This window comes from Dreissena polymorpha, chromosome 8 (assembly GCF_020536995.1).
Source record: "Dreissena polymorpha isolate Duluth1 chromosome 8, UMN_Dpol_1.0, whole genome shotgun sequence".
In the NCBI taxonomy this organism is placed as follows: domain Eukaryota; kingdom Metazoa; phylum Mollusca; class Bivalvia; order Myida; family Dreissenidae; genus Dreissena; species Dreissena polymorpha.
This window is the reverse complement of record NC_068362.1, coordinates 86,769,948-86,842,036: the sequence shown is the minus strand read 5'-3', so window position 1 is coordinate 86,842,036 and position 72,089 is coordinate 86,769,948. Positions and strand designations below refer to the sequence as shown.

Here is a 72,089-nt window from a genome sequence, read left to right as displayed (position 1 = left end):
TTATGGTTTTTAATTTTCGTGAAACAGTGACCGACAATTTTTGTCTAGCGAAAAAAACTTTTTTAATTGTGAACATTCACCATATGGCACTGTAACCAAATACTGAGCTTCATTCGCATAGCTTATTTATCGTTCAAGAACCAGGTTTAGTTACCATTTGTGTTTATTTTATTTTGTGCTGATAGAAAAAAGTATTTGCTTAGGTCCTCAACAAATAATTAAGTTATTCAACTGGTAAATGCAGTTTCGTAGACCCCGATAAAATATATACAATGTGCAATTTGAAACAATTATATGTGTAGCTTATGAATAACAATATCAAATAGAAAAGTTACATCAGTTTAAGGCTCCATGAGAAAGTATTAACTTCTATTTGTTAGATAGTACATTTAAAATTGTATGTATGGTTGCCTTTTGAGGTGATTTATAATACGGTAATTTTTAAAATATCCACATATGTAAGACTCGTATAGGAGAATTTTGCAAAAACATACGAAATTTAACAGGTAAGATAGCTATGTTAACAGTTTTTTTGACATACACATGAGTTTTTATCATGCATATTTTATGTCAATTATATTTAATAAATTAAATCTATTAAGTGTCTGCTTGTAGAAAAGGTAATAGCAAAAAAAGTATCCCTCTGTTATTTAAATTAGTAGTAATTCATTGTTTTAAAGTATTTTACTAAGTCTGCATTTGAATCAACTGTAATATATTGTCAATCGTTTATAGAAAGAATTATAATATATCAGCATATTATAAAAGACTAGCAAAAACAAAAGATAAATGAAACTGATGGGCCCACAAACAATCTCCCAAACAGATGAAACTGGATCAACATTTTAGTTGTCAATTATTTTAAGTTATCACATGATGCAGATCTTTCGGATGGACGGACAAAAAAAAATACATATGTCTCATGTAGCCTTCTTACCCCATACTGATATTTATCGATCAAGCTTAAGTCCTTTCCGACAAATCGTAGGATCGAGATTGTATTAGTCTCTTTTCTCCGCGACCATAGCAACCAAATAATCTTAAATAATATTAATAATTCCCCCTCAAACCGAAAACTGATTTAATCAACCCATATTTAGCCGGAGATATCGCCGGATCAAGATGTTTTGGACAACCGTATAAACCTGATATTATTAACCTATTGTCCATATGACCATGTCTTTACGTCCCTTTTGTATTTACATAGCATATGTGCTTTTTTAGTAAACGCATGGTCCAAATGATAGTCGTCAGCTTATTCTGCCATTTCCTAACAACATCTGCAATTTTGTGTCACTTAAAAAATGAATAAGTTGCATATATGCCATTATGGCATTATATCTACATACCAAGGTTCATCACCTATGCTTGACCACTTTGTGAGTTACCGCAGTATCCAGTCGGTAGATTTCAATTATCACTGTAAATATAGCACCAATAATTGATGTTTGACAAAACAACTGTATTTACGTGGTCTTCTCTTCACATACCAAGTTTCATCAACCTAACTAACGTCCTTTTCTAGTTATCTAAAGATCCAGTCTGAAGAACAACTGCATACACGGATAGACGGACGAACAGGTGATAAACCTATAGTCTTCTCCGGGATCATCGAAAGCGAAACGAAAGGACGTGGAACGCACATCGTTTAAGTAAATTAATAAAACAGGGACATGTTTTTGTATTTGTTTTCTGAAATAAACAGGTGTACTTTGCAGATTGTAGTAGCATTCGTGTAGTGCCGGATTAAGCACCGTGGAGGATTATAGGATAGGAAATTGTGAATGCCCGCGCCCCAGGCCCCTAGCCGGCGTAGTACTCACTAGAACGCCAGCGCACCGGCGATTTCACTCGTCTAAATTGGTTAATAAGGGAGGGAACTTTAAATGCGTATGGTTAGAAATCAATAAACTTGAAAATATTAACACAGATGTATCTAAATATTTGAAAAAAATGGCTTTATTTTGACATAACTATGTTTAATGCTTTTATGAGGGGCTTTTACAAGGGAAATAACTCAGAGTGAAAGAGCACTGTGTTTAATTCTACTCCAGTATGAGCCACCTAAAGAACATCATTAAAACGAAATCACCAGGAAAACAATATGGTTATGCAACTCATAAATGAATGTCATTCGGTAAGACGATTTCAAGCGTGCAATCGGAACATATCATCGATGTACAATACGTGGCTTTGTAAAGTCGTTAGATAGGGCTTTGTAAGCGTGTTCAAACAAATGTATGTTTCGTTACGGTCTCACGGGGCCCCTTAAAGTCGCGGTCCCGTGGGCAGTGGCCTACTCTGTCTAATGGGTAATCCGAGACTGCATTCTTCCAGGTTATTTTGTCGGTTATATAACATTTAAGTTTGGTACGTTATTTATACGTAATGTAAAATAGGTTAACAGGTTGGCAAGTTATAGTATGCGAAACTTCATTTCAATACGATCTTGACCAAATTTTACGTGTCATGCATTAACAAACAATTTCAATTTAATGATGATAATAATTCACCAAATACAATGTGTAATATGCCATATTGGACAGTGTGCACTAGAGTTATATCCCATTTTGACTTGAGATTAAAAGCAAAACAGTTTTCTGAAGTACTTTGTAACGGTTCTATTATTCTTGGATAGCCTCTGTATAAACGTCATATGAAATATACAAACTGTAAAAAGCAGTATGTTAGTATAAAACATAGTTTTTGGCCTTTTGGTGAAGAAAGATATGCATGTGTACCATATGGTACGGTGGCATAGAGGTGACATCATTTTTCTTTATTTTAAAAAGCTCTCCTCTTTTTTCTATCTCGTGACCATTGTTAACTAAAGTTGTAGGTCATACCCTCTTAAATGTAGGATTCGCTGTGTTTTTTTTTGATACAGTGTCTTGTGTCGTCAATATAATGCTTTTCTTACTTAATATTTTCATAAATGCACATTAAGTGATCACATATTAACTAAGTGTAGACAAGATGACTAAATCTATCGCTATTTGCACACCGTAAGGTTCATTTGTTCGTTTACGACTTATAAACAATTGATTAATTGAAGCTTTACATACTTGGTAGTCAATTTTAATTTCGATAAGTATTAGGTGATGTAAGAGGAACTGAACATATTTTAATAAAACATTATAAATGTATGTCCTTTGTCTTTAAACAAATGAATCAACATCTAACGTTTATATAAAGTATAATTGCACATTTAAATAATTTCAACATAATACGAAATAAAAGTAAGTAAGAATGGCTTGGTCGACTTATGTTTGTAGGCAAATTGTGAAAAGTAAAACAAAGCTGAGTTGACTAAGTCAGTGTTGAAAATAACCAGTTGTGTCATGTCATCATTAAATTATCTATGGACGTTTATTTGTTTTAAGACGACGTAACGATTGCATTAACAATTTTATGGCAAATGCACTGTTAACGTGTCGCCAATTCAATATATTTTACAAAGACACTCGATTTGTGTCAAAGTCATGACCCGACAGTTATATAAATTAAATGTTTTTTGAAATTTTAGGATTTGACGTCAATCCTGTGCAATTAAAAACATAATTAATGAATAAACTGTTTTATTCCACAATACAAAACCGCAACTCTGTCATTTCAAATCAGGTGGTTCAAATCAAGAATGCGTACTATAATGATCATCTAATGTATTTAGTTAACAATGAAGTACATGTAAGTAATTGTATAACTTTAAGTTTCATGTACATGCGGTACAAAGTATTGCGATTGTGACATATTATACACAACCAGGATTTTCCGTTCATGTCCAGCTTATGTCCTTAGAAACATCGCAGTGAAAATAATAAAATATAATAATACTATTTTGGTATAACTCCTAGACGGTATATTGTGATGTTTCGTGATGTTAAAAAAGCCTGTCAATCAATGATTAACAGTTGACCTCCATCTATAATATCATGTACAAAGTATCGACCGGTAAATAAAGATAAAGACACATCTCTCTGTATATATTACCAAAAAAATACAAACAGATGTTATAAATTAAAGTTAGCTGAGACTCATCATTTTAGAACGGTGTACATAAAGTACTACATTATTGATGTAAATAGCAAATAAAAATGTATTTTTGTTTCCCTCTATTTCCGCCACGATAATATGAAATACGATTCAGACTAATGCGACACATTACTCGAGAGTCAGTAAGGAACGGCAAGAAACAAAACAAAACTTCATTGTCCGCAAACAGCGCGACCAAATAGGTTGATTAATGATACACTTAATTCACTTAAACGCGTGACTACAAACTTTTTTAAATGCCAATATATATATATATATATATATATATATATATATATATATATATATATATATATATATATATATATATATATATATATATATATATATATATATATATATATATATATATATATATATATATATATATATATACAAATCAAAATGACAAATGATGACCATGTATTGCGTTATATAATTTACGTAATGGCCCATTTAACACAAGGGCTGGTAGTATATAAGTGTCAGCTCTAAGTGACCTACCACATTATTCGATGACATATTTTGCATGGTCAAAACGTATATATTTATATACTATTATTTAAATAAAAGTTGGTATATTATTTATGTATACCTTTTACGATATGTATATGACGTACACAAATGACAACGATTTAAATGTTGGATGTACATTTGTAAAATTGCAGAGTTTACAGAATCTTTCCATATCTTTAGCATTTCAAGTTATTATATTTTATAATTTTCTTCAAGTTTGTATAATAGTATATTCAATGGTTATCATTTTGCTAAAATGTTCACGTTAAGCAACAGTATCCCAATTGGATAATAAATTAATAGCTGATACTCATTCCGAATTCCGCAGGCGAATCAGCTCAATTGGCTATGGTGATTTACAAATAGATTCAATATTGTCTTATTGTATAACAAATATTTAAGAGGTAACTTAAATGTTTATTTCGAAAAAGCAGCTTAAAGGGATTGATTTATTAAATTTTACTTGCAGATTTAAGCTTGTAATGATATATGTACGGTGGCATAGAGGTGACATTCACTCCTCTTGTTTTTAAATTGCACTCTTCTTTTTTCTATCTCGTGGCCACGACCTACTAACTTGTGGCCACGTCGAGTAAGCTATGTCGTGGCCAAGAGAAAGAAAAAAGAGGAGTGCAAAACTAAATAAAAGAGGAGTGCAATTAAAAAAGAGCGGTGCAATAAATAAAAGAAGGGTGCATTAAACAAACGAGGAGATAATTTTAGCTATCTCGAGATCTCGACTTGAATAAAATCTGCATAAAATTTGCTAAATACACGGTTTTGAAGAAACTTTCCATATCAAATTAGAAGCATATGGGTACTTTCTATATTACACTAACATACTGCCACGTAATCCGTAACAAGACAAAATAAAAAGCCAAACACATACACAAATTACAAACACGGCAACACATTGCATAGAATACGAATTTTTAGGACGCAACTATATCACAGATTTTAAAAGATTGTTTTTTCGAATGTTCAGATCACCGACAAGCCCATTCAGAGGGCAGCCTTCAAACATGGCCGTATTAAACAGCCAAAACGAGCCATCGTTTTTTGCATATCCGAAAGCACGAGGCAACAGGCTGATAGGCACATGTACTAGCTTCATGAGCGACGACAAGAATCAACGTCTCCAATCTGGTTCAATTTCAAACGGAAATGCTGACCCCAATCTGATGCAGCGTGACTGCCATTGTAATATGAAAACAATAATGCGCGAATGATTAACAATCTACAACGTTTTAATTGGTTTTATCTATAATCAAGTAGCTGCCCCGTTATGAAACCGCCTTTCTATCATTGATGTGTAATTCGATCAATTACGTATCACGATAAGTCGGAAATAGAGTAATATACTGTTTCATTAAGCGACCCAACGTATGAGTGCTATTCAATATAATTCTAATTGATTACCCAAATCTTTGAAAAAGGAAATGATGAAACAGCTTTGCTCATTTTTGTCAGTATTTCTTTTCAATTACTTTGTTACGCATTAACACAAACGCAAAACGACGACTCGAAGAAAGGAACCCTACTAGCCTAGCTAACGTTCCAATTCTATAAACTTTAGATGCGTGTAAATTATGTTGTAAAAAACATTCTTGAATAAGTATGTTTTGAACCAAAACGATGACGAAATGTATCGTCGCGAGAAAAACATACGGTTTTCTACAACAACTATGATAAATGTCCATTGATATTGATCACTTTAACATCATTATCTCAAAACATGAAATGCCGATTAGAATTGTAGAATTTGGTAGACAACCTTATCTTCTTTAATCTAAATTTAAAAATATTTGTGTGTTTGGCTCAAACTTATCATTTTCGGTAACCCATAAAATGGCGCAATGCAATTAACCTTTTGTCATTGTACAACTGGTTTATAAAACAAGAGCTGTCAGAGGACAGCGTGCTCGACTATTCGAGTGCTTGACATTATAACGTAAGCCATCATGGGGAAATCGTTCATATTCAATAATTTATAATAAGACGATCTTTTAAAAATAAAAAAGGAAAAAAAATATATATATTTTTTTGGGGGGGTAGGGGGTGAGAGGGAGGTATTATGTGGGGTGTGGTAATTTATTAGATGATGTTTTAAAAAAATGGGGGGGGGGGGGGTTGGGGGTGGGGGTGAGAGGGAAGTATAATGTGGGGTGGGGTAAAAAAGAGTAGGGGCGTGGGGTATTGTTTGGGTGGTATCCATTGTGGTATTCAGGTAAGTGTTGTTTTGTCAAAGTAATAATAAAATGTGATCACAAATAAAGAAGTTATGGCAATTTAAGCAAAATGTTCAATTATCTAAGTGTAAAAGGGGTCATAATTATGTAAAAATTCTTGACACAGTGGTCTGCTCTTGTTTAAAGGTTGGGGTCATGTTGGTAAACAAGTATGCAACATATAAAAAATTATGTCAACGGATATAGGAAATATTTGGGGTAGTACGCAAACTTTAACATAGATTTATCAATAGTATGCATATTTTAAGTATAAAAGGGGCAATAATTATGACAAAATGCTTGAAAGAGTTGTCTGCTCTTGTTTAAAAGCAATATGTCAAGGGACAATGAAAATAATTGGGATAGTGCGAATACTTTAACATTTGCACGCTTACGCTAACGCTAATGCTAAACCTAACGCTAACGCCGACGCCGGGTGAGTAGGATAGCTCAACTATATATATTTAATATATAATAGTCGAGCTAAAAACTAAACAAAATAATCAACAGCGTGAAAAAGTATATAATCTTATATTTAGCAATAGGGTAAAGATTGTTATACGTGTATTGAAAAAGTCAACAGAACAAGTCGTGGTTAGTATCTTTTTAATATACAATTTATTGCATGGGTCATAGTCTAAAAACTATAAATCAACTGTCTTTGTTTATAAGTACGCATGCAACCGCGTAAGAATAATAATGTATCTTTAAGTAAAAATACATGATTCTGATACTTTCTAGCATTGTATTTGTTTTGAATATCCGTCCGTATGAAGAGTTTGAATAACAAGAGCTGTCAGAGGACAGCGCGCTCGACTATTCAAGTGCTTGACAGTATAGCGCAAGCCATCATGGAGAGGGGGGGGGGGGTATAATGTGGGTGTGTGGTCATTTAAAAGATTAACTTTCAAAAAAAATGGAAAAGAAGAAGAAAATAAAATTTAAAAAAAATGGGGGGGGGGATTCTGGGGTGGGGCGTGGGGAATAGTTTGGGTGGAGTCCATTGTGGTATGTCAAATAAGTGTTGTTTTGTCAAAGTATGAATCAAATCTGACGTTTAATAAAGAAGTTATTGCAATTTAAGCAAAATTTATTTATTTGACCTTGAGTCAAGGTCATTCAAAGGTCAAGGTCAAATTCAACTTGCAAGGTACAGTAACATCATGATAGTAAGAAAGAATTTGAAGTTTGAAAGCAAAAGCCTTGAAGTAAAGTGGATCTAAAAACAAAATTTAACAAAATATTCAAAGTTACAAAGACAAACAATGGCCATAATTCCTACAAAATGCCTGATACAGTTGTTTGCTCTTGTTAATAGGTTGGGGTCGTGTTGGTTAAGAAGTATCAAAATATAAAAGCAATTTGTCAAGGGACAGTGAAAATATTTTAGGTGGTACGCAAACTTTAACATAGAGTTATCAATAATATGCATATTCAAAGTGGAAAAAGGGCTATAATTCTTTAAAAAATGCTTGATACAGTTGTCTGCTCTTGTTTATAGGTTGGGGTCATGTTGGTAAAGAAGCATGCACAATATGAAAGAAATATGTCAAGGGATATTGAAAATAATTGAGGTGGTGCGCAAACTTTAACATTTGCACGCTCACGCTCACGCTAACGCCGACGCCGGGGAGAGTAGGATAGCTCCACTATATATATTTCATATATAATAGTCGAGCTAAAAACTTATCTGCATAAATCAAAATAACTGCACTCATATTTATACAGTAAACGTGTTTGCTGTCTCTTTACATTTTATTCAAAAGCAGTTTCATATTTGCCATCGTTCTTATATTAACTTATCTTGTTCATTTTAAACGTTTTATGAAGCAGATGAAAAAGTATTATTGCAATGTATACTTGTTCATTTCACATAAAACAATACATTTTGGACTATTAATTACATTTGGTCATTAATTTTGAAGAGCTGACGTCAATAATTTAATGCTTAAACAAGTGACAAAACAATAACAATTGTCTAAATATAAGTATATGCGTCGACCGGTTTAATGGTGCCTGAAAAATAGCGATACCGTCAGTGATGGCAGCTTAAAATCTAGATTTTGAAGAACTTAAGATCACCATATAGGAATAATTAAAGGATTTGATGTTTAATCATATTTTTCACACACATAATTTTATACATGTGATTTAAATGACGTTTAAACAATAATAGGAAACAAAACAAAACTTTTACTACGAACACTTTCGAACTACATGAAGCCTGAACTGCAAGCGTGTATTAAGATCACATAATCCTCAATTCATTCAAATTAATGTCACAAACACGACTCACAAAAAACCTACACAACTGCAATAACATGATTATTTGATGAGGTTTTAATATTCGGTTTATTAAGCACGTTCACCAGCAAATAAACACTTCCAAGACAAGATGGATGTCATTGTTATTACGATGTTTCGGTATCATCTTAGCTGGAAAACCGCGCGATCAAAGAAAAACATCCCTATCCGACACATACAACAGTGAACACAATTAAGTGACACAAATGATGACAATAATTATTTAACTGTCAAGTCGTTACTGATGTTTATTTGTTAATAAATATTGAATTAAGACAGATGTCTACGACACAGAAAACACAACTTATTTCCCCTTAATTTGTTTCGTTTTTGAAGGAACCCTTACTGTTATGTTTCCAATATTCTATACGAGTACATCTGCACTATCCTATCCTATTTTTTTCTGTATGTGCGTCATGTAATTTAATCTACATGTAATTTATTTTTATTTTTTTGTTTTTTTGTTTTGTTTTTCACTGGAATATAGAATTGTTTTAGAAAAATTGATATTGATAATATTAGATGTTCTATCAAAAACATACGACATAAGTTGCAATACCCAATACAACCTTACTCTAATGTACAATAGAAACAAACAAATGTGTACCTAAATACATAACAAGGGCTGTTTGTAAAACATGCATGCCCCCATATGGGCTGTCAGTTGTAGTGGCAGCCATTGTGTGACTACGTTTTTTGGCACTGTGACATTGACCTTTGACCTAGTGACCTTAAAATCAATAGGGGTCATCTGCGAGTCATGATCAATGTACCTATGAAGTTTCATGATCCTAGGCGTAAGCTTTCTCGTGTTATCATCCGGAAACCATTTTACTGTGTCAAGTCACGGTGACCTTGACCTTTGACCTAGTGGCCTGAAAATCAATAGGGGTCATCTGCGAGTCATGATCAATGTACCTATGCAGTTTCATGATCCTAGGCATAAGCGTTCATGAATTATCATCCGGAAACCATTTTAATATTTCGGGTTACCGTAATCTTTACCTTTGACTTAGTGACCTGAAAATCGATAGAGGTCATCTGCGAGTCATTATCAACGTACCTTTGAAGTTTCATGATCCTAGGCATAAGCATTCATGAGTTATCATCCGAAAACCATTTTACTATTTCGGGTCACCGTGGCCTTGACCTTTGACCTAGTGACCTCAAAATCAATAGGGGTCATCTGCGAGTCATGATCAATGTTCCTATGAAGTTTTATGATCCTTTGCCTAAGCGTTCTTGAGTTATCATCCGGAAACCATCTGGCGGACGGACAGACGTACGGACGTACGGACCGACATGAGCAAAACAATATACCCCCCTCTTCTTCGAATGGGGGGGGGGGCATAAAAAACGTGACACGAGTGCAATCGGCCATGTGGCGATTACCCGAGACTCGAAGGAACTAAAAGATCCAGATAATGTGGAGTTACGAAGAATTTAAGTGCTAAATGACAAAGAAATATGTAATTTCTAGAAACAGTATTATAGCGATCAATCAATGTCAGGAAACTTTATCAGGAGAAAAAGCATGACAAAACATGAATGTCAAAACGTGATGCGCACAAAACCATACCCATAGCACATTTTTAACACATAAACTCAACTTATAAGAATGATTTCAAATTCCCGCTTTTACGGGATATTTACATAAAACTGTGGTTGAAGAGCAGTTACGGTGCTAATACAACACTATGTAAAGTTCATTATTAAGAATGGCTGTTTGTAAAACATGCATGCCCCACATATGGGCTGTCAGTTGTAGTGGCAGCCATTGTGTTAATAGGTTTGTTGGCACTGCGACCTTGACCTTTGGCCTAGAGACCTGAAAATCAATAGGGGTCATCTGCGAGTCATGATCAATGTACCTATGAAGTTTCATGATCCTAGGCGTAAGCGTTCTTGAGTTATCATCCGGAAACCATTTTACTATTTCGGGTCAACGTGACCTTGACCTTTGACCTGGTAACCTGAAAATCATTAGGGATCATCTGCGAGTCATGATCAATGTATCTATGAAGATTCATGATCCTAGGCATAGCGTTCTTGAGTTATCATCCGGAAACCATTTTACTTTTCCAGTCACTTTGACCTTGACCATTAACCTATTGACCTGAAAATCAATAGGGGTCATCTGCGAGTCATGATCAATGTACCTATGAAGTTTCAAGATCCTAGGCATAAGCGTTCTTGAGTTATCATCCGAAAACCATATTATTATTTCGGGTCACCGTAATCTTGACCTTTGACTCAGTTACCTGAAAATCAATAGGGGTCTTCTGCGAGTCATGATCAATGTAGATATGAAGTTTCATGATCCTAGGCATAAGCGTTCTTGAGTTATCATCCGGAAACCATTTTACTAGTTCGGGTCACCGTGACCTTGACCTTTGACCTTGTGACCTCAAAATCAATAGGGGTCATCTGCGAGTCATGATAAATGAACCTATGAAGTTTCATGATCCTAGGCCTAAGCATTCTTGAGTAATCATCCGGAAACCATCTGGTGGACGGACATAGGGACCGACATGTGCAAAACAATATACCCCTTCTTCTTTGAAGGGGGACCTAATAAATACTAACCCGTTTCACTATGCTACACAATGAAAACTCCTTGGCCTTGAAGGCTATGTTTTTCAACGGACCGGGCCTATTTTCGATCTTGGCCGACATATCCTAAGCACAAATAGTTCTAACCAAGTATCATGCAGAATGGCCAAAAATGTGACTTCTAGAGCTTTCACGTGGATTAAATATAGCATATTTATATATAATATAAATATATCTTGAAAAAAAATGCTTTTTTGAGTGTCAAATACATATTACACTTTTGCGTCCAGAAGCATATTGGCGGGGGATATCAATTAATACGAATTTGTTTGTTTCATCACATCTTTTATTAGTCACATATGCCATAATTCATTTTTTATTTAAGAAAAAAGGCGAATGTTTATGTTTATGAAATTCTTGAGTTTACTATTAAAAATTGAATATACGGGATAATCTGGCAATGAAAAGCGACGGGAAAAGAAGTAAGTATACGGTAATTGATACGAGTTGGGCTGATACGGATGCATTGGGGAATCGATCGAGTTGGGATTATGCGTATCTGTGCGTGAGAAAACGTGTTCAGCAATGAAATAAATGTTGTTATCCTTGACTTTATAGCTTTTTTCTTAATGTGTCATAACGGTCCAAAATAACGTCATAAATAACGTACAGAAAGGGATCATCTCCCTACCCCCCCCCCCTCCTCCACTGATGACGGCCCCGGGGCTTCAAAAAAAATCCTGTGGAAAGCATTGCGAGTAAGTTGTGACAAACAATAAACGTTAACAATTTGATGTGGTGCCAATTTAATTCCAGTGCATGTATAGTTTATCGTTTATATAACTGATTTACACCCTTATTACAGCTGCGTGATAATAACCATTCACTATACATTTATGCAACGTATAAGCCGTGTTTTAAGAAACAGCGCGAAATTATTTATGTCGCCTGCAATGTCAAGTGTTACGAGTTGGGCTAAAAACCAGGGCAACTAGGTTTTTCAAAGCTTGAAACAACTCAATCCAATTAAACATAGAATACACATTGCCGACTGTGGATTAATTAGGCCTATGAAGGATTCAATTCCGGCTCACAACAAGACATGATCCATTAAAATTCCGTCATGTCGGCAAAATTGTTGCTCAATAATTTAAAGAAAAAAGAATAAAGTATTAGATACACATAACACAACATGTACATGATTCTAGGCTTGTTATTCTTTAGCGAGGCAACTAAAATTCTAAAGATGGTTGCCAGTGACGCAACCAATTACGAAAAAAAGAGACATATTGTTGTCTTTTTGTCTAAGTTATCTCTATAACAGACATAATAGAATAAACAGTGCACCCACAATTCAACCTGTGCTTTCAGACACATGTTCCTTTCAAACTTGCGATACAAAAAGCTATAAAATAATTTTGAAAACTGAGTATGCAATAGCGTACAAATTAAGTGCCTTTCGCACTTTGATTGAACTTGTATTTGGCTTTAATTATACGGTATAATTCAACAAGACTATTGCCAAGCAATATAGTCCCCTACCGGCTCCACCATTGTCAGAAATTTCACCATTGTCAGAATTTTTTAATTGTTTTTATTTGTTGCCATAGCAACCTAATTTTTTGACGCAGGAACAAAATGAAATGACGTGCATAATGTCCATATTGCCATCTATTAATGTTTCAAGTTTCATGAAAAAATATTAAGAACTTTTAAAGTTATCGCATGATCCAGAAAACCACCATTTTCAGCAGTATTTCTAGTCTATTTGTTGCCATACCAACCAGACTTTTTGACGTAGGAACAAAATGAAATGACGTGCATAATGTCCATATTGCCATCTATCCATGTTTTAAGTTTCATGAAAAAATATTAAGAACTTTTATTAATTTAAGTTATCGCAGGATCCAGAAAAGTGTGACAGACTGGCAGACAGACAATCACAGACAGACAGAGCGCAAACCATAAGTCCCCTCCGGTGAATACGGTAGGGGACAATAAACAATATAGCATTACAAATTCAATCCTACAGCAAAAACATAAACAATAAGAAATGGTAATCATTCCCAGTGTAAAGACCGAGTCTGTTATATGGTTTATGATCATTTGTTCTGAAAAATTGTTGAGTATACATTTCTGTAAATCTTACGATAATTATTTGTAAACTGACAAGACAACAACAAAAATACATACATCTCTCTTTTTTAATAACAATTCGCGCAGAGGGAAAAACATGTATTGCATTTGCGCGAAGTGTCAATACATTTATTGTGTTAACGTTTTAATTGCCTTATAATTTAGCTAAGGAAGACTGCATTGGTCACTGGTCATTAATTTGTAGAGCAAATTGGCCCAACTAAAAAAATACAATACATAAATGTTAAACTTGTATTAGTACATGCTGGTAACTTGAATGAATTAGTTGTCTTATAAGTGTTACACATATGAGCCTTGCTCTGTGAAAAGAGGATATAATCCACGTGCGTAAAGTGTCGTCCCAGAATAGCCTGTGCAGCCCGCACAGGCTAATCAGGGACGACACTTTCCGCCTAAACTGGATTTATGCAAAGAAGAGACTTTCTGTAAACGAAAAATATCATAAAAGCGGAAAGTGTCGTCCCTGATTAGCCTGTGCGGACCGCACAGGATAATCTGGGACGACACTACGCCCATTCGTTTAACCCCCTTTTCACAGAATACAGCCCATATATACATTGAAGTGTAACGCTCCATATTCGGGTCGCTGCGATACTTATGATTGCTCATCGCAGAACATTAACAAGCACATTTGATTTCATTCCAAAACGTGTATGGGTATTGCCTTAACCATTGTTAAAGGAATACACCAACAATTGATAAAGCAACAACTTAAACATCGGTCAGTTTATACCCGTTAAAGTGTCTTTGTATTAAGTTCTACCAATAATCCACAATGAGTATCTGCTGTGTTTGAGTTCTATGAAACACACACACAAACATAAACGTTAAATCAGATTAAGAGGAAACAAAACAAATTATAAATAAAAATGAAAATATAAAGCATACATGTATCATATACCGAAAACAAACGTTATTTGCTTGAATTGTAACTGCTTTTAAATAATTAACGATTGTGTAGTCAATAGCACATTGATTTCGGTCCTTGTCTGTTTTCGCGACCAAACGAAAAAAAACTATTGAACAAATACTCATCCCATTTTAAGTCATTCTTACGCAAGGTCACGTTTAAGAAACTTTTTCATCGAATGTGGAATGCGTTGAAATTTGTCATTATATGCTTTAATTTTATAAATGTAAACGAATGAATTAGGTAGCTTCATTTAAAAAAAAAAACAAGAATAAAATTAAAGAAAACAAGTAATCTTTAACTGGGATCGAACTACTTACCCTTTGAGTAATACTCTAGAGCTTGAACATTTCGGCCATTCGAGCTCATAGCTTGAGTGGTTTATTTTATAATTTAAACAAGGCTATTGTCAAGCAAAATGGTCCCCTACCGGCTCCATCATTGTCAGAAATTCCACCTTTTCAGAATTGTTATTATTATTTTTTGCTTGCCATAGCAGCCACAACTTTCGACGTAGGAACAAAATGAAATGACGTGCATAATGTCCATATTCACCCCTACCAAGTTACTCCCAGGACGGCTAGATTTTAGCCATCAGCAGAACTTATTAGTGTTAACTGTTCAGTGGTTATAAAGTACACTCCCCTGTCAGGCTGACAACAGCCTGCTTGGCGATAATAAATGAACCCTGGTGTTATATCTGGATATTCATTTTGATCTTTAAGTTGAGACATTTTGGTATTTAATATGTATCAACCACAGGAGACTACATCTCATTAATTCATTTAATTATATAATTTAAGCCCAGTTCAACACTCCACTAGCATATATCATGCTAGATACTCATGTTGATAATTCCTGTAAAGTTGATTGTTAAAAAATGTGTTTGTTTAATTCACTGATTAGTAACATAGTTACCCGGTATGTTTATTATGTGAACATTTGTTATGTGAATTACAAAGGTGAAGTATTTGGAGTAAAAATTAATGTTTTTTCCGTGAAATTTCCTTGCTAGAAAAGTTTTGGTTTCAATAATGACAGTACTAAATATACATGTATATAGCAGCTCATCATTCTATAAAAATTATAAATTTCTATTATAAATTGACAAGAATTCTATAAAGTTCATGTGGCATACTATTTATGCTATTTCAACTTGTTTATATGAACATTAATAGATGTACATTGAAAAAAAAATAAGGAATATTCCATTGTTATCTTCTGAATAATTTGATAATTATGTGTAATGGAAAATATCTGCATTATAATTTTATATAAAATAATTATAATTATGCTCTGAGATCATTACATACTGTTCGCATACAGTTAGAGACTTTTCTAACGTATCAATTAATCAGATCAATATAGATCCTTTAAATTTGAACGGCTTGTGTTGAAATTTGGACCAAGAATAATTCAACACATCTGATTATTCCTGAAAATTTAATTGACATTTAAAAACAACAAAATATCAAACTTAACAAATTAAATACGTCACTTCAAAAGTCAAATTCGCTAACTCGTACAACTTTAGATTAATAACAATGTGAAAAGTAAAACGCATAAACTTACACGTATTAATAACTGACCGGCTTGCAACATGCCGATTGAGCCGTTTCGCTCCTGGATATTCATACGAGCCATAATGTTTTTCTTAAATTAATGTTATGTTTTTCATGTGTAAAAACTTACCTGTAATTATGAAATTGAAATTAAATTGGAATAACATGTATATCGCCTTTTACTACACTTGGTGATTTTTCTAACGCAACACTTTTAAATCTTACATATCTCAGTAATGAGTAAATATTTTTATTTAAAATTGCACATGTGACTACAATATGTAAAAATTAACGATAAAATCATTCTTCCGTGACGATCGGACGCTTTAGCAAGTGGGAGAGGTAGCCTGTAAAATGCAAAGTGCGCGATTGCGATCCTAAATATTCTTACGAGCTTTAATGTTTTGTAAATTAATTTTATGTTTTCCTTGTGTAAGAACCCATTTAAATTAATTCATTTCAAATAAAACTAGAATTAAATCGCGTTTCAACATTCCACATGCAAAAATATGGAACCACACCTACCCCAAGTGCTAAAGCGTCCAACCGTCACGGATGAATGATTTTATCGTGAGCTTGCATAGAATATAGTCAAGTGATCGTATGTAAAAGTTTAAATCAATATCTTTACTCATAACTTAGAAATTCAAGTTTGAAAAGTGATGCGTTAGAAAAGACCCCAAGTGTATATATATATATCTATGGAGAAAGGAGTAACCGAGTAGGACTGTATTGCCATCTATCCATGTTGCAAGTTTCATGAACAAATATTAAAAACTTTTAAAGTTATCGCAGGATCCAGAAAAGTGTGACAGACAGACCCACAGACATTATCAAAGACAGACGCGCTGAGCGCACACCATAAGTCCCCTCCGGTGAAACCGGTAGGGGACAATAAGCAATCGTCGTACTGGCATAAAATATAACGATAACAACGGAACCCTTCAAATTATTCAATCGTTTGGCGCTTGTAACGCTTAATTATTTCCGGGTTTTTAAATAGTCAAAATATGCATATATTTGATATTCAAGAGCAAAGTCAACGTTCAGTTTTACTATTTCCTCGCAACTATCATAACTTCAACGAACATTTTCAAATCTGAAACATTTTTTTTATTTACCAAAACGTGAAATGGTCTTTTTAAGAGGCTGTTTTAGTTGTAGGTGTAGCGTGAACGGAGCGACATAGTTTACTGATTGAACTAAAGTTAAAACCTAAGCGCGTTACGTACTAAGTTTGAGCAGGGCAAGGTCATTTCTATGTATAACGCCATCAATATTTTGTACATTGATGACAAAAACATTAATGGGCGTTCGAATTGTTCATGCATAGTAATGAGGAGCGTTCAACAATAAGAATTGCGTCATTAAAAGAATTAATGTTCTCTCATCAAATTCCATTATGTATTTTTATTTGACTACTAACATTTAATCTCTAAATGAATAATATATCTTTGATATATTTTGTGGTTAGTGGATGTCATTTATTTAAGCGAAATGACAACATTAATTAATTCATCATTTACAGACGCGACAGGGGAAATGGTATATAAGGATCAGATTTTCAGATCCTCGGCAGGTGCGAACCGAAACCAAACAGGTACGTAACTGTTTTAACTTCAATTTAGATTTTCAGTAAAAGCATCTATATTATATTTTTTATTTCATCTTATCGTAAATAACCCTGAGTTCGAATTTCAGAATTGTTTTAATAATACATGATCAAAATTTTAATACCGCTATTTGAAGTCCATATTAACCTCTCAAACAGACCTTAATATTGTATACGTCTTTAAATTGTAAAGGTGGTAAACATGGCATATTCATGATGATACGCATGAGCGCTTAAGTATAACTTAAATTACTTTTGACCATTTTACAGTCTCTCCGACATGAAGTCGCTGGCGTTGATCGCTCTCCTCGTCGGGGCAGTTGTCGCTACACCCCTTGGATACGGCAACGGCTATGGCTCAGGCCTCTACGGCGGTGGGGGCGGCGGATATGGTGGATATGGTGGATATGGCGGATTAGGCGGGTATGGTGGATATGGCGGATTAGGCGGGTATGGTGGATATGGCGGATTAGGCGGGTATGGTGGATATGGCGGATTAGGCGGGTATGGTGGATATGGCGGATTAGGCGGATATGGCGGATTAGGCGGATATGGTGGATATGGCGGATTAGGCGGGTATGGCGGATTAGGCGGATATGGCGGATTAGGCGGGTATGGCGGATATGGCGGATTAGGTGGATATGGCGGATTAGGCGGATATGGTGGATATGGCGGATACGGCCACGGACACGGCCACGGACATGGGTACGGTTATGGATATCGCACGTACATACATATATTTTGGGTTACAATTATAATGGCAAAATATATAAATGCACGAATAAGGCAAACTGTTCAATAAAGTAGAAAGGCTTGCATGTATAAAGAAAACAATAACTTTGTGAATAAGGTAGATTATTATATCAAGTGGAGTTGCCTACGTTTATATAAAACATGATTTGAATTATTCTTTATACATCACAAAACTGCGATTATGTAAAAAAAACTAATACTCCTGTACAAAATTATGTATCCTTTCAGCTGGTGGCCTCATCACAAGAAATGGCGCCCAAGGAAGTGGTACTGATAGACATCAGGTATTTAAAGATTTACAGAATCTATAAGTATGAAAGTGGTACGCGTTCTAAACAAATGTAAAAAAAAATTACTCGTTATTATAGAAAATAATATTTTCACTCTCGGCTGCGCCACTCGTGAAAATATGATTTTATTATCACTAGTGAAATAACAAACGATCTAACACTGACATGAACATATATTCTCTTTATCCCTTAAAAGCAAACAATCTCTTTCAAATCTCTTTTAAAAATATCATAGCAATAATTGTGGATAAATAAAAAGTATCCGTGAATTTCAAATTTAAATAAACCATATCGTGGCAATACTTTAGTTTCCTTAATAACACATTACGTGAATATCTATAGGTACATTCGAGCTTTTCAATCAAAATAATGCAATAATAATCATTTTTCCACATATAATGCAAATACGGTACACGGTAGTTTTGTATCTCCAGAAATTATATTATGAATGTTTGTTCCCTTGTCAATATAAGGTATGTGTACAAGCTCTATATAATGTTTTCTTTTCCAGATCACAGCATTTCTTTGACCGTGCGAATTCGCAATGGACATCGACGACACCATATCAAGGACTTTGACATTGTCTTTTTTCTGTATTTTCTTGATAAACAACTAAAATAAACAGCAGCATGAACTTGTAGTTTTTGTGATGCACCCATCACTTGTTTGGATATGACACATTTGTTCAGCTGTTGATTACGTAAAACGCCGTCAATAACCAAATGCATGCTGTTGTTGTTTTTTTTCGTTTTTCCAAAGATACTAATTGGTAAATCATTGGTTCTGATAAAAAATACCGCTATTAATTTCCTTAACAATCAATTACGGAACATGCGCATGGTTTGGACAAACGTTTTGAATAAATGTCACTAAACCACGGAATGTATGGGTATCTCAAACCAAACTGACTTGACTTGAAAAAAGAAGATATTGGGATTTTGTTACGTACGATACCAACCCCGTGTACACACACACCAATGAACGTTGTAATGTTACTATAAAATGACTTCACATTACTCAGGCTATTGTGGTGTTCTTTGACAGTACCGACATAGGCTTTTGTTCTGGTCAAGTTGTTTTACTAAACCCATACAATAAATATATTACAATAAATATATATTAACACAAAAACTTCAAAGAATATGTACATATCGCATTTGCTGTTAAAGGGGCCTTTTCACAGATTTTGGCATTTTTTAACTTATTCATTAAATGCTTTATATCGATAAATGTAAACATTGGATCGTAAAAGCTCCAGTAAAAAATCAAGAATAAAATTAAAAAAAGGAAAAGAACATTGCCCGGACCAGGTTTCGAACCAGTGACCCCTGGAGTCCTGCCAGAGTCCTGAAGTAAAAACGCTTTAGCCTACTGAGCTATTCCGTCGAGTACATATACTAGAAGTATTTTATACCTTATATAAGCAATCTTCGTAGTTTCACAAAATTTAGCGACAAAAACAGAACTCTCCAAATTATTCAATCGTTTCGCGTTGCAACGCTTTATACTTTTTAGGTTTTAAAATCGTCAAAAGATGCATATAATGGCTATATTAGACCATGGTAAATGTTCAGTATTACTGTTTCCTCACAAATATCATAACTAAAACGAAAATTTGCGAATCTGAAACAACTTTTTTCGATTTTGTCAATTTACCAAAGCGTGAAAAGATCCCTTTAACTTTACGTTCACTTTTAAAGTCATAGATTGTACAGTCGGTGCTTTATCAAACAATGAGCTTCTCCATTAAGAGATAATGTATGTGTGTATCAACCTTTTATAACTTGTTTTTTATTTAAACAGACTATTCATCAGCGCCAAGCCTTAATTAATTGCATGAATACAGTACAATGCAAAAACAACTAGATGTGTTTGTGAAACACTATGCCCCCATATATTTTATCTTTGACCTTGAAGGATGATCTTGACCTTTCACCACTCTAAATGTGCAGCTCCATGAGATACGCATGCATGCCAAATATCAAGTTGCTATCTTTAATATTAAAAAAGTTATGACAAATGTTAAAGTTTGATGCAAACAAACCAACTAACTTACAAACAGACAGGGCAAAAACAATTTGTATGCTATACTGGGTGACATAAAACAATATAGAAAAACCGACTAAGGCTGTTTCCTTTTATTTACATATTTAACTGTTTTAAATCAAGGACTCGGAGCGATACCAATTTCATTAACTTTCCCAGACTATATGGTCTTCGATTTGAAGACTTTGTGTAATAAGTCCAGTGACGCAGCAGAGATATCAATCTCACTATAAATTCATTATCATATTTTGATTCAACCATATAAAAATCGAACATAATTTTGCTGTACGCCGTTGTACGGTGTATTTTAACATTTGCTCATTTCCGCTTTTTCCTAATTATGTTTATTTATTTTAATTTATTGCAACAAAGTATTTTCAATAATGATGTTTAGGAAAATTGATAATGTTTAGCTTATTCCGCTGTACTGCTGGTAAAAATATTTCGATATATATTTACGGTACCCGGTATATCATGGCACAAATAACAAAAGTCATTGACTTTATTTAAAATTAGTTTCGAATCCGTTCAATGGTCAATTGGTGCCCAAAATAGTGTAAAGTGTAGTATGCGATAATTTTACTCAATAGTGTAAAGTGTAGTATGCGATAATTTTACTCAATAGTGTAAAGTGTAATATGCGATAATTTTACTCAATAATGTCAAGTGTAGTATGCGATAATTTTTCTCAATAGTGTAAAGTGTAGTATGCGATAATTTTACTCAATAGTGTAAAGTGTAGTATGCGATAATTTTACTCAATAGTGTAAAGTGTAGTACGCGATAATTTTACTCATTAGAGAACGAATAAGTCCCTACACCGAGAGTTGTCTTCTTGGATGGCATGCAGGGCAAAGCCTTAATCTAACATTAGTTTCCACGTCGATTATCTGGTTAACCCATTTATGCCTAGTGGACTCTCCCATCCTTCTAAATTGATCAATTTATTTCCCAAATTAGGGGTGTCTAGTATATTTATTTTTATATTTAGAATAATTCTTACAGAAATTCCTTTTAGCAAAAAGCGCAGACGTCTCATCTGGAACTACGCTGTTTGCCAAGGCCTTTTTTCTAGACGCTAGGCAAAAATGGGTTAATGACTGACAAAATACCTCGTTCGTTTTGGTGTTGTTGTTGTTTTTCAGTCAAATGTATATATACAAGAGAAAACAGGATAGATCATTCATTAGCTATAACGTTTATTTATGCATTAAGGGGTCTACAATATCAAAAAATTAATGAATTGTTACGTGTTTTGTTTATTTTATTTTAATCGTAGTGAATATTTCTGCGAACCCAATATTTATATATTCTGTTTTCTGACCATGCCTGTGTGACAGTGCTTGTAAGTGAATGTGTGTTCTCTACCAACTGAGCAGTGAAGCTTCTACAGACCGGTGCTCTACCAACTGAGCTAATGAGGTTTCTGTAGAGTGTTGTTCGAAACATTTATTTATCTTTAACATTTTATCATAGGAATATACAATTAAAAATATGTTGAGAACGGTATCTGAACCCATACCTGGAATTTCCTAAGCCTCTCAAGTTTACTGCATTCATTTTAATAAGGGTGGGACCAGTGTTTGGTAGGTGGATCATTTCTTATTTGATATTCAATGCCTAATTACTCCTCCAGCCTCTGGTAGATATGTATAGTGATGTCAAAAAAGCGCTTCATACACACCTGATTGGTGTATACTGTTTGGGCTGTCCAGTTTGGATGCTGGATTTTACTTTCTACACCCATTATAAACGTGATACATTAATTACTATAGTTGAGTGTTAAATACTATGTTTTGTGTTCATGAACCTCTTTTTAAATGATGTGAAAATTGTTTGTGTTTATTTATGCCATAAAATAGTTTATGTTGCTAATATTACCGATTAAAATACCGCCTGGATTCGGGGCGGCATGTTTCTATGAAAAATCTTGTTACCAGTTGCAACTCCCAGTGACACGCAGGGTCAATAGCTGTGAGTTGGATGATTGCAACTAGTACTACCTCTAGACAATATAAACGGACTCCCAGAGCCTTTGATAATTTGTGCCATGATGGCTCTGGGAGTCCATAATTATATACCCCTTCATAAAGACAACCTCAGTTATCTGCAGCTGATCATTGCGCATTCCTAATCAGAAGTCTTTGGTGAAAAATTCAGGAAAATGATGAATAAACTTCAAAAACAAATTAAATTTACCTGAATGAGAATGACACCATCGGAGGTTATCCTTTTAAAGCAACTAAACAACATGACAAAGTTTCAACACACTACTCCTGTTGGCATTTGTATGCCCCCTTTCGAAGAAAAGGGGGCATATAGTGATCGGACTGTCCGTCTGTCTGTCCGTCTGTCTGTCTTTCCGTCACACTTTGCGTTTAGGTTTCGAAAAATGCTCATAACTTCTATGTTCCTTGAGATATAACCTTCATATTTGGTATGCATGTGTATATGGACAATGCCTTTCCATACGCACACATTTTTTTACCCTTGTTACCTTGACCTTGAACTTAGGGTCCGCTTTTAGGTTTCGAACTCTGCGTTTTGGTTTCGAAAAATACGTCGCACGATTTTTATCTGTCGTTTCCACGAGTTGATTCCTCATTTTCACGACTCATTCACTCGTTTTTGGCCTGGGGCGTAGCCCTAAGGCCAAAGCAATGATAAAAAATTCTGAGACAGTCAGAATAGGCTGGCTGCCAAAACCCACGAAGTAATGAATTCCCAAAAGTCCGATTTACCACTCAAAGAAGTTCTTCGCAGATCTCAATAACCCGCCTTGTAAATACAGAACATCACTATATAACATGACAGTGTCATAAAACGTGTAAAAACTATTATTGAAGCAAAATCGCTAAGCATTGGCTATGACATTATTTTATTATTGTTTGCATATTCATGCGAGAATAAGTTCCTCACTTGACGGTCTAGGCCGAAAAGATACGGAGATAGTAAGAAGATTTTTTTCTGGTACATTTTTTGAAGTCATTACATTTTGTATTTATAAACATATTTTAAGATATTGTTATTTTATTTTGCGGTTACGTCTCATTCAAAAAAAAAGAAAATGATAAAAACAACAACAAATATTCATGATGATTCTCGGAAATACACGTAGTTACCGGATATGATATTTCACTGCGCAGATCGAGCGCGCAAATCGAGCGCGAAATGTTCTACGTGAGACAACGTAAACAATCTGTACACCGTTCTTTATCAGGGTAAAGACCCAGTCTCACTATGATGCCGGCGGAGCCCCTTTGCGTGATCCGGGATCTACCGGGATGAACCGGGGCTCTACCGGGATGAACCGGGGCTCCATCGGGGACGACCGGGATGAACCGGGGAAAGCCGGGGCTCCACCGGGAAATTATTAAAATGTTTAATACCTCAGTGATGAACCGGGACTCACCGGGAAGGACCGGCAACGACCGGCGCGGCAACGGGAACAACCTGGACGGCACCGTAGCTCCATCGGGGCCCATACAGACCCCGGCAGAACTACGACAACGCCCCGGTGAATGCCGTAAGAGTCCCGGTATAGCTACGGTATATAAGAAACAGGCGCTCTGCCGGAACGCCACCGGCATTCACTGGGGCTCCGCCGGGGCATGACCGGCGACGACCGGGGTAAAACCGGGGCGTTGCCGTAGCTCTGCCGTGGTCTGATGCCGGTATAGACACGGTGAGTGCCGGCGGTGTTACGGTATACCGGGACTCTTTTGGCTTTTACCGGGGCACTACTGGCGACAACCGGGGCTATGCCGGGACGCTGCCGGCTTTCACCGGGGCACTACCGGCGACAATCGGGGCTTCATCGCGTTAAACCGTAGCCAGTCCGGGTTGACCGGGACTCTGCCGGGCTGTTGACCGGCTTCAACCGGGGCGGCACCGGGAAATAATGTGACTGCGTTAAAAAATTTCTACGAATCATCCCGGTCCTCGCCGGTCGACCGGCGTTAGCAAACCGGGATGGACCGGGGCTCTACCGGCAAAAGTGAAACTTTGGCTTAAGTGGATTTTCTTTTGTATACACATTACAAAAGAAGTATGAGTGTTTTCCTGATCTGTTAATTATGTTATAGAAAGCTATTTTAGGCTATTGAAAGTGATTTACTTGACGCCAACAATAATAGTTTTTTTGCGGCCATGTTGTTGTTTTTGTATATCTTCACCGCCTATGTAGACGAACCTCTACAAGATATGTAGAGCTGAACAAAATGTTATCGTTCCCACAACCAGTATCGTGTTGCCCTCCACCGTCTATGTACACTGTAGTATATACACAACTATTGTCATATCTTACAGTCTCTGAGCTTCTGCACTCAACCGCTAGGGCCAATCTGTATAAATTCGGACAAAGGGAGAAATTCGGACAAAACATCGTAAATGCATTTTACATCACACTCAACCTAGCCCCAGGCCTTCAGCGCCTACAGCGCTTTGATTAGTTATAAGTCTTATTAAAAAAGACTAACGCATAAGAAACCCGTGTGGACGACATAAATAACAACAAAGGCGTGTAACATCTGTGCAGCCGTACAACTGTGAAAAAGATCATTTGACAAGCATGCTGAAATGAACGTTGTCATGTTTGGTTCGTTCGCAAGAACCAATCTATAGTGCAAATGTACCAAACCATAGGCCGTATGTCTTAATGAAGATTGAATGCGGTTAAATTGTTATTGCTTAACTAAATATCAATTAACAAAACGTTCGCTTTATCGCTTTAATAATTTATTATGATCATATACTTTAATAATGATTTATGTGTGGTTATTTTATGTAATTCGAATCGAATGTCAGCTATGAATTTGATGATGAAATTATATTCAATTCTGTATCGTTTTCCCTTGATAAAAATGGAGACACCTTATATACTCGAGTCTCATTTTCAAAACTAAATTGATGGAGCATGTAATAAAACAGTTTTCGTGTACTCTTTTTCTTACCACACACATGGTGTTACGAAATTGATAATGCATCTTTGGTAGACTATTTCCTCGTGCGCCCGCTTTATTCGGGCGTAATTTTAATGAAAACCATTTGGTTTTGTAGATAGGTGTCTGCTTTGTGATAGTTAAAAATACTTTTTTAACAATTTCAATTCGCATCTCGACGCAAGTTTGAAGCGTATGAACTTCCAAACGTTATGTAAAACATTAATAAATCTAGATCAGTTTATTGTTAGTGCATGCTTTAATGCAAACCCCGCTGTGAAGCAAATTAATGTATATGCCTATCTTTTCAAAGCAGGAATTTTAAAAGATTAACAATTTTAAAAAGATTTAGCGGTGCTAAAAAGATATATAAAAAAGTGCATTCTTGACTTTACATAAGAAAACTCAGAAAAAAGAGAGTTTGTATCAAACAGACATGACATTTATATGATAAATGATAAACGACTCAGACAAAATGTCTAGTATACAACCACAGTGGTCCCTATGAAATAGCTGTTTTGATGACTATACGTTTTCCTCTGTGGTCTTACGAAACGGTGTTTAAAGGCACATAACATAACATTGTGTTGAACAACGTTTAAATTATGCGATCCTTTATTTTCTTGAAAATAAATACTACGCAAGAACAGAATAAAACATATGCACATTTACTTACACTGCTAAACCACTTAAGCATAGCAGTTAGAGCATGCAGAAAAGAGGCAGTTCATATCTCTACGACTTCATTAATAAAAACTACTCATGCAGAACATAATTCACGTTTGCTCGCTAATATATACCACACCATCTATATTGATAATATTTTGTATTCTAATATGTGTGGGCAACTGTCTCCGAAAATTCCGTAACGTATATATTTTTACAGTTTGATAATTTGGCATAATCAATGCATGTTCCGTCACATATGAGTAATTAATTCCATGGTATTTCGTAACGCCGTTCAAAATTTAAATTCCAAAGTAATTATTAAATAAACAAAGCTATACAATATTAAGGTCATGATGGTTGTTCTTCTGGTCCGTAATGGTGCTCTGTTATATAAATGTTTTATATATAAATAACAAACAATCACGAGATTCCAGTAACAAGTTCATGATTATTTAACAAATATATTTTCACATCATACTTATAGATTGCATGCATGCAGCAAAATGTGATTTAATTTTATTTTTTTGGTTGACTTACATGTTATACCATAAATCTAAACGGTCCTTTTTGAGGATAAACTTAAAGCCCGAGTTAACAAGAAGGTTGGCAATTTATGTCACCATTAAGTCATCTTTCAAAATTTACGTGCGTGATTTCCCATATGTCAACAAACGGACTGAAGATTGATAATTTTAATTAACAGAGTTGATTCGGTCTAATTTAGTAAATTACATCACGTTCATGATCACTATAAATACGACCCGTTTCATATGCAAGTTCAGATCTTTTCTCGACACCAATCAGTAAAGGTAAGATTGTGTGTAGCGTCAAATTGAATATATATTATTATATTCTAAACTTATTTTGCTTATCTCTATGCTTGCATTTTTTGCATTTGAATTATTGAGGTTCGTTTGGACCATAACTTTATAATTATAGTGTGGTGGGTTAAAAGATAGAAATAAAATCCATAAACATAATAAAACAAATTGTACTTTGCAAGAAAGGAGCCAACTTTTGCCTCGCTCTATGAAAAACGAAATACATGTGTGTTATGTGGTATAAAATCCCATAATGGAGGGAACTGACCTTCGGGATAAGTCAGTGTGGACTGCAGTGGCCGAACTGGGGTGGTATTCCAGAAGCATCTTAAGTTAAATTTTATTTTTATCCTTAAATTGGGAATTTTTCTTAAGTGTTTCATTTCATACTGCAATAGCTAGGCATCGAAAATTACGTCAAAATAACATCATTATGTCAATGGTACTTGAGGAATACCAAAAAAAAACATGCATGTCTTTATTTAGTAAAGAAATACAAAATATTGTTATTTTAAACTTAAGTGAAAATATTTAAGAAATGACTTAAGATGTGTGGGACGCCACTCATGCAAATGCATAAGGCCCCGCTTTTACAGAGCGGTGTTCATATGTAAGGCTATTTTAAGTTATTTTGGTAGCAATAATAATTTTTTATACTTTAGATCTATTCTATTTCCAATTTGACGCTTAATTGGATCGTTTCATAAATTGTATCTAACAACAGATCAGATATGAAAGTATCCATGCAACGTGTGTTGTTGTTGTTTTTTTATTTGATTTTCTTATGCTACTAATTACATACATTCAAAAGTCGATCAAACTTTAACTTCCTATCAATCCAAATAATAAATCAACAATAATACGTACTTAAATTCACAATCGTTGTTGTTTTTTTAACTTCATGTTTAGTATTGACACTCGTTAGTCACTCCTAGCACCTGAAGTACTGAAAATATGTTTCATATGTTATATTTTATCCTAGTCTCGCCGCCTAGCAACCATGAAGCTTCTGATAAGCTCCATCTGCGTCGCACTGGCGACTGCCACGCTTCCCCGTAAGTATAAAGATGCACTCGTTTCCATAGTTTATTTTAAATTGCATCATAAAAGTGAACAGTATTCACATAGACGTCAACTGACATTGTTTATAATATACAATGCCTTAGTTTAATAGGGTATTTATTTACAAAAATTGAATCGAAACAATATACTGCCAATCAAAATAAAAAGGCATCTTGATTAATTTCAGAACGAAATTGTGTGTGTTAATTTAGGCGATTTTTTATAAGAAATCAAAAGGAATGCATACAAAGCCGTACACAATCATTGGTTTAGTGTGGACAGGAAAGTGGATTGCGATAGATTTAGTTTTGGAAATCAATAACTTTAACATCAAAAATGCTTGAAGAGTCGTATTAGGACTATTTTTAACTCTTTCAGTGCTGGAACCGAATTTTGAAGGCCTTTGCAAACATTTTGAATCCAGATGAGACGCCACAGAACGTGGCGTCTCATAAGGATCCAAACTGTTTGCTATTCTGATAGTATTCTTTGAAAAAAAAATCGAAGAAAATGTTAATTTTAAAAATTCAGCAGACGACATTTTAGCAGACAAGAAATTAAGCAGCATGCAAAGGGTAAAAAAGAATACGCGCCATTTTGACGGTCAGGTGGAATTGCAGAACATTTATTTTCTTGCGTTATTTTGATGAAAACTTTAAAACGATTCCTGAAATTACTGTATGGCTTTCACAATATTATGTAGTAAGTTCTGTAACCATAAAATTAAATGTCAAATCATGTTCAGGCCAGCTTCAACCATACACATCAGAGGATACACACAAGAATCGGTGCTCAAGTATGCTTCATGGCTATGCATTCGTCATAAAATTATTTTACTACGAATGAAAATAACCTAAAACAATAATATATGACTTATGCGAACTGACTCCAAATAAATGTATTTTCCTATTAAAACAACTTTAAGTTATTAGTATATATGAAGAAAATACCTCACTTATGAAGTTTGTAATAAATATATTTTTTCTAAAGAAAATAATAACGAAATTATGTAATAATGATTGCAATTATTAAACTACACCTGACAGTATGTGTTCAATATGTATTAACATTCTCACGAAACACGAAAACATGTTTTTATTGTTTATTCAAATGGATCTATTTTCGTAGTGATGTATGTTTTTTGCATTTACTTCACACGCATACTGTTATTTTATATGTATGTAAGCTTGCAAGAGCTTTACATGCGTAAGTCAGAATAAACTGTTATGTTCTGGCCATATTCTTAATACGTAGTTGTGAGCCGACCCATCGGCATGCAGTGTTGAAAATCGTCTGTTCTCGCATTTTCCGTCTTTGTCATTTACTTAATAAAATAACAGCAGCACTTCTCCGGGTCAATAGTTACCCATGTTTGATTTTCAATCGATGCTGACTAAAACTGTTTTAATGGTATGACCTGTTTTGTTGTCTGTACTAACGTGAAAGCTGTGCACGGACCATGTTACATGTACATGTTCATTTAAGCGTACGGTGGAGGAGGAGGAGGATTCCCATACTACGGAGGAGGATTCCCGGGCATCGGAGGAGGAGGAGGATTCCCATACTACGGAGGAGGAGGAGGATTCCCGGGCATCGGAGGAGGAGGAGGATTCCCATACTACGGAGGAGGAGGAGGATTCCCGGGCATCGGAGGAGGAGGAGGATTCCCATACTACGGAGGAGGAGGAGGATTCCCGGGCATCGGAGGAGGATTCCCATACTACGGAGGAGGAGGAGGATTCCCATACTACGGAGGAGGAGGAGGATTCCCATACATCGGAGGAGGATTCCAGGGCGGGTATGGCTATGATGATGATGATTACGGATTCGGTAATGGCGGATTTGGTGGAGGATTTTACGGACGGAGATACAGGCCCAAATGGGGTAGGTGTACTGTTGTTCCTTTATGCTACAAAAGTAATTCATACCTTTGTTTTACTGAATTACTTAAGCTAGTTACCGCTACCATTAAACTGCTTTTACTACAAGTATTGAGATTGCTGTCGCCAAAGCTGCTACTGCTAGTTCTGCACTTTCTACTACTTCTTTCTGTCTTCTCTGTTATTTTTATAATAATTGTCAGAAATTGTCCACTTCAGGAAAGAAGGGCGGCTACTACTAACTACGGAACATCAATTGAAACGGATACTGTTTACAGAAATCACCGGTGATCAACTCTGTTATTTACCTTTGTATAAATATATACAGTTTGCATCCCAACTTGTGTTGTTTTGAATCAACTTTCATGTGTTTTTTCTTTTAATTCAAACCAAGTTTCCGTTCAAACTATGCCACTGCACCAGACAAAATTCTTCATTTCGAGTCATTTTTACGATTGTTATCTATGAACTCATAACAAAATGGAGCGTATGTTTTGGAAAAAAAAACTACAACGATTCTATGCAATATATCTTTGTTTACGTAAAAACATTCAGACACCGTCAGTCAGCAGTCGTTGTATATTTAGATTAAAAATCAGAATGTTTAATGGTTTTAATATGCGTGAAAGGAATACGAAATGTAAGCGTTTATTACATTTTTTCTCCTCAAAGAACCGGAATCGAATCACGACATAGGCATTTATGTCATGCTTTCAACATCGGTTCTTTTATGTAACGTAGATTTAAATTGCTAGTATTAGTTACATTGTAGTTTAAGCAAATAGATTTTTCAATACAAATAACATTCAAAATGTTTCGTAAAGTTGGCCATTAGACTTCTGTATTAAGCTCTCATTCAAGTATTGTATATTGTAATTCGGCTATGGATATTACATACTTTGGCAAAAGTGGACCAGTGCGGTCACAGCTGCGTAACCAGCTGTGTATAACATCGCCGTGATATATATATATATATATATATATATATATATATATATATATATATATATATATATATATATATATATATATATACATATATATATATATATATATATATATATATATATATATAAAGAAATTACACATTATACGGGTTATTTTATCGTTACATGAACCAGTTTATTTATGACGTTATGCATTATTCTCGACTGAAGACTGGGAAATATAAGCAGGAAAAAAGGCGGAAGAAAACTATTTTTTCGCGTAATATTCAGTATCATGTACCAAACAGTAATGACGTCCGTTGTATAGTTTTTCTTGAGGTTTGTATATACAAGTGATATATGTAGTATAAACATGCAGACCGCACAGGCTAGTCAGGAACGACATATCCGCCTAGACTGGATATTCGTTAAGAAGAGCCTTCGTTTATAAAAAAAATCCGCGGAAAGAGAAAGTGTGTGAATAAAAATTTAACCTGCTGAATGAAATCATAACTGATATCCCTGAGAAAATTTGAAGACAACCGTTAAATTCAAACCATTTTCTTTTCACTCTGTATTATCAGTCAAGAAAGTTAATACTTACACAACATATTCTCACAATGTTGATAATATTGAGAACAGAAATATCAGGTTCGGTCTGACGGACATGCGTAAGTGCGGATAACGCAATACCATCATTAGCCTAAAAACTGAAAAGACCGACAAGTTGTTGATGGTTCAAATATGTCATCCGAAATTCTGACATCCGGATGATATTCAGGTCATGAGTTAGGATTTTATAGAGCACAAAAGTACGTTTGTTGCAAATAATTTCACAATTTGCAGCACTTAAAGCACTTTCCAAACAATCCACCTCAATACAATTTCAGCACAATTAATGGAAAGTTGTTTAACCATCTCGGCAGACATACCAGCACATTAAATCGAAGGCCGGGAAACAAACAAATGCGCCAGGAGCCACCTATTTTGGGAAAATAGTTTTTATTGTAAAATAGTAAGAATTATTTTTAAGTTCTTGATTAATTTTTAAATACTGTAACGGGCTAATATACATTAAACATTGCGGCCAAATCATACTGTCTTTATATTTTCATTTCTTAATAAATAAATTGTTACGGCAAAATATTGATCCGCGTTTTTAGCCCAGCCGGATTTTTAAACTGTCCCTTAAACGGTTTTAAACGTATTGAAACACTAAAGGCGACCTCTATTTCTGGCATAATCAATCGATTGGAGATGAGATTATTTATACGCTTCCAAAAAGATACAGAATTTCAAAAGACAGACAAGCTCATTAAATGATAAAATGATTAAAAAACTATAAATGAACACATTATATAAATCGCACATGTCTTTCATAGATATTTCTCATTTTTACCCCTCCTATCCGGTTCAAAAAAGTTATAAAAAAAATATATCATTCTATATAGGCCGTCACTTTTCAGTGCGGCGCGAAATAAAAAAATTTGTGAAAGAATAAAATGAATGTGTTTTTTTTTCATACGTCTTATAAATACCCATAAGGAGATATTTGCCACTGAATATATGTTTATGCCTTCATAAAAATATAATAGTAGTAAGTAAGTTTATTGTCAACAAAGGCCTCCGGCCCATAATACATCATGTTTACAATATATATATATATATATATATATATATATATATATATATATATATATATATATATATATATATATATATATATATATATATATATATATATATATACAACTCTCTGTATTATCTGTATATATATATATATATATATATATATATATATATATATATATATATATATATATATATATATATATATATATATATATATATATATATATATATATACAGATAATACAGAGAGTTTGTCCCTACCTATATATATACAATATCATTGAATGGAGAAAACAAAAAAAACAAATACGTACAAACATACTTCCACTACAAGTATTACGTTCCATATGAAAAACGTTTTAAATGGTAAACATAAAAGGCTATTGTTTTAATAACAAACTCATTTTCATTTCTTAACAGATCAAAGAAATTAGAAACAGTTTGCCTGCCATGATACCAATTATACAAATAGATTTGCCTAATGTCAGCATATTTAGAGCATTCAAAAAATACATGATATTCATCCACTGTTTTTACAGATTCATTTTCTAATTGACAATGTGCACATATTCTTAGATTTCTTGGTATTCCTAATTGTCTACCTAACTCTATTTGAAACCTATGGCTTGAACAGTGAAATCTCGCTAACGCTTGTCTGCAATGAAATGGCATTGTTATGTCTTAATATCGTTCCGTATTTAATAAACTTTAAAATTGTCTGTAAGTATCGCATCTTGAAGAGCCATTTATATTTTCGTGCCAGGTTTGAGTTGCACAATCAGTCAGGCGTTTTTTTTAAAACGGAGGATGAATAAATCAATATCACCAACATCCTGTGAGAGCCAAATAAAGCCGAACCCATATTTAAAAAGAAGCTCCTTTACGTCCGTCGCCCAATTTCGCCTTCCAATATCATCTAATGACTTTAAAATTGTATAACAGTTTTTTGGATATCTTCTATCAGGCATCTGGAGAAGTTTACACCAGTATTTTATACATTTTGAGTGATAAATGACGTACATTGGTAAACGACCTCATTCTCCTAAAGCTACACAGTTATTGACCGTAGTTTTTACGCCCAGAAAGTACTTGCAAGCTTCAATTTGTGCACGCTCTATTGAATCACTTTATGTGAATCCCTAAATTTCTGATCCGAATGTGAGTATGGGTGTTACCATGGAATCAAATAATTTAAAGAACTCTGTACAGCAGAAATATCCGAACGGAATTTAGTATTCTTTAATGGCAAATAATGCTTTTCGCCCCTGAGCGGCTAATTTAGTTTTTGCAGCTGACCAGCATAACTTTGGGGTATATAGGATGCCCATATATTTATAGACGGACGTTATATTTATTGGACAATTATTGAAATACCATTTCTCATAGCGACGTAATGGACCCCCATTTCTAAATACCATAACCTCAGTTTTTTTTTAGATTTAAATTCATGCTTGTTAAGGTACATAATTCTGCAATAGCATTTATCTGCAACTGAAGATTTACAGCAGTATCTGCACAGTTTGCAATATCACCAGCAAAAAGTATACAAAATATGTCAGGGAAATCGTTTGTTACAAATATTCCAGTATCGCACTTTTGTCTAATAAATGAACAAAGATCATTTATATATAAAATAAAAATAATCGGCGAGCACAAGTCGCCCTGTCTGGTGCCGATATTACAAGTAAACGGGCTCGAAATAGCACCGGGGCTCGTGCGTACATAACTTTTAAGGTTAGAATACATTGAGGTCCAGACTTTAAGTACGTTGCCCTGGATTCCTTTACGCATAAAGCATGTGAACAATTTATGATGCACCAAGGAATCGAACGCCTTTAAAAAAAATCCACATATAATACATAGAATCTATTCCCAGGCTTAGAAATATATTTTTGCACCAAGCTCTGTTAAATAAACATATTATCGGTAACCGAATATCCTGCTCTAAACCCAGCTTGCGCCTCATCAATTAAATCTTATTCATTTGCAAACCTGGTTAATAAATTATTAATGATGCCTGCAAATATCTTGTACATAACGTCAACTAAAGATATACCTCGGTAATTTGAAGGATCACTTCGCGAACCCGATTTATCTAAAGGTACGATAATACTTTCACTTCAAACATCAGGAAAGCTGCCGGAAGATAAAATCTTATTGAAAAGTACATTAAAAATAGGCGTTATAACGTGTTTAGTAATTATGTAAAATTCCGCCCCGATCCCGTCTTTACCTTGAGATTTTCCACGTTGAAGCTTACTGATACTTGTTTTTATTTCGTCGTCTGTAATTGGCGAATTTAATATATAATCGGCCTGGGGCTGTATTCCAGTAGCTTCTTAAGTTAAAAAAAATAACTTAAGTTGAAATATTGCGCAATATTTTTTCTTATCTCCGCCATTTTTTCTTTAAACGTAAGATTTTACTTAAGTTACATTCTGATAGCTTCATAAACTTAATAAATTTCTTTACTCTGTGTATTTTTTTGTTCTCATATACTTAAAATTAAGTTAACTTCCTTTAATTCTTAAAGGAATTTCTATAAGAGCAATACTAAGCGTCTCATGTTTTGTTTTTGACATTTCAAATTTAACTTAAGAAATGTATTTAAGAAATTTCTTAATTTAAGTGAAAACATAAGAAGCTACTGGAAACGGCCCCTGGGGTGGTATTCCAGAAGCATCTTAAGTGAAATTTTATTCTTATCCTTAAATTGGGAAATGTTCTTAAGTGTTTTTATTTCAAATTGATCTCGATTGGCATCAAGATATACATTTAAATAACATCATTATGCCAATGTTATTTTAGGATAGCAAAAAAACTGGTGTCTCTTTATTTAGTAAAGAAATAAAAAAAAACATTATAATTTTGAACTTAAGTGAAATTATTAGAGAAATGACTTAAGATGTTTCTTGAATACCACCCCTGGTCGTTATTATACGCATTTGCATGTACATCAAAATTTAGTAGTGGGTTTTCTGATTCTTTAAATAGCAAAGATTTAAAGTATTTAACCCACTCATTGGGATTGTTAGGTGCATGAGTTGTTGCTGAAAACCTATTTTTTAATAACCGACCAAAAATACTGCGGATATTTACTGGAGTCAATTAAAACTTTACATTTTTTTATTTTGGTATAGAATTTTTTTGCATGACATACGTTTTTGAAAGACCGACGTGCATTTTTGTACAGATGAAAATCGACCGGTTCAATGATCCAACGAAAACGCCTGAGCAACGAATATTTTTCTCGCTTGGCATTACTACACGCGCTATCCCACCAGAGTGGATTATTTTGGTATTTATTGAAATTGCACCTTCTTGTGTGCATATCATCCGCAGCGGTTTTGTAAGAAGAGATAATCGTTTGCACAGCATCGTTTACATTTTCATTTATGCAATTTAATATATAATCATGGCATCTTTGTAAGTTTTCTGTCAATATTTTTTTAATGAATAACATTGTTTTTCATTCCATTTATAAGTGTCATAGTTTTGAGTATCGTTTGGTGAAAAATCGGCATCATGCTTTTCGTGATTTAGGGAGCCTGTAAACTGTAATTGGTAGTATACAGGAAAATGATCAGAAATATCATATGGTTCTACATTGAAGTTAGAAACAAATGGAAATAATTCTGTAGATACAATATGATAATCTACTACACTGTGGCCCCCATTTGCCACGCACGTAAAATTTCCAAATTTATCCGAATGCAACCTGCCATTTAAAATGTGAATATTATGCGTACAACATACTTCAACTAATGTTTTTCCAAAAAAATTTATAATACATATTATCCTTATTTTCCCTAGGCATGTTAAAATAATCTTCGTCATACTCTACCTCAACATCAAAAATATGTTCTAATGTATCAAAAGGGATATAATCTAAACAATCTTTTGTTCTTGCATTAAAGTCTCCCGTAAAATACAAGTAACACTCAGGATAGCTAGATTTTAAAACAGAAATATTGCTTTCAAGCAATAGAATACCATAACTTTCATTTTCTTTTAAATATATAGGAGAACCTTCAGGTGAAACATATACAATATATAAAACAATATCTTTCATGGCATGAAAAATACTCGACTTAATATATAAAACAATACCATCAACAGTATTACTATTAATTCTTCTCACCAAACTTGACTGGATTAAATGTTCTCTAACAAAAACACTCACATCACCACTATTTCGAATTTACAGGTTTAGATCGAACAGAATCAAAGTGGACATACGAGTTTAGAAACGTATCAAATTCCCCAGTAAGATTACTCCAAGTTTCTATTAAGCCGCAAATATCGTAGTTATTTTAAAAAAATGCTTGACTTCAGCGTCATTTTTATATTTCAATAGTCCGCTTATATTCCAGGTTAAAGTGCCTAAATGTTTATACACGATATCGGGCTGTGTGTTTGGACCTTGCCCAGATTCCTAGTCGACGTCCGCACACCGTGATAGTTCTATCGAATATGATCAATGAGTAACGTCCACATCTCATCATGTCAATTTTCATTGCCGCAGCCGATGGCTTTAGCATAATTTTATTTTCGCAGCCGATGTCATGACCATCTAATAAGTAGCCGCGGCCGTTGTCTTGAGCCGTTTTTCCAACCCCTCTCGAATTTAAACATTGATAAAAATGTTGTGTGTTCATTTTGGATGCTGTAATTTGGAATAACCGAAGAGAAATGATTAAATATTTCAATAAAATGTTTTTCATATTAATCTTTGGTCTAAATCCTGTGTAATTAGAGTTTGACGGAAAGATTGGTGAATTTTGTTTGATTTTTGTCCACATTCTAACGGATTTCTTTAAAAGTAAGCAGCTAGGAAGGTAAGGATTACGTTCACAAAGTCATTCTTACGCAGGCTCTGAAAGAACACAAGCAAATCTGCTCAATTCAATACGTAAACAAGGGCTGTTTGTAAAACATGCATGCCCCCCATATGGGCTCTCCGTTGTAGTGACAGCCATTGTGTGAATATGTTTTTTGTCACTGTGACCTTGACCTTTGATCTAAAGACCTGAAAATCAATAGGGGTCATCTGCCAGTCATGATCAATGTACCTATGAAGTTTCATGATCCTAGCCATAAGCGTTCTTGAGTTATCATCCGGAAATCATTTTACTATTTCGGGCCACCGTGGCCTTGACATTTGACCTAGTGACCTGAAAATCAATAGGGGTCATCTGCGAGTCATGATCAATGTACATATGAAGTTTCATGATCCTAGGCATAAGCGTTCTTGAGTTATCATCCGGAAACCATTTTACTATTTCGAGTCACCGTGACCTTGACCTTTGACCTAGTGACCTGAAAATCAATAGGGGTCATCTGCCAGCCATAATTAATCTACCTACGAAGTTTCATGATCCTTGGCATAATTTAGCGTTCTTGAGTTATCATCCGAAAACCATTTTACTATTTTGGGTCACTGTTACCTTAACCTTTGACCTAGTGACCTGAAAATCAATAGGGGTCAACTGCAAGTCATGATCAATCTACCTATCAAGTTTCATGACCCTAGGCCTAAGCGTTCTTGAGTTATCATCCGGAAACCAATTTTACTATTTCGGGTCACCGTGACCTTGACCTTTGACCTACTGACCTCAAAATCAATAGGGGTCATCTGCGATTCATGATCAATGTACCTATGAAGTTTCATGATCCTAGCCCCAAGCGTTCTTAAGTTATCATCCGGAAACCACCTGGTGGACCGACCGACCGACAGGCCGACAGACCGACATACCGACAGACCGACCGACATGTGCAAAGCAATATACACCCTCTTCTTCGAAGGGAGGCATAAATATAAAGAATAGGGAAATACTTACACTCCGCTTTTACCCGACATGTATACACTTCCGCAGCCGATGGATGAACCGCAGACGATGCATTAGTAGATTGCACGGTGTGGTCCGTCTCCCCTCCCGCCGACTGTTGGTCATCATCGCTCTGTGCGCGCCCTCTCTGCTTTTCGTCGCCTATGAAATTCATCGCGCCTATGTTTTCCCGCCTTTCCTGCCCGCGCGTCCTTGAGTTGCGCTCATGGAATCTAGTTCCTGGCTGCCCACGTGCGTGCCCTACTACGTATATTGACTGGTTCTCTTCATCGTTCCCATCAATCTCCACGCAGAGTTGTCGCTCCTTGCTCTCACATACAACTCTGCATAAGGCTCAGCACGCCATTTTGTCTACCAAATAGCTTAAACCGAACAAACGCATACAATGTATATTTGAGTGGATGTTTAAGATCGCATGCATTTAATTAAGAAATATGACTTTTAAATGTACGATAAATCGTGCAAAAACTTGTGAGTTTTAATGCAACTCTTTGGAACTATTTTATTGCCCATTTACACAGATGTAATCATTCCACGCACTTCACAAATGAAAACAATTGTACATATTTTTTATTGAGTGACGTTAGGCATTGCTTCGACGTATTTATGTATGTCGGTTTCTAACATAAAAAAAAACATATCAATTTTATAATAATTAATTAAGACTGATATTAGATATCATGGTATGAGATGGTTTTCTTTAATGCAGTTAATGCAATGTAACCGTCGTGCAAGAGATTGTTTAGTATACTGTAACCTCACTGATGAACGCTTGGAATGATCATGACATGAATGAGACGCTTTCATAACAATAGTCCGTTCTGAGCCCAACACAGAGGTGAATGTAATGTGACCGTCGTGCAAGAGATTGCGTTCCCATATACAGTATTTTCTATTATAAGCCGTGTGTAGTTCATCGAAGCGTATTTTCCGTGTTTACGTTCCTCGACCAATCGCTTTCCTAGCTCACGTCTATGAACTTTGACCTTTTCGGAAAAGTCTTCTTGTACCACTAACGACGAAGTACCCCTGGAGCGTTTTGCACGCTTAAGTACGGCTTCACGATCTAAATATTTAGTAAACTTTACAATGATCGTGCATTTATCAGGAATATATGGGCGTAGACTATGCGCTCTTTCAATGTCAACATGTTGTAAATCTGGTGAATTTAAATTTTCCTAAATGAAAATTTAAATTGTTTCGTATTGAATGGCCTTCTAAATTATCCACCTTTGTTTTCAAACTTGATATTTTACCCCACAACTGTTTATTTTCGTTTCTCAGCATTTCATGTTCTTTTTGTAAATTGTTTATTGATTGCGACATGTCACCGAGTTTTAAGTTTAAGTTCGCTAGGTCTTATACATTAAACAGTTTAATTAATCGACACAGTTAGGCCTAAGCAGCTTAAAATAATCGATAAAAAAATGTATACCACAATACTGCAAACTTTAGTGAATTTAAGATGATTTCCTATTCAAATACAATTGTATTTGACTCGGAAATCACTCATACATCTAATGGAATATGGTATATGATCGGTCTGAAAATTTGTATCGTTGAAATAAATATAAAGAACTTTATCTCCTTGAAATAAAACGAAGATGTATACACAACAAATAATCAGACAACAGTTTACAATAGTTAGCAAAAAGCATAAGCATAATATGTATACATAGCTCTTACACTTCGTCAGCGATCAATACAGTTAAGATTGACAATTTAAACATAGTAATCTTATATAGAACATATGTGTGTGAACTATTATTCATAGGCATGGAATTTAATCAAATGTGTATTGTTCTGAGAAAACTGGGATTAATGCATGTGCGTAAAGTGTCGTTCCAGATTAGCCTGTACAGTCCGCACAGGCTAATCAGGGAGGACACTTTCCGCTTTTATGGTATTTTTAGTTTCAGGTAATTTCCTCCTTACCGAAAATAAAGTTTAGGCGGAAAGTGTCGTCCTTGATTAGCCTGTACGGTCTACACATGCTAATCTGGGACGACACTTTACACACATGCATTAAGCCCAGCTTTCTCAGAACACAGCTCAAATTGATATTGTTAAGGAAAATAAATCTACTGGAGATTAACGAAACAGAAACCAGTATGCATGTGGTATAAACATTATTTCTCCAAAAAGAAGTAAGAAGAAAAAGATATACGAATAACCACATGCACTAATTTATCGTCGTAATACATTCTTGATTTTGTAAAAAAAAATAAGTCCTAAATCAACATATATTCCGTAAAATCCCCAACTTATTTAATAGTTAATTTAACGTGCGTGAAAGTAAATCTAGATGCTACAATGTACACAAAGAGTTTAAAGTGTTTTGAACTTATGTCTCATATTATTAACAATATTATTTTTACTGAAAAAGGGACCTATATGTTTGTATAGGTCCCTTCTTGCAAATACGATTTTTTATTTTAATATGGCAGCAACAAATGTTGTGGTAAATATATTTTTGTTTTAAAATGTTCCATTGAGGTCATACTAGTTAAAATAATTTTGAGGTTGAATATAATTAATTTTACCAAAGATTAGTGTAATCTTCGAGTGCCGAACGCGCGCAAGGAGCCGCTATTTTTAATCTTATTTCACACATTTTGAAATTAGCTAAATGTGTTTGCACAACAGTTTGCACCCGTAATAGATATATCTAACGAGCCGACATTGTCGACTGATAAATATTAATCAAAAATATTCTACTCAACTTTTGTTTTGTTTACAAATCAATAAGGCCGATAAACTCTTATCTTTTGCATTTTTCACATCTCGTAGAAGGTGCTAAAACAACAAGAACGACCGTTCTCTGCTCAATGTGGGATGAAGCCAACCTGAAACGAACGATTTTCATTGGTCAGCCTCGATAACTGTCATGCGTCAAAATTTGAATATAACTCTCAAGATATTTAAATATTATTATTATTATATTAGTAATATTCCATTTTTAGAAGTCATACGTGTTTAGGGTGTGATAATCTACAAACTATACGGATTCGTGGTTGGGCTTTGATTGAAAGTGTAAGTATATATAGCTTTACTTCTAATCAAAATAAAACATAATTTACAATGATAACATTTTTTGTTCTTTTAACTTTTATATTTTTTTGCGATTTCTATTCGAAAATGACATTTTGTTCATCGACAACCATTTATAATGTATTAGTAGTTTTTGTACACAATCCTTTATATATCGAATTGCGTAAATAAATACTATTGATCGACAATACATTATAATTACTACTTAGAAGAATGATGATTGCGGTATCCGGACAAACGGAACAGAAGCATCTTAAGTTAAATTTTATTCTTATTCTTAAATTGGGAAATTTTCCTAAGTGTTTCATTTCCTATTGCAATAGTTTGGAATAAAGAATAGCATCAAAATAACATTATTATGTCAATGCTATTTAAGGACCACCAAAAGAAACACGTGATTCCTTATCTAGTAAAGAAACACAAAACATTGTAATATTTGAACTTAAGTGAAATTATTTAAGAAATGAATTAAGATGTTTCTTGAATACCACCCAGACAATCAACAGTGATTGCGAAGACTCTCTATTATTGATAAAGAGGATTAAAATACAGACTAAATGTATAATATGAGTCGTGTTCTAAGAAAACTGGGCTTAATGCATGTGCGTAAAGTGTCGTCCCAGATTAGCCTGTGCAGTCTACACAGGCTTATCAGGGACGACACTTTCCGCTTATATGACATTTTTCGTTTAAATGAATTATCTTCTGAGCAAAAATCCAATTTAGGCGGAAAGTGTCGTCCCTGATTAGCCTGTGCGGACTGCACAGGCTAATCTGGGACGACACTTTACGCACATGCATTATGCCCAGTATTCTCAGAATACGACTCAATGTTAAAAATATTTTCTTTGACTGTAACTAACGAAGCTTATTTATTGCAGACTTTCATAATGTTCACATACGGGAATATGCAGTGGTATCCGTTTTCCCCAGTCAACCGGGATGGCAGGGCGCATGTGCACCAGTTTCATCCTTCCCATTGTGACGTCACATCCGGTTACCCGAGTCATGCATACCTGAGTGCCCCTGCGCCTCTAGAGTGCTCAAACGCACCACCCTATATTAGGAAAACGGGTTCCATAGAGCAATTGGATATCGAAAAGGTACTGGGGGCGTTTGAAGGCAACCATGATTTGCTGTCTTCTGCTATCCACGCCGCGTTGCACAGCGTTCCGGAACAGCACGGTTTCCATGGCGAAAAAGGTGAAACGCTCCCGCTCGCAACCACGTGCCCGCCCAAGACTCTTAACCAACAGTGTCAGCTCCGTCTGCCCTCTATCAAGACCACCCACATGGCGGCCAACGTAATGTCCGAGGAATGCGACCTGGGCTATTCGAGTTTCTCCGACATAGCATTGTTTCCGGAAGTTCCAGATATCACGAACTGCTCTGGGAACTCAGACGACCTCTTTGAAGACATAACGTCGTCTTTTGATGAAACGTTTGAATGCGCGTTGGGGACCGAGTCAATCGCGAAACCGGCGGTGACGATCTCCGATGTTTCTGTGAAGCAGGAACCCAATCAGGTGAACCGCCCAAACTACACGGCATCCCACTTCAAAGAAATTCCTCACTGCCAATACCCAGGTTACGTCAACGAGATTCTACCGATATCCTCCTGTGCGTTCTTCAGCAGCCAGGTACTGATCACCGATTCGCCCGTTGCCACGATGACAGCAAACGTCAAGAACAGCGTACCTTGGTGCGTCCTCTGCGACAAGTCCTTCCAGACGAGATCCGCGCTGAAGATGCACATGGCGTCTCACCGAGGAAATAGACCCCACTGGTGCCCATATTGCGACAAGTCGTTTACCCAGAAATCCACGCTGAGGACACATATACGCGTGCACACCGGCGAGAAGCCCTACGCATGTGAACAATGTACGCGGGCTTTCGGCGATTACAGCACTTTCCGGAAGCACGTGCGGATTCACACAGGGGAGCGTCCTTACACATGCGACGTGTGTCAGAAAGGATTCACGCAATCGGGAAACATGTTGCGACACAGAGAAGTGCACTTTAAGAAGTCCAAGAAAGTGAAATGTGAAAAGTCTTTATAACTTATTGTCTTAACAGTGACCTATACGTTAGAAGGGATTCACGCAATGGGGGAAGAAACTGCGTAACAGGAAAGTGTACTTCAAGAAGATCAAGAAAGTGAATTGTGAAAAGTCTTCACAACCTTTTGTCTGAGCTGCGAAATATAGTTGATCTTAATAAAGTGTTCATACAAGGAGTATAAATTGCATGTACTGTTAAAACATCATTTTCTAACGGCATTTTGTATTTAATTTTTCCACAAATACCCGCGTTGAGGCACTAATTGGTGTAATTTATATCATATATAAATGCTGTTATGTTATTGTTATAGATTTTCATTATGTTTTTTTCAATCGTAAATAAAAAGTTATATAATAAAGTTTATGTGTTAATGTTATAATTATAGACGTAAAATGACGAGCAGACAGTTGGAAAAATGTAGATGTGAATGTCTCAATAAATTAGAAATGTAGATAAAGGACTTTCAAGATAATAGCCATGATCCTAAAAATAAAAATAACAACATAAATTTAAGCCATTTATGCCTAGTGGACTCTCCCATCCTTCTAAATTGGATTGATGCATTCTTAAATTAGGAATGTCTGGTATAGTTAATTCTACATTCAGAATATTTTTTACAGAAATTCCTTTAAGCAAACAGCGCAGACCCTGATGAGAAGCCGCATGATGCGGCGTCTCATCTGGGTGTACGCTGTTTGCCAATGCCTTTTTTTTTCTAGACGCTAGGCATAAATGGGTTAAAAACAACAACACTGTTTTATAATTCTATGCATAGTATTCGTCTTGAAATAACAAAATATTTGAATTAAGGTTCTGTGACTTATTGAATCAAACGAAGTCTCTAATTAGACATGACCATTTTAGTCACTACTGAGAATGTACATAACAGTATCAACTAAAATGTCGGTGAAAACATCACTGGCGCTCCCGTCCGATCGTTCGAACACTATAATGCGCTTAACCTTTAGATGTCAACACTCCTTTTTGTTGTACGGACAATATAACTTGACATACGTATGAATAATGTTAGAAAGCGAATAGTTTGATTTATGATATGATATGAAATGTCAGTCTGTCTAAAATTGTTTGTCTTGCAGTCATGATTTCAAAGACGGACGATCGTGTTGTGAAGTAAAACTATGATCGGTTAACTTATTGTTCAAAAGTTTTACTAGAAATATGTTATAGAATGCATAATACATAGTTATGAAAATCGCATATTTTTCATGAAAATGCTTAGATGAAAGGCTAAAATTAGCAATGTTTAAGGCCTTTCTATTCAAGATATATAACGCCAATCTCAAAACACAGTCCACAGTCGTCAATTAACGTATAATAGCCTTAGTTATATAGAATTTAAATACTAGTAACACTGTACTACGTGGATTTGTGTTTCATAGTTCATTATCATAATAACTTAAACGAGTAGCCTGTAGGTATAAGTTGGGTTTTAAGAGCGGAAAGTTGCTTCCTAAATATCTTGTATGAACATTGATGATATTTCGCATTTTTAATTTTGGATGCTCAGCAGACCAGTTCACAGTTTGGCAATTATATTATTATTTTAAAAAAGCCAGTTTTTACCAGTTTATTATTACACTCAGCACATCACGAATGCTATATCGCGGTGCAGGATCAACGGGGTTCACAGAGATTTACCCACGGGCTGAACAAAAGTTTAAAACAACGTCAAGAACTGTCGTTTTGCAACTAGCTCAAGTCATTGAAAAACATTTTCAAAAATCTTTAGTGCATATAAGACAGATGTTATTGTTATTGCAGTTTGAGCCGATATCTATAGATTTAAGAATAAATGATTGAACGCGTCTGAAAATGTAAAATCGATGACAAAATTTCACGTTGCGTGCAGCATAACCGTGTTTACCAATCATGCAATGAATGCTGTACACATCGAATATTTTGCCAAGAACACAATAAAGAAATTCTTGTGTGTTCCACACTTCGACTTGTCTATTAAGCACTAGTGTTTCACACTTCCACTTGTCTATTTAGCACTAGTTCAAATTCTTAGAGAAAAAAGCATCTAGTGCGATACTAATGTTAACACACATATTAACAAAACAAAGACAGTACCTGTGTTTATTCTATCCGTTCATTAAGAGGTCAAAGGTTACGCAATTACGGTTTCTTATATATGAGTCGTGTACTGTGAAAAGGGGGTTAAAAGAACGTGCGTTAAGTGTCGTCCCAGATTAGCCTGTGCTATTATGGTATTTACTGTTTAAAGAAGGTATCTTCTTAGCAAAAATCCAGTTCAGGCTGAAAGTGTCGTCCCTGATTAGTCTGTGCGGACTTCACATTGATATATTCAAACACATGACGCATTTTTTTATAGGAATGGATCACAATATATCGAATAATGCGCCATGAACTTATCCGTAACAAAAACGTATGGTCCCGAAGAACAAGAAACAACAATTAAGATCAATCGTGCGGCGAGTGATTCGCAGAGTCATTTGGTTATTAAGATTTTACAATATAAATGAATGTTCAGAACTGGAGGACAAAAGGGAGCGATGTTGTAAATCACATGTCCAATAATTGACCGATGTTTGTAACCCACCGATACTTGTTTTTCTTTCCGGACATCAGATACCTGTCCATTAAGGAAACACGGAAATGCTTGCTCGACATGGCTATAAAATCCGATGACCATATGTCCTACTGAACCCTCGGCTTGCCCTATATAAAGCCCTGGCTAGTTTGTATCGCCGCAGGAAGGACAAAGGTAAGTTCTGAAAACGGTGGAGTTTTTATTTATATGAAGTTTATGTAAATTGTTGTCTTTAATCACGTTGGTATCGTGTATTTACGAAAAGTTCTTGAACGAATTGGCACGCGATTTCATATTTAAACCACAATATAAACATTTACGATAGCTGTTATTTTCTAGATGTGGTTAGCGTGTGTTTTTTTGCATATCGCGACAGAGCAGTGGTTGTAAAATAAAAGAGAAAAATCAAAATATATAAGTACACGCGTTGACGTTATGCTTAGGTCTCTGCCTCTTGGACTGATCTTTGAATTGCATGGTTCCCGTATGGAATTGCATGTATGGGATACAGTTATCTCTTAAAATGCATTTTGCTCCATTTTTCAAACTATCCCCCTTTACCGACAAGTTTTTGTTTACATTTTAATGTAGTTATACCATTTATAATGAAAAGCGCTCATTTAAAACAACAACAACATTAATAATTTTAATAAAATACACAAATGACCGTTTGTTCGTTTAAATAACCATATATACGTGTACTCTTTCTGTTTGCCTAGATGAAGGTTGCGGCGGTAGTTCTCGTTTCCATGGTGGCACTCGCTTCAGGTGCGAACTGGAAGAGAGGCTATGGTGGTGGCATGAATGGAGGTAAGTAGATGACTTAAAATAAAAAACTTTCCATTTAGCGCTTTGGGTGGTACACGCGCTTTTCACCTAGGCGACACGGGTTCAATCCCCGTTCCCGGAGTTTGGTAGCTGGTCACCATACCGGGCAGGCAGATTTTTCTCCGTGTACTCCGGTTTTCCTCCGCCCCACACATGACAAGACCACACAGTAATTATAAAAAAAATATCTTATTAAAAAAACAAGGCTGACAATCGCAGCTATAATTCCAAATTAGCTCCAACTTTCGTGAGTCAAAGAGTTAATTAGGTTAGAGTGCTGGGACACACTTTAGGTCCTCACATATTGCAGCCTCCGAAGCAGATGGGCCTCATACACTTTGAACATAAACGCCTTATATAAAATTGCTTTGCTTTCAGTTATTGGTTTCTTTAGTCTATTTAGAAAGAACGAAAACAATCGATACAAATATTTTGAATGACGGGTCACATGGAAGTTGGCTTACTAGTGTTGTTTCGACAAAATATTTTCTTCAGACAGTGTTTGATTTTTAGGCTAAACAATACATTCCAGTCAATTTTTCATGTTTTGTTTGTTCGAAGATTTCAACGGCGGGGGCATCGGAGGCTATCCAATGTACAATGTAGGAAATGGTTTTAACGGGGGCGGTGGAATAAATAGCATTGGCATTGGCCCTGGATTCAACGGGGGAGGTGGATTCAACAACGGCAATGTTTTCAATCGTGGATTAAACGGAGGTGGTGTCAACAGCATTGGGTTCAATGGAGGTGGTTTAAACGGCGGTAGAAGTTTAAACGGGGGAGGTGGTTTTATCGGCGGTAGAAGTTTAAACAGGGGAGGTGGTTTTATCGGCGGCGGCGGCGGCGGGATCATCGGGGGAGGCGGATTCCACAACCATGGGAACGGCCATCATGGCGGTGGAGGTATAATTGGCGGCGGAGGTATAATTGGCGGCGGTGGGATAGGTGGAATCAGACCCAGACCCAACTACAAACCTAAGGTAAGTTGTGTAGCCAATTGAAAGTATAATATATATATAACAAAGTCTCTATTAGCCTTGTTGTATTTAAACAAAAACGCTGTATTTATTTTTTGCCGAAGCTTTCGACCTCACGGTCTTCATCAGCGGCCATATTTTTATTTTCAGATGTTTTATTATGAACGGAAATGACGTCGTGCATTTCCGGCGTCAATGTTGTTTACGCGCCCTTTTATTAACGTTTATTCTTGCACGTTAATGCCATATGGTCGGTATGTCCCTAGTTTTGACTTCCACAATTGCTCCATGGTTTTTGGGTACTCGTCCGACCCGCTGAGTTTTTCGAGTCCCATTATTTGGAAATCATCCATGGAATGTCCGTCGGTGTAGAAATGTTCAGCTACCGGGTCACTGTGCTGTGTGCGAATACGCGACAGATTCAATAGATATCGCTGGTACAGAGTTCCGCCGGTCTCTCCCACATACACGAACCTGCGACAGCGACGACAGTTGACCGCGTACACAACATTAGACGATTTGCAATCAACATTGTTTCTGACGCTGTACTTCCTGCCGCTGGGATCTGTGAAATATTACGCCTTCATCATGTACGGGCAAATGGCGCATCTCTGCGCCCCACAGGGCCCGCTCATATTGGGTTTTCGGAAGAACATCCTATTTTGTTTTTGTACACTAGGATGTCTTGCAGGTTGCAATCCCGTCTGAAGGCTACTAATGGGGGCTCAGAGAACACTTCCTTCATTCTATCAGACGTGTGTAGGTGTCTACGGATGATACGGCCGATGTTGGGTAGTGCGCGCGGAAACGTTATCATCAGCGGAATCCTTGTATTATGCTCCGAGTCTGTCTTTTCGCGCAAAAGGTCCTCTCTCTTTTTATTGTCGACCTTTATCAATTCGGTCTCTACAAACGCCCCGTCATATCCACGGTTCACGAGCTGTGTTTTCACCGCCTGTCTGTGCTTCCGGTAGGCAACCTCCTCTGAACAGATTCTTTTCGCACGCACACCCAGACCATATGGTATTGCTTTTTTGTAGACTCCGGGTGCGAAGAATCCCTGTGTAGGTACAGGTGTTTATCGGTAGGCTTAGTATATAGGTCGGTTTGAAGGCGCCCGTTCCGTATTGATGTCCCGTGTCCAGGAACTCTAGTTTTTCTGAAGAATAGCGGAGCTCGAGTTTAATGCTAGGGTTGATTCCATTTCCTTGTGTGTGGAAAGTTTTAAGTGCCTCGATACCATGCGTCCATAAGCCCCACACATCATCCACAAACCGGAAGTATGCGAGTGGTTGCTTTTCTGATAGATATATATAACAATTTAAATGAGGCTCGCTTTGGGAAAAGCGGGTTTAATGCATGTGCGTAAAGTGTCGTCCCAGATTAGCCTCAAAAGACTGCGTAGGCTAATCAGGGACGAAACTTTCCCATTTTAATGGAATTTTTCCTTTAAATGAAGTCTCTGCGAAGAGAAAATCTAGTTTAGGAGGAAAGGGTCGACCCTGATTAACCTGTGCGGACTTTGCGCATGCATTAAACCCTATTTCACTAGAGCAAGGTTTAAATCTTCATTGTATTTTCTCATGCTTAATTTGACGGATGGCCAAATTTTATGTATGCACCTATTGCCTTGGTTTAAACGGTAGGTGTATAACACGGCTATAAACGAGTCGTGTTCTGTGAAAACTGAGCAAAATGCATAATAAGGGGCGACACTTTCCGCTTTAATGGTATTTTTCGTTTAAATGAAGTCCATTTTTACGGAAAATCTAGTTTAAGTGGAAATTGTCGTCCCTGATTAGCCTGTGCGGACTGCACATGCTAATCTGGGACGACACTTTACGCACATGCATTATGCCCGGTTTTATCAGAACAAAACACATATATCATGTATTGTTGCATTAAAATCTTCATTTTGTGTTGTATTTTCAGAAGTCCTACATGGGTTAAGGATTTGATTGGATATGGACTGCCCCTTACTTCTTCGAAGACATCAGTTTAGATATGTTTATGTATCATGTAACACTGCAACTTGTTTTTGGCCAAAAATAAATCAGCCTTAACAAGCTAAACGTCGCGTTTGTATTCCTTACATTATTGTTACCACGGAGTGAATAAGTTTTTCTCCGACACTTTTAAATACTGGATATGTGCCTTTTAGTGGTGATTGCACACAGTTTTTTACAAACATTTACAAAAACGCTTTCCATATACTTACACACCTTTCGCAAAATCTGGAAGTGTGTTTTATTTATTTAGTTCATTTCATTGTACATATCGTAAACACGTTTTACCTTTTGCCAGGGTATTTTTCCTGCATCGACCATGTTTAGATCTATTTTTCTAGTCAACGTGTGCACTTACCACTTATATATGTCGCCAACATTTACCGTACACTGACCTATGAATGAATATTTAAAATACCGTAACGATGAATATATTTCCGTATTTGAAGCGATTTCATTCGATTACAAACTCGCGCAAAACGTGCAGGGACAATCTCGAATGCAAATAAACAAGCGATATTAACGCAAAATTTATGATAAGGCGTTCACGATTTTCATGTCAAAGTAATCTAGCTACATGTACAATTGACCCGCGCCATACGACAATGGGATTTATGACACATGAGACCAGCGTAGCTGCAGACCTGTTAGAAGCTACACCGTCCGCTATTAAGTTCCGCAAGGCTTAATGGTATTATTGTAATCGCTTTTTTTTAATCGAACCGCAGCTCTTAATCTTCCAAATAAGCAAATGTGTGTGTGCTTATTTTGGACTAAGATAATATGCCGGATTATCAAGTATACGTTTTTTAGAAACCTTAAACGAATGGAGTTGTTCCTAAAATGTAACACGACATTCAACGTCCATCTTAAAGTCAACTTATGTAAACACAATCTGTTTGTTGCCGATTACTAAACTCTAAGTGTGACATTGACCTTGACTTTTGAGGTTATCGGATGGGTGATGCAAGCGTCACTACGTCTTCTTAACCCTTTGCATGCTGAGAAATGTGTCGTCCGCTAAAATGTTGTCTGCTGAATTTCTAAAATTAGCATTCTCTTCGATTTTTGTTTTCAAAGAATACTATAAAAATAGCAAACAGTTTGGATCCTGATGAGAAGACACGTTCTGTGGCGTCTCATCTGGATCCAAACTGTTTGCAAAGGCCTTCAAAATTCGGTTCCAGCACTGAAAGAGTTAAGTGTGATAACTCATTATGCAATTCGTGGTGATTGGCTTAGTTACATTTCAGACAAGCATACTATGCACATACAATAAACACGACTAAGGGTGGTCATACCTGGTAAGTCATGTAAAAATAGCATGATGTCGAGCTGTGTTACTGCCAAATTTGACCGCTAAATAAGGTCTTTAAGGTGGGGAGACGGCCGTTACACTAGACACTGTGTTATGGTAGTTGGGTTACAATCGAATTGATCTTGTTGACTCGGAGAGCAGAAATCTTCAAAGAGCCATATTTTGAAAAATTCAAGGGCCATAACTCCAAAAATCCTGATGAGATTTTGGTGGTAATAAATTGGCCTCCATTTCATGCATTTCATTTTTTTTCTTCTCTTTTTTGTGTTATCCTTGGTATTGTGTGTGCATTCCATGGTTTGCTATGTATATTGCTGTGATAATATATTTTATATTGTCTGCATTATGTAGTAACTATGTAATGTTCATATGTTTACCAAATAAAATCAATCAAAAATCAATCAAAACATGTATGACACTTGGTAACGAACGGATGAAAACTTGTTGAGTTATATAACAGAAACCCAAACGTACGGACCGAATTATCGATATAAAGTGTGGAAACTATATGATTCCATTCCAGTGCTTTTTTTTAATTAACCCATTTATTTAAGCTTGATTGAATCGAAAGCCTAAGACTGAATGAAACGCTCTAGTCTGATTTCTGGGTAGAACCAGTTCTTGGAGCCTGTAAGGAAGCCTTAAGAACGCTGCTACGGTGGGGATCGAACTCATGACCTACTGGTCGCCATGCGGACACAATATCCACAACGCCACAACGACCTCATTTTTCTTTCAAACTAGCATACTATTTATTGTCGTATGATGACATTTTTCTTCAAAATTATATAACACAAAAGTTGTTGGATATATCGTTTTGATTACGTTTTGTAATTTCTCCTGGGGTGAACAATTCACGATTTCGACATTGTTAAATCACGCGTAACGAGACTGCCGAGATAACGCGAGATTAAGGGTTCGGGGGTGGGGGGGGGGGGTCTGCAAGTATTCGCTCTACAGTATACACACCTTACCTATCCGCTATATTGACTTTATAAATAAAATAAAAGCGATAAATTGCCGATTTGTAACTAATAAAAGCAATCTTTATTTTTATTATAACGTTCAACGACCATCTGCTCGATAATAGTTTAGTACCATTGTAATTAACGGCGCCGTAATTAACTACTGACAAAAATAACATGATCATACCTTACTGTACGGTGTGCAGAAACCAGTCAGAAATTAAAACAACTCCAGACTCTTATAATTTTTGAGTGCAAGTTAATTTAAACACACCCACTTATTAAAATTAAACATTTTTTATATTAGCTCATTTTTCTAAATTTTCAGAAATAAAAACCAATTTGTATTTGCACATTTCAGTAAACCTAAGACTACTTTATTGTTAAATATGTTTGATTTGTAAATTGCATAATAAATTAATAATCTATATATTTTTATTAGTTCTGTTGCAAGCCTAATTTAAGTTAAATATGTTTGATTTGTAAATTTTATAATAATCCATATATTTTTATTAGTTCTGTTGCAAGCCTAACTTGTTGTGTTTTTAAAATACATAAAAATCATATTGTTGACAACTATAATATTATTTAAGATCATTATTAAGCAAAAGTAAGTCCCCCAAATCAAATCAAATCAATATTTATTTATTGTCTGTATGGTATACAAACATTATAACTTAAGCTATGAATAGCTTTTGATCGACAGCTTACCCCGGCCAGCTAAACCAGTAGAGTGCTGATCTCTGACTCGCTCATGGGTTGGTAAGTTTAAGCCTCAACTCGGGTTCATCTCTTAGAAATAATTACACCTTAGGCTACCCTGCCTGTAACCCAAATTGCAGTCGAGGGTCACCGACATACATGTATCAAATACAATGTATGTGCTTATGTTAACATTTCCTGAAGATTCTACCACTGAGCAGGATAACTAAGTTAACCCCATATTATTAATGAAAAAAATTTAATATACTATTAGATGTATCAAACAGACAAACCAACTAGTACCTACTAGTACTTTCATAAGGAACATCATCCATTAACCGTCTATACTTCCAGGTCTTTTGGCTCTGCTACATCAACAGGAATTAGCGTTGGGTTCATGTTTTCTGTGTTAATCATAGGGATTACAATTTATAATATTTCATCCCAACAACAAAATCTTTATAATGATAGTATTCATTTTACAGTCAGGTTTTACTTCTATTAGGTTAAAAACCTACTAGTGAATCAGTTTTTGAGATGAGCTTGTACCAAACACACACACACACACAAGCTCCTGTAAATTTTATACACACTTTAATGAGCAAGTATTTGGACTGTCACAGTTATTGCTTGTTGGAATGTCTCAGATTAACCAGGATATACAAGCAGTCTTCACTTTAGCATTTTTGAACAACTAGCCTGAATCTTTATGCATTAATAGAACAGATTAAAATACCCACTAGCCCGACTATATGAATCAGGAAATTTTAATAGCCCAAATTTAATACATTTCACTAGCCCCGGGCTGTTGGGCTAGGGGTTAGCGTCAAGACTGTAAAAGCAATAACAATTCTTCAAACATTGATACTTGTCTTGTTTTGAACAAATCTGCCATGACGGGTAGTTAATGGGGATAGCCCAACAAACAACCAGTTAAGGATGACTGTGATACTGCTGAAAGTTTCACCAATATGGATATTTAGCCAATGGACATTTGACCAGGGACACTTTATTTAATTCGAAGTAAATGTTTTCTTAGCAGTGTTAATAGTCATGTCAACACATCACATGTTATGTTAAATGACTACATGACAACATTGGATGTGTAGCAACTTAAACCACCATCCATTTTATTATATTTCTGAATATGTAGGATATTTTTTAATGTAAGGGTATGAAGTAGACACACATCTGAAGTATCTTTATTTTATTTTTTTCAAAGAAGATAGTTATGTAACTGTGGTGATGTATAATATTAATTGCAAGAGTTAATAACACTCCAGGTGTAGAATAGACGAGTTAACGCGTGACGTCACACGCACCTGCAAAGTTAAGCCTCCGCCCACTGGTTGGCAAAAAGAGGTGGAATTCATATAAGCGCATATAGAGAAGGTTGACATTATCATCGTTTTTATTGATAATCATGAACTGCATCAAATATAATTTTACTATTTATGTCTGAATAAAACATAAGCATGCGTGGAAATTCATTTTTGGAACGATTATATTGTTTTTATTATTTGTTTTTACTAAAAACGAGCTCTGGAGTGGAACGTACACTATCTACGCGCTCGGTATGTGGTTACCACAAAAATCTCTACTAACCGCATTTTCACGTCCATTTTAGATACAAAATTTCATAAATGGAAATTCTTTTAGAATAAATTTAATTTAATGAAAGAACACAAATAAGGATGGAAACAAACAACAAATAGATCGCTTTTTGTTCGCAACATATAGTAACTGATTTTAATCTTAATATATCTGTTCAAACTTACCTTGTTACACAACAAATAAATTCATAAATCTAATTGTTTTATTTAATTGTGCACACCAATTTCGACACTTGTTTCAGCATTTCTAACCTGGTGTTTAATTGCACCGTTGTTCGTCACAAGCATATTATCTCGTTATGATCGGAGACTGCCCAGCCAATTACACAGAAAACATGCCGGTGTCATAAACATAGGGACCTATACTTTAATTGGGTCCCTGCATAGACCACATGTGGCAGACTTTATGATACCTCCATGTCATCTCTTGACATATTGAGCAGTCATATTGAGCAAGCCAAATATTAAAGCCAAAATACGTAACATTTGCTTTAATAAATAATTTAACATATAAAAAAAAAGAAGATATTTGTCCGAAACGGATTAACAGGAACATGTGTATTTATATGTTAGCCAGTTTAATCATAATAATACAGTGCTTTATAACTTTAAATTTAAAATATTGTTCAATATTACTGCTACACAATTGATGTATTTACCGCGGGTACCGGCACTCGTCAATTTAGTGTAAAGATTATACGTTCTTGCATTGCACGTAACACCATCATGAAACCAAGCAATCACAATAGATAAACAATTTTTGCGTAAAATAAATAAAATTAATATATATATTTATCATAAAATGCTAGATTGTTAAATGTATCACTCCTTATTACTTGTTAAGAGATTTCAATATACATGCAAAGACAGTTTAATTTGCACAAGATGCAGGTTTTATTTTCATTTGTATATTAAAATTTATTAATATTGTAATTCAATGGAAACGAAACGAAAATTCATTCTATGGAAAAGAAAATTACCACAACATTTAACGATTGTTAATGTATTCCGTTTTTTATGGCTTTGTTTTATAATTGATTAAATGCGCCTCTTATAATACACTTTCGGTCGCTGATGAGCAATAACAATATCCACACCGTTTATAGTTATAATCAAATTAATATATGTATTATAAGTTTTGTATAACGTTCCATTTTATTTATATTTTCTCTCTGATAGGCGTTTCTTGTTTGATTTAATTATTTTTAATTTGTTTAGCAGTCACATAAACAACCAAGCTATGTTATATGGAATTTTTACACCCATTATTGCTGCTTCTTCCTGTATTTGCGCGATGATTATCTGAGATATTAACTCTATGATTCTACATTCTCAAATCTTTTCTATAAAGAAGGAATGTAGTTGACAATTGTTAATAGTTTTATTTGATCTTTCGTCAAAAAGTTGTAATTCTGTTACTCTTGTATCTTCAATGCAATTGAGTAATTAAATAGTAATTAAATTGAATGCGTTTTAATTCCCTTTTATTACTGTTTAATTTGAGTTACAATGCTATGACGTTAAATTTTATTTACACTTAAATGTATTATGAATATTGCTGGGCCAAGTGTGAGGTTGAGCGCTCTATAACCAGGTTTAAACCCCCAATGCTTTGCATTGACCGTTCCAAGGCGGTGACCCCAGCTTTATTCATATTTTGTGTTTATGTTGGTTTGTATTGTGCTGTATTGTGCTATTTTGTACTGTTTGGGCAATCGGTCACTTGCCTTAAAGGGATCTTTTCACGCTTTGGTAAATTGACAAAATTGAAAAAAGTTGTTTCAGATTCGTAAGTTTTCGTTTTAGTTATGATATTTGTGAGGAAACAGTAATACTGAACATTAACCATGCTCTAATATAGCCATTATATGCATCTTTTGACGATTTTAAAACCTAAAAATTATAAAGCGTTGCAACGCGAAACGATTGAATAATTTGGAGAGTTCTGTTTTTGTCGTTAAATTTGGTGAAACTACGAAGATTGCTTATATAAGGTATAAAATACGACAGGAATGTGTACTCGGCGAAATAGCTCAGTAGGCTAAAGCGTTTTTACTTCAGGACTCTGGCAGGACTCCATGGGTCACTGGTTCGAAACCTGCACCGGGCAATGTTCTTTTCCTTTTTTTTATTTTTTTTCTTGATTTTTTACTGGAGCTTCATGCAGAATGAGATACAGTATTCCAGTTTCTGACTTCTGTTGACACTGTGATGTTCCTGAAAAAAAGGTTTCTATAAGTTATAACAATAAACCATTCAATAACATTTAAAGACAGCATAGTTATCTGTTTTAAAATAATTGTTCTTTTCAAAGAAAAGTATTTTACCAAAGGTAATCAAACTTCTAATTTGCCCAAACTTAACAAATAACATATTTTTCCATACCCCACCCGCTTTTGGCATATTTCGTTTTTACCTACTTGAAACATAATAAAATCGAAATAAAGCATAAACATGAACTACAATTAAATCAAAGATACTAAGCTAATAACAAATTACAAAAAAATCATACCATATAAGTTATATCTGCAAATTATTGGGAAATTATAATTGCATCAACACAGACCTCTATGCAGACGCACTGCAGTAGATTGGTTACCTCCCCTTATCTATCGCTACTCTCTATATAGGGATCGGTACAAGCTAATTTTACCGGTCCAAAATTGGACCGGTTATTTTTAGAAATATATCAGGGGAAGTAATTCGTCTACCATTTCCGGTTTATTTCCCCGAACTTTTTGACAGCTGACATGTAAGAATAAAAGCTCGTTCTTGTCAAATAAGATTCATAATACATATGCAGCTTGAATACTACATGATACATAATATCCTCGCGTAACGTAAAAGTGGAAATTCTTGATTTGTGAGCATGTGCATCTTTGTATTGATCTAGTTATCAACGGAATGATAGAGATATTAAAAAAATAATCTGGGAAACCCCTCGCGCAAACCATAACATAGTAACGTCACGTCAAGAACAGCGCTATCGATTGGTCTTCGCGTTATCCAATTAAAATCGCCGATACATTAGCCTGTACCTGTTGTATATTATAGTCAACGGAGTCAACGGTTATATTCAACGGGGGACCAGTTAAGCACTGCAGTAGATGATCGAGTTAACCCCGACCTCACTTAATCCACTCGGAGTTGTCTCCCTTAAAATAATGTCGAAAAGGTCAATGACAAATTCTAGGGATACAGAATATTTAATCACAGAAGCTTCAAAATGTACACAAGATAACACAAATGTTGGAAACAAATGTACAATCAAAGGAAAACTTGTTTAATAGGAACGATGTAACGTGCGAAAATGTACAGAAATTAAATCGTTGAGAATCACAAACATGCAAACAATACTATACAGTCACAGATTTGTTTTGTTTTTAAGTGTGTCAGTAAATGCCTTTAATTGCTAGAATTGAACATCAAAACTGTAGAGTTCTACTTTATTAACAAGCATGTATTTAAATAAAAATAAAAACGTGTATCCCCTTTAGGACTCAAACCCTTGATCTTTGCATTTAAAGTCAATCAACTTACCCACTCTACTATCCAGTCTCATTTTCTCTTGAAAGTATTTTATACTTTAAATGCTGATTCACGTTTTGTAACAAAAAATACACAAGGGACAAAATTGTCTCAAAACCAGGTTTTCATTGTGAAAAAAAAATCTGATAAAGGGAGAAAACTCAAACTGAACTTTTGAAATGAACAAACAAAATTAACCCCCTTTGTAAGTTTGTTTTAAAAAAAATCTATTTTTAGTCGTGGCGACCTTGACATTGGAGATATTGACGTGATTCTTTCGTGCGACACACCGTCCCATGATGGTGAACAAATGTGCCTAATGATTTTAAAATCTCACAATGAATGACATAGTTATGGCCAGAACAAGCTCATTTATGGCCATTTTTTACCTTTGAACTCAAAGTGTGACCTTGACCTTGGAGATATCGACGTAATTATTTCGCGCGACACACCATCCAATGATGGTGAACAAATGTGCCAAATGATTTTAAAATCTGACAATGAACGACATAGTTATGGCCCGGACAAGCTTGTTCCGCCAGCCCGCCAGCCAGCCAGCCAGCCCGCATTCGCCAATCTAATAACCAGTTTTTTCCTTCGGAAAACCTGGTTAAAAACATACCAATGGATTCAATATTTTTGAATGTGTAAATCTCAATAATTTTATAAAATTTAAATTATGATTTTTCATTTACGGAAATGTATTTTCAGTATAAATTTACAGCATATGTGTTTTTTCACTTCCGGTGTTTTATGCGGTATTCTATTTCTTAGTCTGTGACAAAAAGTTGGAAAGCTGTTATTTCGATAATTTGTCAACACATCCATTAAAGTTTTAAACCAACTTAACCCAACTTTAAGCGTTTAACCAATCAATACAAAAATACATAAAGATATAATATTGAGAACAATTATGAATACAATTTATAGAAAGGACAAATTTGGAAATGCGGATAGCATTACGTTTTCATTTTTTCATCATTTTCAGAAAAGGAAAACACATTAATCTAACAAATTATTAAAATATTTATAAAGAAATGTGTAGTAATCGCATGCTCTCATAGAGTGAATCTGCAAGTCTGTAATAAAATACCTCAACAATATAGTTTGCTATTGTGGAAAGGAAAAGCTACACAAAATAAATAAACATGAAGTATCTATTATAACAATACCCCAGTGGAGGGGCCAGATGCTTGATGATGATGGTTTCCATGTTAAGGATGATTTAGCAAACAACTCACATAAGCAATGATAATGTTATCAAAAACGTGATGAAAACACACATCGCAGATTTCACTGAACAATAAGAATGTCTTCAAATAGGCAACATACATGTACAATCAAAACCTCATATACAATGCATACATGTATGCTAAACATATACTCCTGTTCTGTAAAATATCCTTTACAATAATAACACATTAAACTTAAAAGTTGTTCTTGACGATTTAATAAATATTTAATTAAAAAAAATATTACTGGTCTAATCTTAAAACATTATATTAATCCATGTATTATGACAGAAATAGCCAAATTGTGTCATTACCGCATTTTACAAGAACAAATCACAATGCCCAATAAATGTGCTTTTCTTACAAACATTTTGTTATAACATATGATGATGTATTATTGTTAAAAAAATGTGCAAAAATAAGAGTGGGTTTGACACACTTTCATAAAAATGACAGAAAAATGAAGAAACATGATTGCAGAATAAATACTCATTCATTTCAATGACTATGACAATCTATATATGTGGGACAATATGGTTGTGATAAAATATTGTCTTAATTGATGACCAGGTATAATCTACCAATTTAGATTTTAGATACAATGTATAATTAAACATGCTGGAAAAGGCATTATTTATTCAAAAATTTATAATAAGTGGCATTGAGAGGGTCATGTGTTAATGATACGGAAAAGTTGCAATTATTTTTCCCCAAACTGCAGATTTAATGGGGCAATTGCACTTTACCGGTACATAAAACCTTACACCTAACAACACCTAACACAACACCTACCACCTAACGCAACACACCTAACACATAATAATCCTTTTTATCCTATATATATTCTTAGTATCATGGGCTACCGCCCCCAAACCCCTGCTTTGTCGATAAAGTTAAACAACTGCGTACCAGTAAAGTGCAATCTAGCCGATTTACTATATGCAGATTTAAAGAGAATACTAATTCATGTATATCTGAAAGTATGCCATACAACATAACATTGTTTAATGATCCGAATTATTCATTAAAGTCAGGGACTTTTTTTTCATTCTGTAAAGGAGGTACTTAAAGATGTCCGCCCATATAAATAATATTTCCCGCTATAATTGCCTTTCATTTTAGCTTTATTTAAAAACAAAAGACAAATCTAGAGACATTTTAAATACACGTAATTCAAACATTTTTATCATACCAAGAGTGATCTAACTGATCTTAATTTCTTTTGTAACAATGCATTTGATTGATATTTAATATCAAAGTAGAATAAAATCAATAAATACAAATAAGCATGCTTAGCTGAAAAACAAATCCCCTTTCATATGAAAATCTCCATATACAGGGGTGCTGCCACCTCTCCCAAAGATGTTAAAACCAATATGAAGAAGATTTTTCTATTTTATTCTTCATTCCTTAGTTATAAATTGTTTCTCCCAAAATGCCCTAAATATTTTTTTCCACATAATAAAGAAACCAATATTCCAAGAAGGTTAAAAAGACTCTGAGAGTTATGATAAAAAAAAATGAAATCCCTATCAATAACATTGTCTCATGCAGATAGAACAATTGCTTCTGAATGTTGCCAGGAAGATATGAAGAAATCTCTCGAGGTTGTTCTTGCAGATGACAGCAATATTAACAAAGGACATGATGACAGGTGACCATCCGATAAACAAAGTTTAAAAACCAACAGAGAACATTTTGTTCATCTCCCGGCACTAGAGTCAGATAGCACACATATCTCCAGCTGAGTTCAAGGTCAAGGAAAATTCGAATCTTTCATGGTCTACTTAGAATGTCTTTACAATGTATTGTCTTCAACTGGTTTTACATCAAATAACCAATAATTAAATCAACAACAATCACCACCTAAATTTTAAAAACTTGATTTTTGCTAAGAAGAAAATTTCAAGAAATGATAAATCATAGAAGCAGAAAGTGTCATCTCTGATAAGCCTGTGTGGACTGCACAGGCTTATCTGGGATGACACTTTACGCGCATACATTAAACCCCCCTTTTCACAGAGCACAGCTCACATGTATTTTAAAGGTCCAAACTTAAGACAAATAACGACAGTACCATGATGAATATGGATATGCCCCACGAAAGAATAATCATCATGGCAGCATGCTTAGTGTTAGCTAAAAGCAGCAGGGCTTTCAATAAAATAAGATGCTAAACTGCTACCTTTGTTAGAACAAGAGCTGTCACTATAGGATGACATATGCCCCCATAAAAAAGCTTTTTTGAAACCTAAATGCAGATTTCGAAACCTAAATGTGGACCCTAAGTTCAAGGTCAAAGGGGTCAAAGTTTGTGTGCGTATGGAAAGGCCTTGTCCATAAACACATGCATACCAAATATGAAAGTTATATCTGAAGTGACATAGAAATTATGAGCATTTTTCAAAACCTTAACGCAAAGTGTGACGGACAGACAGACAGATAGGCGGACGGACAGACGGATGGAAATGCGATCACTATATGTCCACCTTCGGGGCATAAAAATCAGTGAAACTGCATGCTTAGATGACCCACAGTGTAAAATAGCCCTTAAAAATCCCAAACATTGTGATACTGACCCATTAAGATAAAAAGGAAAATGAAATTCCTCCCTTTAAAACTTAACCACTAAGAAAATTAAACTTAATTAAAGACTTTCTTATTAGATTCAAACTTCAAAGGTTTCATTTGCATCCCTTAGGTACCGATTTGCAGCAAACAGCATAAAACCTGAAAACACTGTGAGTTACTCTCGGGCTTTTCTGCTTAATGCTGTTTGCCATTTTCACTTTGCTTCCCAAGTGTGAAAGAGTTAAGATCACGGTAAAGGATACTACACGAAGTCCCCTTTCTACTGGGTCTATCAGCATCAGTCCCCGTGGGATGTACACATTCTGGTTCTGTTCATTGATGTATACACTAACTTTCTGTAGCATCTGAAAACACAGAAGGAATTTGAGAAATGAACAGAACTAGATAAACAAGCCGAACTTGCAAACCACCAAAGATCTTATCTGGACAGTTGCAGTTTGCGTTAACACTAACAAAATCGAAGCTTAAGAGATGTCCGATGAAGTAAAACAGTTGCAAACAAGACTGTTTGGTTATAGAATGCTATCTATCAAAGCTTATGTACAGTAAATGACATTTGAAAATGGGCATGTCTATTTTATTATGTGCTACACTAACACTGTAAAATTATTGTTAATTGGCAGTAAAATCATAAAACTTCAGTCCACTAGGAGTAAATTAGCCCTTGGCTCATTAATGTTTTGATAGAATTCTTATGTCAATGTTATCAAAAGTTGTATGAGGACAAATAAGCAAATGTGGTGAAAATGTTCTATTCTACTTCTAACCTTGACAATGTAGGATATGAATACAGTTCTTTAATCCTTACAAATCAGATATGCAATTTGACCAATTTGCCCGTGAGTAAAACATCTAATTAAATTAAAATCTATTTTAATAAGTTCAAACATGTTTTTACTAAAATATGGCTAAAAAACGTTTGAGTCAAGGGCAGCCCTGCATTTAGTCATTTCACTTACCTTTGAGCAGCAAGGAAATTGTTAAGTACCTTTTTGTAGTGTGTTTTTTTCATGCAGTTGTAGGATATGAACACAGTTCTGCAAGTACATTTTTGTAGCCAGATTTCATGCAAAAGAAAGACATAAATGCAGTTTCGTACGTACCTTTTTGTAGAAGGTTTCCATGCAGATGTAAGAAATGAATGCAGTTTCGTACGTACCTTTTTGTAGGTTTCCATGCAGATGTAAGAAATGAATCAAGTTTTGTATGTACCTTATCGTAGTGTGTTTTCATGAAGATGTAAGATATGAATGCAGTTTGGTACATACCTTTTCGTAGTGTGTTTTCATGCAGGTGTAAGACATAACTGCTGTTTGGTACGTACCTTTTCGTAGTGTGTTTTCTACAGATGTAAGATATGACTTCAGTTTGGTATGTACCTTTTCGTAGTGTGTTTTCATGCAGATGAAAGAGATGAATGCAGTTTTGAATGTACCTTTTCGTAGTGTTTTTTCATGCAAATGAAATATATTAATGCAGTTTTGTCCTACCTTTTCGCAGTGTGTTTTCATGCAGATGCAAGATATAAATACAGTTTCATACATACCTTATCGTAGTGTGTATTCATGCAGATGTAAGACATGAATGCATTTTGGTACATACCTTTTCGTAGTGTGTTTTCATGCAGATGTAGGAGAGGTACGCAGTGAGGCAGGCCAGACAACTCTCGCAGTACGTCATCCCACTCAGTGTCTCAGCCTCCTCATACATGGAGTTCAACTTTGACACCGTTGTCTGGAATGTCTGGGCATCAACCTGAAGGAAATGACATATTCTGCATAGAGTTCAGTTGTGTGTGTTTTCACTCAGTGTTGTTTTTTACCATTTTGGGAATGGGGCCGGGTCCCTTTGGATTGGGAAAATTTACGGTGTTTAATGTAAAATTGGGAAATTTGTGTTGTTATTGTTTAGCTAAACAAGAGCACCGCCTTGCGGGTGCAGACCGCTCATCTATTTTCTTTTTAAAGGTGAAGGGACTCTCATTTTCAATCACAAAGGAGGGAGGAGTGGAGTGAAGAGGGGTGTATAGTGTGGGGTTGTGGACATTTATTACATTATCTTCCAAAAAGCGAAAAAAAAAAAAAAAAAAAAAAAAAAAATCGGGGGGGGGGGGGGGGGGGGGTATAGTGTGAGGGTGTGGTGATAATTTGTGAGATGATCTTAAAAAAAAAAAAAAAAAAAAAAAAAAATCAAAAAAAAAATTTGGGGGGGGGGGTGGGGGGGTGGGGTGGGGGTATAGTGTGAGGGTGTGGTGGTCATTTGTGAGATGATCTTATAAAAAAAAAAAAAAAAAAAAAAAATTAGGGGGGGGGGGGGAGGGGGGGAGGGGGGGGAGGGCACGGGGGATGGTTTGGGTGAAGTCTATTGTGGTATGTCAGGTAAGAGTAGTTTCATCAAAGTATCAATCAAATCTAATCATAAATAAAGAAGTTATGGCAATTTTAGCAAAATTTAATAATTTGACCTTGAGAGTCAAGGTCATTCAAAGGTCAAAGTAAAATTCAAGTTGCCAGGTACAGTAACCTCATGATAGCATGTAAGTATTTGAAGTTTGAAAGCAATAGCCTTGATACTTCGAGTGGATCGAAACACAAAATTTAACCATATATTAAAAGTTACTAAGTCAAAAAAGGGCCATAATTCCGTAACAATGACAACCAGAGTTATGCAACTTGTCCTTTTACTGTACCCTTATGATAGTTTGTGAGTGTTCCAAGTATGAAAGCAATATCTATGATACTTTAGGGGTAAAGTGACCAAAACATAAATCTTAACCAAATTTTCAATTTTCTAAGTATAAAGGGCCCATAATTCCGTCCAAATGCCAGTCAGAGTTACATAACTTTGCCTGCACCGTCCCCTTATGATAGTTCATAAATCTTGCAAGTATGAAAGCAATAGCTTTGATACTGTAGGAATAAAGTGGACCTAAACACAAAACTTAATCAAATTTTCAATTTTCTAAGTATAAAAAGGGCACATAATTCTGTCAAAATGCCAGTCAGAGTTACATTACTTTGCCTGCACAGTCCCCTTATGATAGTTAGTAAGTGTTGCAAGTATGAAAGCAATAGCTTTGATGCTTAAGGAACAAGAGCACCGCCTTGCGGGTGCAGACCGCTCATCTATTTTCTTTTTAAAGGTGAAGGGACTCTCATTTTCAATCACAAAGGAGGGAGGAGTGGAGTGAAGAGGGGTGTATAGTGTGGGGTTGTGGACATTTATTACATTATCTTCCAAAAAAGCGAAAAAAAAATAAAAAAATAAAAAAATCGGGGGGGGGGTATAGTGTGAGGGTGTGGTGATAATTTGTGAGATGATCTTAAAAAAAAAAAAAAAAAAAAAAAAATCAAAAAAAAATTTGGGGGGGGGGGGTGGGGGGGTGGGGTGGGGGGTATAGTGTGAGGGTGTGGTGGTCATTTGTGAGATGATCTTATAAAAAAAAAAAAAAAAAAAAAAAAAATTAGGGGGGGGGGGGAGGGGGGGGAGGGGGGGGAGGGCACGGGGGATGGTTTGGGTGAAGTCTATTGTGGTATGTCAGGTAAGAGTAGTTTCATCAAAGTATCAATCAAATCTAATCATAAATAAAGAAGTTATGGCAATTTTAGCAAAATTTAATAATTTGACCTTGAGAGTCAAGGTCATTCAAAGGTCAAAGTAAAATTCAAGTTGCCAGGTACAGTAACCTCATGATAGCATGTAAGTATTTGAAGTTTGAAAGCAATAGCCTTGATACTTCGAGTGGATCGAAACACAAAATTTAACCATATATTAAAAGTTACTAAGTCAAAAAAGGGCCATAATTCCGTAACAATGACAACCAGAGTTATGCAACTTGTCCTTTTACTGTACCCTTATGATAGTTTGTGAGTGTTCCAAGTATGAAAGCAATATCTATGATACTTTAGGGGTAAAGTGACCAAAACATAAATCTTAACCAAATTTTCAATTTTCTAAGTATAAAGGGCCCATAATTCCGTCCAAATGCCAGTCAGAGTTACATAACTTTGCCTGCACCGTCCCCTTATGATAGTTCATAAATCTTGCAAGTATGAAAGCAATAGCTTTGATACTGTAGGAATAAAGTGGACCTAAACACAAAACTTAATCAAATTTTCAATTTTCTAAGTATAAAAAGGGCACATAATTCTGTCAAAATGCCAGTCAGAGTTACATTACTTTGCCTGCACAGTCCCCTTATGATAGTTAGTAAGTGTTGCAAGTATGAAAGCAATAGCTTTGATGCTTAAGGAATAAAATGGACCTAAACACAAAACTTAACCAAAATTGTCAATTTTCTAAGTATAAAAAGGGCACATAATTCTGTCAAAATGCATGCCAGAGTTATCTAACTTTGCCTGCCCAGTCCCTTCATGATAGTAAGTAAGTGTACCAAGTTTGAATGCAATAGCATTGATACTTACTGAGAAAAGTGGAACTAAACGCAAAACTTAACCAAAATTTGCAATTTTTTAAGTATAAAAAGGGCACATAATTCTGTCAAAATGCACGCCAGAGTTATCTAACTTTGCCTGCCTAGTCCCCTCATGATAGTAAGTAAGTGTACCAAGTTTGAATGCAATAGCATTGATACTTTCTGAGAAAAGTGGACCTAAACGCAAAACTTAACCGGACGCCGACGCCAACGCCAACGCCAACGCCAACGCCAACGCCAACGCCGACGCCAAGGTGATGACAATAGCTCATAATTTTTTTTCAAAAAATAGATGAGCTAATAAAATGGACCTAAACACAAAACTTAACCAAAATTGTCAATTTTCTAAGTATAAAAAGGGCACATAATTCTGTCAAAATGCATGCCAGAGTTATCTAACTTTGCCTGCCCAGTCCCCTCATGATAGTAAGTAAGTGTACCAAGTTTGAATGCAATAGCATTGATACTTACTGAGAAAAGTGGAACTAAACGCAAAACTTAACCAAAATTTGCAATTTTTTAAGTACAAAAAGGGCACATAATTCTGTCAAAATGCACGCCAGAGTTATCTAACTTTGCCTGCCTAGTCCCCTCATGATAGTAAGTAAGTGTACCAAGTTTGAATGCAATAGCATTGATACTTTCTGAGAAAAGTGGACCTAAACGCAAAACTTAACCGGACGCCGACGCCAACGCCAACGCCAACGCCAACGCCAACGCCGACGCCAAGGTGATGACAATAGCTCATAATTTTTTTTCAAAAAATAGATGAGCTAAAAATGCTTAAAAATTGAGGATATAAGCGTTTTCAGTATTATATTTACTAAGGTTGAACTTATATGGATGAGAGATAAACAAAATATCGAGATTTATATAAAATTTTTTTATTTTTTTTAAACCTTCCGTTAGGAATGTTAGCTCCCATTTGGGAAAAATAAATCCCTTTTTTCATTAGGAATGGGGCCAATGACCGGCCCCAAATTTGAATGATAAAAAACACTGGTTTTTATATCTATTTGTATTGTTTCATTGTTTTCAAAAGTTTTCATATGATCATGATGGTCATTTAACCAACTCTGGCTTAGCAATTTGCCACTAGCATAATAATGTACCCTTTACCAATTACATGTAGATAAGCCTTTTGAAGACTTTGTAGTCCTTTAGAAAGTTTCATTCAATTTAAGTCCTTTCTCACCAGATTCAAGTTTTAGATGCTTCATTTCCAAACCTTAGATACTGATGAGCAGAATGATGAGCAGCAAACAGCATAAAACCTAAGCAAACTGCGAGTTGACATGAATTAAACATTAGTCATTAACACTAGAGCTGCAACGAAAATGCAATGCGTCGATTCGATTACGATACCAAACCTACCAAATTCGATTCAATTATTTAACATATAGACATATATATACATAGATACATAAAGCTTGCTGTTTTCTGACTATTTGATACGGGCAGGTGAAGGTTTTATTTTTACCTGTAATTATGACGCGCGTGATTGGCTGCTTATTACTTTAGTCATTCAATCAATAAGCGCGTTACGGTCTACTTTCTGAAAAAGCGTCAAAACAAGTGTGACCGACAAATTGAAATTATCAGATGCGCCTAAGAAGCTAAAATCAAAAAGGTGGCAGTATTTTGGGTTTCGAGATGGTAGCCCTCCCGATAAAGCAAAGTGTAAACTGTGCTTCACGGATGCAAACATAACGTTGATTTAGCAAGACTAAGAGGTAGCACAAATGCAACTACTCATATGGCCAGCCAGAAAAGTAGTTATGTTTCTGTTGGGAATTTGTTGAGTTTATTAGAGAATGTGCTTTGTCCTACAGGTAACAGATGATGCTGTCACGGCTCCATGGTAGATGTGCTTGTAGCGGTTTTGGATACAAGTATGATAGTGATAATACTATCACTCCACTGATTCCAGATGTTATTATTTATTTGATTATTTTTTGTGTAATCAACACCATCTTCTAGTCAAAAGTTTTTTATATTAAAATTGAGTCCTAATTTGCTTTTCTTTTTTAATGTGTTTTATTGAAATATTGACATAGTTTGTAAGACAATTGGCAGTTTCTTGCAAAATATTTCTTACAAATGTTAATTTAACACACTTTCAACAGTTTTTAAAACACTGTTGAACCAACCAAACTATATCAAACAAACACACAATTTGACTAATGCCCACGTTATCTAGGTATGTGACACTTATGAAAAGAAATGTTTATTTTGAGGCAGAAGAGTGAATATATGATACAACTAGGTTTGAAGATGAATCGAATCGAAAAAATCGGTATCGGAGTGTCTGAAATCGAAATCGAATCGAGCTGTTGGTGAATCGTTGCAGCTCTAATTAACACCACTAAGTGCACTACTGTAACTGCAACCTAAGGTCAAAGAAAGAAGTCGCCATGGTGTAGCCATTGGGAGGTCACTGGTTCAATCTCCCACAAAGACACCAATTACTGGTTCTAGTCCCGGGAAACAGACTCAAGAGCATTTCAAATAAGCCTTAGGCTTTTGATGCAATCAAACTTAAACAAAGGCTGTTTGTAAAACATGCATGCCCCCCCATATGGGCTGTCCGTTGTAGTGGCAGCCATTGTGTGAATACGATTTTTGTCACTGTGACCTTGACCTTTGACCTAGTGACCTGAAAATCAATAGGGGTCATCTGCGGGTCACGATCAATGTACCTATGAAGTGTCATGATCCTAGGCAAAAGCGTTCTTGAGTTATCATCCGAAAATCATTTTACTATTTTGGGTCACCGTGACCTTGACCTTTGACCTTGTGATCTCAAAATCAATAGGGGTCATCTGCAAGTCATGATCAATCTACCTATGAAGTTTCATGATCCTAGGCGTATGCGTTCTTGAGTTATCATCCAAAAACCATTTTACTATTTCGGGTCACCGTGACCTTGACCTTTGACCTAGTGACCTCAAAATCAATAGGGGTCATCTGCGAGTCATGATCAATCTACCCATGAAGTTTCATGATCCTAAGCGTATGCGTTCTGAGTTATCATCCGGAAACCATTTTACTATTTCGGGTCACCGTGACCTTGACCTTTGATCTAGTGACCTCAAAATCAATAGGGGTCATCTGCAAGTCATGATCAATCTACCCATGAAGTTTCATGATCCTAGGCGTATGCGTTCTTGAGTAATCATTCAAAAACCATTTTACTATTTCAGGTCACCGTGACCTTGACCTTTGACCTAGTGACCTCAAAATCAATAGGGGTCATCTGCGAGTCATGATCAATGTACCTATGAAGTTTCATGATCCTAGGCCCAAGCGTTCTTGAGTTATCGTCTGACAACCACCTGGTGGACGGACCGACAGACCGACCGACCGACAGACCGACATGAGCAAAGCAATATACCCCCTCTTCTTCGAAGGGGGGCATAATAAATAGGTTAAAACAAGAAATGTGTCCACACGACAAGGATTCCCCCAAATGTAACTTTGACACTACATAAAAGCAGATTTCAAAACCTAAACACAGGCCCAAGGGTAAAGGTAACAGGGGTCAACATTTGTGTGCATATGGAGAGGCCTTGTCCATATACACATGCATGCCAAATATGAAGTATACATCTGAAGCGACACGAAAGTTATGAGCATTTTTTGAAAACCTAAACGCAGATTTCAAAACCTAAACGCGGACCCTAAGTTCAAGGTCAAGGTAACAGGGGTAAAAAAATGTGTGCGTATGGAAAGGCCTTGTCCATATACACATGCATTCCAAATATGAAGGTTATATCTCAAGGGACAAAGAAGTTATGAGCATTTTTGAAACCTAAACGCAGAGTTTGAAACCTAAACGCAGACCCTAAGTTCAAGGTCAAGGTCACAGGGGTCACATTTTGTGTGTGCATGGAAAGGCCTTGTCCATTTACACATGCATACCAAATATGAAGGTTATATCTCAAGGGACAAAGAAGTTATGAGCATTTTTCGAAACCTTAACACAGATTTTGAAACCTTAACGCGGACCCTAAGTTCAAGGTCAAGGTCACAGGGGTCAAAATTTGTGTGCTTATGGAAAGGCCTTGTCCATATACACATGCAATTTTTGTGGGTTTGGAAAAGCCTTGTCCATATACACATGCATACCAAATATGAAGGTTATAGCTCAAGGGACACAGGGCTTTCCTTTGACCCGAGCTCCCGGGTTTTGACGCTTGAAAATTACAGAAGACCCCTTTTTGACTCTTGAGAAAATTATGTCATGCGTCACATTTGACCCGGGGGAATATACCGACTTTCGTCAACGAGATCAAAAGTTGTTAAGACTAAGCGATAATTGGCTCGGGGCGGAGTATCTCATTTAGTACACGCTAATCGTTAACGCCCGTTTCCAATCATCGAAGCACAAGTCCACCCAGTAGGCGGAGTTTGGTTAATTAAGAAATCTAGTATTGAACAATTAAAATACTGCTGGTTCGATGACGCGTGTATTAACTTTCCATTATTTATCATAGCGTTTGTTATCAGCTGTTTGCGGAAAAGACGTGTAGCAAAAAAACCACCTAGTTGCAATAATCCAACTCCCAGCTATTGACCCTCTGAGCTGTACGTATGTACTCATCAAAGCTCAGAGCATATAAGAAGAACTATAAACCCACCAAAACAGAATGGACTCATCCGCGTCCGTTTTAATAATATTCAATATAAAATAATAACATCCATATCCACAGAACACCGTAAAGCATATTTTGAGATATTTCCAGAGTATGGCAGAATGTATTTCCAAAGCTGAATGCACCCATCACTGTTTTACTTCATGATTGCTCAGTTCAAAGACGCGCGAAAGTTATGCTGGCATATGTACTGTCTACAACGTCAAATTACACGCTTGGTATCAAAGTTGCTAAAAATAACTATAGAACCGATATAACTGACCTTGTGGCAAAGTGACAATTTTTGCATGAGCTAATTGATTACAAAATACATGTAGGCGTAATAATTGACCGTTTGAGAAGGCATAGAAAACGGCGTGTTTGTCGCACGTCTTCAGTGAAGATGGCACATGAAATAATTAAAGGGCGTCGGAATTTTTGATGGGATTAAATACGGAGGCACCTTTATCGGCGAGTAGAAATAATTTCCTTTTATAGTTTACCGATTTATATAGACTATTGTGTTTAGGTACCACCCGTATGTTGTTGTTTTTTTGTGATAGTCAGCGGAAATGGTTTTTTTTCACATTTTGTATTTCATTCTTAATTTAATAGCAACGCGAAACGGTCAAACAAAGTTATTGGATAAAGTGTAATTGTGCTTGTGCATTCGGAAAATGTCGCAGAGAAACCTTTTCGAATTCGGAATCGGTAGTAACTCTGAAAGTGTGTGTAAGACGCCAACGACAAAGCGTACTTTAGATCTAAATGACAGTGCTCATAACACCCCCAAACATGCGAAAGAAGAACATATGACATATTACTCTGCT

The 72,089-nt window shown here is 35.5% G+C and overlaps 4 protein-coding genes across 4 annotated transcripts in view; 3 read left to right on the top strand and 1 right to left on the bottom strand.

Annotated features, from left to right (window-relative positions):
* The first annotated feature begins 17,853 nt into the window (after positions 1-17,853).
* On the top strand, positions 17,854-19,551 carry LOC127842985 (ctenidin-1-like). Its single transcript, XM_052372800.1, has 4 exons — positions 17,854-17,862; positions 18,145-18,579; positions 18,856-18,911; positions 19,429-19,551. The coding sequence occupies exons 2-3, from the start codon at positions 18,155-18,157 to the stop codon at positions 18,899-18,901; spliced, it is 471 nt and encodes a 156-aa protein (XP_052228760.1). The 5' UTR covers positions 17,854-17,862; positions 18,145-18,154; the 3' UTR covers positions 18,902-18,911; positions 19,429-19,551.
* Positions 19,552-27,321: 7,770 nt separating this feature from the next.
* Positions 27,322-30,675, top strand: LOC127840315 (uncharacterized). Its single transcript, XM_052368706.1, has 5 exons — positions 27,322-27,381; positions 28,376-28,448; positions 29,941-30,146; positions 30,219-30,339; positions 30,555-30,675. Exons 1-5 carry the CDS (start codon positions 27,343-27,345, stop codon positions 30,575-30,577), a joined length of 462 nt encoding a protein of 153 aa, XP_052224666.1. The 5' UTR covers positions 27,322-27,342; the 3' UTR covers positions 30,578-30,675.
* A 12,008-nt stretch (positions 30,676-42,683) lies between these two features.
* On the top strand, positions 42,684-43,853 carry LOC127840707 (zinc finger protein 177-like). The gene has a single exon (XM_052369121.1). The coding sequence runs from the start codon at positions 42,684-42,686 to the stop codon at positions 43,851-43,853; it is 1,170 nt and encodes a 389-aa protein (XP_052225081.1).
* Positions 43,854-58,032: 14,179 nt separating this feature from the next.
* Positions 58,033-72,089, bottom strand: part of LOC127841383 (golgin subfamily A member 7-like) — a 23,009-nt gene continuing 8,952 nt past the window's right edge. Inside the window, exons 3-5 of the mRNA XM_052370191.1 lie at positions 63,793-63,945; positions 62,433-62,534; positions 58,033-61,342 (exon numbers count right to left, since the gene is read on the bottom strand). Of these exons, the coding sequence (XP_052226151.1) occupies positions 61,301-61,342; positions 62,433-62,534; positions 63,793-63,945 (297 nt within the window). The 3' untranslated portion in view covers positions 58,033-61,300. The remainder of the gene's footprint in view (positions 61,343-62,432; positions 62,535-63,792; positions 63,946-72,089) is intronic.

Coding starts and splice junctions, on each gene's coding strand:
- LOC127840707 (XM_052369121.1), top strand. CDS start 42,684: ATGTTCACATACGGGAATATGCAGTGGTATCCGTTTTCCCCAGTCAAC.
- LOC127842985 (XM_052372800.1), top strand. CDS start 18,155: ATGAAGTCGCTGGCGTTGATCGCTCTCCTCGTCGGGGCAGTTGTCGCT. Junction 18,580..18,855: donor GGACACGGCCACGGACATGG/GTACGGTTATGG, acceptor GTATCCTTTCAG/CTGGTGGCCTCATCACAAGA.
- LOC127840315 (XM_052368706.1), top strand. CDS start 27,343: ATGCAAGTTCAGATCTTTTCTCGACACCAATCAGTAAAG. Junction 28,449..29,940: donor GGCGACTGCCACGCTTCCCC/GTAAGTATAAAG, acceptor TGTTCATTTAAG/CGTACGGTGGAGGAGGAGGA. Junction 30,340..30,554: donor GAGATACAGGCCCAAATGGG/GTAGGTGTACTG, acceptor TGTCCACTTCAG/GAAAGAAGGGCGGCTACTAC.